Source organism: Prunus dulcis, chromosome 2, assembly GCF_902201215.1.
Source record: "Prunus dulcis chromosome 2, ALMONDv2, whole genome shotgun sequence".
Lineage (NCBI taxonomy): Eukaryota > Viridiplantae > Streptophyta > Magnoliopsida > Rosales > Rosaceae > Prunus > Prunus dulcis.
In genome coordinates, this window is record NC_047651.1 from 10402152 (window position 1) to 10463580 (window position 61429).

At 39.3% G+C, this 61429-nt stretch overlaps 2 protein-coding genes across 9 annotated transcripts; both read left to right on the forward strand.

Annotated features, from left to right (window-relative positions):
• Positions 1–33668: 33668 nt before the first annotated feature.
• On the forward strand, positions 33669–37701 carry LOC117618956. Of its 8 annotated transcripts, none has more exons than XM_034348751.1 (8): positions 33669–33962; positions 34164–34311; positions 36101–36162; positions 36245–36322; positions 36440–36593; positions 36900–36975; positions 37088–37169; positions 37362–37701. In XM_034348751.1, exons 4-8 carry the CDS (start codon positions 36309–36311, stop codon positions 37387–37389), a joined length of 354 nt encoding a protein of 117 aa, XP_034204642.1. In that variant the 5' UTR covers positions 33669–33962; positions 34164–34311; positions 36101–36162; positions 36245–36308; the 3' UTR covers positions 37390–37701. The 8 variants fall into 8 exon arrangements, with proteins under 8 accessions (XP_034204642.1, XP_034204641.1, XP_034204643.1 ...); XM_034348750.1 differs by having other exon boundaries at positions 36101–36138; positions 36228–36322; XM_034348752.1 differs by having other exon boundaries at positions 36101–36138.
• A 17209-nt stretch (positions 37702–54910) lies between these two features.
• Positions 54911–58021, forward strand: LOC117619601. Its single transcript, XM_034349593.1, has 5 exons — positions 54911–55751; positions 56190–56311; positions 56426–56466; positions 56567–56665; positions 57388–58021. The coding sequence occupies exons 1-5, from the start codon at positions 55205–55207 to the stop codon at positions 57566–57568; spliced, it is 990 nt and encodes a 329-aa protein (XP_034205484.1). The 5' UTR covers positions 54911–55204; the 3' UTR covers positions 57569–58021.
• Positions 58022–61429: the final 3408 nt, after the last annotated feature.

The window sequence follows — 61429 nt, forward strand, 5'->3', positions numbered from 1 at the left end:
TTGACATATACGACTTCTGCCACTCTTGTTTCCCAATTTTTCCTTTCGCTCACGTTAAAGACAACTTTACAAGCATCCTCTGTTTTGAGCTCTAGGAAACATGCTGTACTTTCTATTAGTTCTTGCTCAAACTTTTGAAACATTGTCCTTGTGTACAAGGTAGCCATTTGTTTGTTCATTGGCATCGGTAGAAGACATTGAGCCACTTCAAATGCATCTACGTGATCAACAACTAACTCTTTTTCACGTTGATGAGAAAGTGCCCTCTCAAATCGTATTATGAAATCCATCAACGAATTTCTCCTTGATATGTATTGCTTGAAAAAACCATGAGAACCTTCCGCTCTTTGGCTGCTTGACATTCCAGTGGCAAAAAATTGTCGTGCGTAGGCTGGAACCCAAGATTCCCTTAAATCAAACATTGAACTTAGCCATGGATGGTCAGTCAAACCAGCCTTTGTAACCACAATATTCCATTTTGCATCAAACTCATCCTTATTGTCAGTATCCCATATGGCTTTCTGAAATTCACGCCAATACTCATTATAAGCGTCACGTGGTAACTTAACAGAGAACTTTGATGTGATGTGCCATATGCAAAGTCGATGAAATGTAGTCGGGAAGGCTATTGAAATCGCTATGGCCATTGCCGCATCTTGATCTGTAATGATCGTTTTAGGTTCCCCACCTGGCATGGCTTTCTTAAACTCCTCAAACATCCAAACAAACGACTCAGTCGTTTCCTTACTCAAAAATGCGCATGCTAAAACAATTGTCTGACCATGGTTATTAACTCCCAACATTGGTGCAAATGTCAAGTCGTATCGATTCGTGTTGAATGTGGTATCGAATACAACAACATCTCCATAAAACCCATACGCCCGTCTAGAAGTTGCATCTGCCCAAAAACATCGACTAAACCTGTCATGGCCATCTCCCTCAATCTTGAAATAAAAAGCCTCATTTTTTTTCTGTTCAGCCATAAAATACTCGGTCACTAGTTCAACATCGTGGTTCCTCAACTTCCCATTCACACTACATTCAAGATTGTAGATATCTTTTTTGATAAAACCAATTTTATCCATTCCTCCGGATTGCACCTCAAAAATACTTACCTTCTGATGAATGGGAATATTAACTGAACCCAACTGTTTTGTGAGTACTTTTGTAGAATCTGAAATATGACGGTGTGATCTCAATAAATGCATTCTTTCTGAGGGTGTCATCTTATGATTGTGTCCCTCTGCAAAAAGAGATATGGTATACTTCTTGCTCCCATTTGTCTTCACAACCACAATCTTAGCTTTGCAATTGCATCTACTTATTCCCCGTTGTCTTTTTCTCTCCCGAGTTTCATCCCTCCTGTATGCACCTTGTTTGCAACATACAAATTCTTTCCTCAAAATCTCTTTCTTATTTTTTCCCCAAAAGCTGGAATGAAGTCGAATACCAAAGCCAGCTAAGAATGCATATCTATTATAGAAATTGTAAACGAGGTCAAGCGAGTCAAACATCATCCCAACTGCTGGTGTTTCCTCATTTCTTACTTCAGGAATATAAACCCTCCCATTAGCTGTTGCACATTCATCACTGTCTGAGCCCCCAGACATTTTATCTAACTATATTATTGATCCACTTCTATAGTACTGCATAGCAATTATTCATTCATTAATCAGTCATTACTGCATCACAACATATCAATGCATTCCACTTACACAAAACATTGCCCAAATTGACACAAAATACGCATAGCCTAACTTCCAATTACACAAAACGCAAGCAAAATTTCATAAGTTACGTCATCTCTTGTCAAATAATCTGTTCAAAATAACATTAGAACCAATATGTTCAACTAAGAACACAAATGTAATTCAAACCACCAATTCCAGAACTTCACCCAATATCCTCTCCAAATGCTTACTCCTAATGTCATTAAGCCTAAGTTTAGGTTCTTTTACCTACATTTCATGATTTTCCACCCCGACCAACAACAATGAACTAAGTATATTGAATATTCATAAGGAAATGACACATTATTGATTCCAAAAATGACGCATTATTGATGCCACAAATGACGAATTTCCCACCCTCACAAAAAATAAACCAAACCCAATAAAATCAATCTAACAAGTGAACTTACCTCTCAAAATCAATCGGGACCTCTGAAGTCAGTCAGCTGGAAAGAATGTGGTGGACATTAGAGAAGACTCTTTGGTATTTGAGACTCCATCTCTACCAAAATCGAGGAACAACTGCTGCTGCGGCTTCTAGCTACAAAAAGAGATATGCTACTTTGCTTTCATCTGGAATCTTGTCAGCTGAATGAAAAAGAGAAGGGGCTTTCACTTGAGCCATAGAATCAAAACAGGGCAACAGCTAGGTAAGAGACATTCTTCGTAATACCCAGGTTACCATAGATCGCAGGCCTCCCAACGAGCTACTGACAGTCGAGTGACTATACGATTTGGGAGATTTGGATCCTTCTAATTGTGGGTTTGCTTTACATTCAAAAAGAGAGGATTGTGTTCTTCAGTTTTTCACAGAGAGGGAAAGAGGGGAACAACTGAAGTTGGGTTTCTAACGGGTTAGATTTCAACCCGATTCTACATGCACCCTCTTTTAAAAACTCACCGTTGGATGAAATCCAACGGCTCTTACATACCCCTCAAAAACACCCCTTATAACTTCCCACTCACTATAGACTCTCCCATGGGAGGATAGGTGCTGCAAAATCTGAGCCAAGATTCTGACCCATTTAATTTAGGGCCAATTATTTTAGGCCTGCAGACCCATAGCCCCAGGGATATAAGGACACAAGGTCTTAAGCGAGGACGAATTGATGATACCTGTGGGGGTGACAAGAAGAGCAGGAGGGAGATGGAGGTATGGAGGGGTTGGGATGAGGAAACAGGGCAGGACAGACAGAGACAACATAGGAGTGACTCTTTGATTGAGGCAGAGGAGATCGGCCTAAAAGGATCTCCACGGGCGCCATGGGGGCCATTGTTTGGAACTGTCAGGGTATAGGGGGTAACCTGATAGTTTCAAGCCTTAAGGAGCAAGTTCGGCTCCATACTCTCGAGTTAATGGTGCTGCTTGAAACCAAAAATAGAGGCCATCACTATACTTTTCTTAAAAGGCATCTAGGCATGGAATTTATGCATGTGGTGGAACCAGGGGGCCTTAGTTGTGGTAATTTTTTTTCTTCTAGAAGAAGTGCCACACTGTAGTCTTGGTGAAGTATTCAAATTTCTTTGTTGAAGTTGTAACATCCCACATCAACCAACGGAGAGGGGGTGATGTGCCTTATATGTACATGCCTACCTCCATCTACTATGAGGCCTTTTGGGAGCTCACTGGCTTTGGAGTCATGGAAACTCCGAAGTTAAGCGAGTTGGGGCTAGAGCAATCCCAGGATGGGTGACCTACTGGGAAGTTGCTCGTGAGTTCCCATAAACAAAACGGTGAGGGCAGAGAGGGGGGCCCAAAACGGACAATATCGTGCTACGGCGGAGCCGATCCCGGGATGTGACAATTTGGTATCAGGGCCACTTTGTCGTGTGGTGCGAGTATGTCGACGAGGACGTCGGGCCCTTGAGGGGGGTGGATTATAACATCTCATGTCAACCAACGAAGAGGGGGTGATATGCCTTATATGCACATGCCCACCTCCATCTAGCACAAGACCTTTTGGGAGTTTATTGGCTTCGGAGTCATGGGAACTCCGAAGTTAAGTGAGTTAGGGCTAGAGCAATCCCAAGATGTGTGACCTACTGGGAAGTTGCTCGTGAGTTCCTAGAAACAAAACCGTGAGGGCAGAGAGGGGGGGCACAAGGCGGACAATATTGTGATACGGCGGAGTCAATCCCAGGATGTGACAGAAGTGGTGGTTCAAGATGTAGAATCTCAGTGTACTTGGCGGTGTTTTGCTATATATGCTAGTACTGAGGTCCATATCTGGAGAACTCAATGGTGTATGTTGCAGGAGCGGATATGGGTGAGTAGTGAACCATGCTTACTGATGGGAGACTTTAATGATATTCTAGCGATTGAGGAAAAAGATGAAGGGAATGAGCGGCCAATAAATAGTATGCATGATTTTCATTCCTTTGTGGCGGCCAATAATTTAATGGATTTGGGCTATGTTGGATACCCTTGTTAGTAGCGCAATCGAAGGGAAGGCAGGTTTATTTATGAACGATTGGATAAGGGTCTATGTACTAATGCATGGATTAATATTTATCCGAATGCAAAGGTGATTCACCAAACCGTTGTGGGGTCTGATCATCGTATGCTTATTTTACAAACAAACCCGGTGGTACAACGTGGGAAAAAGGGATTTATTTATGATCCTAGATCAGGGAATGGAGTGGAGTGTGGGGAAATTGTGAAAGAAAGATGGAAAAAATCATTTACTGGCTCTAGTGGTGCGCAAGTTTTTGAGAAAATTCGATGGGTGCGCTTTGGTCTGCTTCATTGGAGACAACAAAAGGGGGCTAACTCCAGAACTCAGATTGCAACTCTTACAAAAGCTAACTACCAGGCTACATCTTTTAATGTGGAACAGGTTAGACCAAAAAGAGAAAGAGCTTAAATGGGCTCTATAAGAGGAAGAGACTTACTGGAAACTTAAATCACGAGTACAATTGCTAAATGAGGGGTATAAGAATACTAAGTTCTTTCATGCCAAAATGGTGGCATGGAGACGAAACAATAAATTAAGAGGATTGGAAGACCCCAGTGGAACATGGCACAGAGATCTAGCTGACATCAAGCACATTGCAGTGTCCTATTTTAATGAGCTCTTTACTACTAGTCACCCTACCAGAATTGCAGAAATAACAAGTTGTGTTCATATGAGGGTCTTAGTACAAGGCAATTTGATGTTGACACGCGCTCTAGATGCTGGTGAGGTGGTTCGGGCAATAAAGCATATTCATCCCTCCAAGTCCCCAAGACTAGATGGCCTTAGAGCAAGTCCAGCAGCAAGAGCTGGACTCGGGCTGGGGGGGGGTTGGGAAAAAAATGGGTTTCCAATAGCGTGAAGCAGCCCGGGCAAGAGGTGGGGGCCACGAGACTGGGCAGGCTCGAGGGAGAGTTCGGCCCGAGCAAGGGCCCGAGGGCGGTGACGTCATGGCTGACGCCAGGCTAGCGTTAGCCATCCAGCGTTCGAATTTATTTTTACCATTGGCGCATGCATTGCACGCGCCAACGTTAAAAAAAATTCAAACGACGCACTACAGTAGCCGCCAACGGCTACATTCCACGTGGCAGCCTATTGGCTCTCCGATTCTTTTTTTTTCTTCAATCCAACGGCAGCCAATTTTTCTGCAATAAAAAATTGAAAAAAAATCGAATTTTTTTTAAAAAAATACACAAAAATTACTGAATTTTTTTTGTATAAATACCAACCAATACTCTTCACTTTTAACACCAAATCCTCTTACATTTTCTTCTTCTTCTATATTATTCACTTTCTCCTCAATATTTATTCACTTTCTACTCAATATTTTTTTCACTTTCAAGTTGTATTTTTGTCAATCATTTATGGGTTCTTCTACTGAAAATGGAGGGGCATGGAGCATGGTGGAAGATGTTAGCTTGTGTGAGCCTTGGGTCCAAGTTAGTCATTGTCCCGTAACGGGCAATGAGATTAAATTTTCTCATATATGGAAAAAAATTCATCAAGCATTTTGTGAAAGGGCAATTGGTTCTACACGTACAGAAATTGCATTATTCAGTCGGTGGAAAGTTCTTAATAAAGAGTTGGCGAAATGGAGAAATCCCTTAGCAAAAGCGATGGACAACCATCGAAGCGGAGAAAACCTTAGCAATGAGGTAAATTATTTGTCATTTTCCTTGTAATAACCCAAACCCAAAATTCATAATTTATGAATAATTTATTTTGAGAAAAGACAATTTTGCCCTTGGAATATTTTATTCATAAAAAATTAACTTTTTGACCGGAAATGAATTTGACAATTCTACAACACCGTTGCTAATGAGTTCATAGACACGTAGTGGGCCCGAATCGGAGTTGTAACGAGAGGGTTATGGTCAAAAGAAACACAGTGGCACAATCGTAAATATTTCGAAATGGGATTTTATAAAAACCAGATTTCTCTCTCTCTCTCTCTCCCCCGCGACTTCTCCCGCGCCGTCCTCCTTCTTTCCTTCGCAACTCCGGCCATTGGCCACGGCTGTGGACAGGGCTGGTACCAAACTGACAGGGACGACGTCCACTTACAACCCCTGCCAGCTCCCGCCTCCAGCCGCCGCGGTTTCGCCGGAATTTGGAGAAGAAGCGCCCGACGTCGCCCGATCTTCACAGCCGCCGATCTCCCTCCTCCGGCCACCGTTTCAGTCGAGCCAGGTATGGATTTTGAACCTCTCAAACTGTTCTACCTGCCTGTTGGGTAGGAATTGATCGGTTCTCAGTGTAGCTATTGGATTTTCGAGTTTGAAAATTTGGCCGATCGGCCACTTTCAGTCAATTTTTGGGGTAGCTACAAGAACAAAAGTGGTTCCAAATATGGTGTTATACCTAGGATAGGAGTTTGGAGCCGTGGTTTCGAGTTTTACCGGCGAGGTGTAATCGCTTTGGACACCCATCGCTGCGGGCGCGTACGACGGCACGTGGGTGAGGGTAGTGCAGAGACACTGTGTCTTGTTGCGATCCTTAGGTTGTCACGAGCGCGTAGGAATTCGCGGATCTCAATTTGGATACCGTTTGAGCCTCAAACGGATTTTCAATATTGTGCGATTTCCAGGTTCAATATTGTTGAGCCGTTGGATCGTACTCAATTTCAGATATGTTGTTCTAGATAATTTCAGAATTGTGTAGGATTTGACGGATTGTGAATTGGAGTCCCGGATACTCCGAAATCGCGAACCCTGGGGCTAAGGTTTAGAAATTATGCGATTACACGATCGTGGTCAATCCGATTGTCCGATTCAGACAAGACTTGCAGGACATGGTTACTTCAATGTGAGGAACCTATAGGAACTCTCAGATTTGTAACTGGAGGTCGTGGACCTCACGGGGTTCCGTATTGACCAATATGGACGTTTATCGCTTAGTGAAGTCTTGGGTCTTCTCAGACAGTTCTAAACATCTGAAATGCTTAAGTGGGCATAAGAATAACGTTAAAGTTAGTGCACGCACTTCTAGAAGCCGGGGGTCAGGGTTTTAATTAAATACTTATACCGAGCAGTTTTATTAATTAAATATTCATGGTGGTTTAACCAGGCACCCGGGGCCAGACGGACCCGCAAGAGGGTCCTTCAGGAGGTCTAGCTAGATCGGACCAGGAGTGAGTGGACTTTTCTTTTATAAATGATTTTATGCAAATGAATTTTATTATTTGATCTTGAATAAGTTTTATTGATTGTGATTTTTCCTAGCATGATTTGTGAAGTTAAATATCTTTATTTATATGCTACTTAGTTGAATATGCTAAAGACATATGGAAAGTGGAGATTGGGATTTATATCAGATAAAATGGCAGCAGAGTTCCAGATTTAACAAAAATACAGTTATTTATCAGAATTTTCAGAAATCTTATATTTTCTTAAGCCACCTTGGGCACCCAGTTACAGAAACAGGTTGCTTTCAGTACATGTTACCTTCAGATATGACGATGTCCACGGGCATCCAGTTTACCTTCAGTTTTATCAGTGCACTTGACATTTGCCTCACGAGTTTCGGGGACGCCGAGACCGTGAGAGCCAGGATTGCGGATCAGGCTGACTACGGTCCCCTGAATCCTGCCAGTTTGTGGTTCGGGTTGACTTTGTGTCACCGAGACCTGCCAGGGGAATTGACGGATACAGGAATTGACGGAATTAAAAGGGTACACCTAGGTGGTAGTTTTAAATTGATTACAGTGCTTTTATGCGAGTTTTATTGATCTTGAATATGATTGCATATACGTATATAATTATGTGAATGCTTTGATTTCAGTATGAATATAATGAACAGGAAAAATCTAACTTTTTCATAACTGTTTTTACAGTGGGGTTAATATGTTCATATACTGTTTTCTAGAACTTTATTTTTGTCCGCTCACATTTTCAAATGTTTTGCGCCCCCAGGCTGTAGACGTGCACAGAAAATTCACCATCGGGCCATTTTTCCGTCGTCCGCGCCTTTCCCTCATTATAGACGCTTTGTTTTGTAAAAGGATTGATTTATCTGTAAATTTTTAGTAATTGCTCTGATATTTGCCCTAGATTGAGAACTGGACTGTGAATCGTATATTTAAGTATACTGGCAGTTGGTGGTGTAAATATACATGCTTGTTTTGACATATGTAAATTTGGGATTGAACAAATTTCAGGGGAGACTCTGCCGAATTTTCGGTAGGAGTCAAGGCTAAATTGAAAATAAGTTGTAATTAGAATGGCAAATAGGTCAATTGTGCCTGACATTCGCCAAGTGTCGGACACGCACAGGGTTCGACTCGAATTCCAAAGTTGAATTTGGATCGGGTCCTGTCAATTTGGTATCAGAGCATTAGGTATCATTTCCTGTAGACTTTGCACTTTGTGCATTCTGGTTTTCCTGAAAATCTGTGTCTCGTGACAGTACAGATGGGCCCTAAGTGTGGTGGTTTCCGTAGGGGGCTAGACAATCGTCCTGACAAAAGGGGATGGGATCCCCAGATCGAGCAGGAACTGTACCGGTATCTGAACCAGTAGAGGAGTCTGTTGTTAGAGACTCGTCAGGAGCCGTACCTGCTGTGTCTGCTATGCAGGGAAATCCTAACTTCCAGTAGGCTTTGGAGTTGTTGGCTCAGGCTTTAGCCAGGATGGGGCAGCCCAGTGATCCCTCAGTGAGATATGCGGATCAAGTAAAGAGGATTGGGGGCCACTGATTTTGATGATGGTGGTACCCAGCAGCAAATGTGGAATAGACTGAAAGGATGGAATAGATCATGGAGGTCATGGCTGTTCTACAGAACAGTAGGGTTACTCTGGCCACCTTCTTCTTGATCGGAAATGTCTGACATTGGTGGGATTCGGTTAGGAGGAGATACCGGGTTCCTTTAACCATTACGTGGAAAGTATTTAGAATCGCATTTGACAATCAGTACTGTCCACAGGTCTACCAAATTGTGAAGATGCAAGAGTTTTTACAGCTGGACAGGGGATAATGACGGTATCAGAGTACGAGAAAAAGTTTCATCTGTCTAGGTATTGTCTTCCACTAGTGAAGAATGAAAGCAAGAACTGCCAACTTTTCACGATGAGGTTAAAGGCCTCCATCCAGATATTGTGATCCGTCAGCGGTTGACTAATTTAGGTGATGTGGTGATGTCTGCCTCATTGATTGAAAGCAGTCAGATGATGGTCAGACACGGAGTGAGCTCCGTAGGCAGCAGTTTCACATAGGTGGTCCTAGTGAGGGATCATCGGACCATCTAAGAGAGGCAGTTACAGTTCTGGATCATCGAGTGGCCGTAATTATGGAGGCTACCGATCTGGATTCAGTTCCAGCGGAGGTTCCAACCAAAGTAGCAGTTCTGGATCTGGGCTTTGCCAGTAGGGCACTGCTGGATGCTATTACGGTGGACAGTCTGGACATTTTCGAAAAGATTGCCCGCTGTTCCTATCACAGCTGCATCGATTCCAGGAACAAGTATGCAGGGTAGATCACAGGAGATACCACAGTCGGTGGAGACTTGTCCAGTGGTGGAGCCCAGACCAGTCGAGGCAGCAGTCAACCGAGGGGACATAGTGGACTTTCCAGGGCCACAAGCATAGTGTATAACATGTCCCAGCCTGAAACATATGCATCACCTGATGTACTTACATATTTACTCCCATTCGGCATGGTTGACTTGGATGTCATTGTAGGGTTGGGTCGGTTGGCCAGACATCGTGCCTCAGTAGATTGCCCAAGAAAGGGTGCTCAGGATACATAGCACATGTAATTGATACCAAAGATAATGGGCTGAGATTGGAAGATATTCCAGTCGTACAGGAATTTCCAGATGTTTTCCCCGAGGATCTTCTTGGATTACCTTCTCATCGGGAGATCGAGTTCATTCTTGAGCTTACTCCAGGTACGGAGCCTGTTTCTCGGGCACCGTACAGAATGGCACCAGCAAAGTTGAGGGAGTTAAAGACTCAGTTGCAGGAGCTGGTAGATAAGGGTTGCATTCGACCTAGTTTCTCTCCTTGGGGTGCTCCAGTGTTATTTGTTAAGAAGAAGGATGTCACCATAAGACTATGCATTGATTTCCGATAGCTAAACAAGATCACAGTGCGGCATAGATATCCTTTGCCTTGCATTGATGAATGGTTTAATCAGCTGAAGGGTGCCAAGGTATTTGCTAAAAATGACCTGAGGCCTGGATATCATCAGTTACGAGATAGAAAAGACGATGTGCCTAAAACAGCGTATCGAATGAGGTATGTGCACTATGAGTTCCTGGTGACGCCATGTGGGTTAATGAATATGCCAGCTGCATTTTGGACCCCCCTTGAACAGAGTGTTTCGGTGTTACTGAGATCGCTTCATGACTGTGTGCTTAGATGACATTCTGGTGTATTCTAAGAGCCAGAAGGCACATATGAAGAATTTAAACGTTGTGTTGAGCAAGTGTTAAGTTTTGATTTGACAGAGTTAGTTTCTTGGGGCATGTGAAATCTGCAGAGGGCCTTTATGTTGATCTTCAAAAAATTGAAGCAGTAGTAAATTGGCTACGGCCAACCAGTGTTACTGAGATACGGAGTTTCCTTTACCGTCGCTTCGTTGAAGGGTTCTCCATCATAGCGGCACCCCTCACCTATTTGACAAAGAAAGAAGTTAACGTGGTCAGATAAGTAGGAAGAGAGTTTTATCGAATTCAAGACCAGGATGACCACTGCTCCAATTTTAGCACTTCCGGATGTTAGTAGGAACTTCGTGATCTACAGTGATGCATTGCAACAAAGACTTGGGTGTGTGCTAATGCAGCATGGTAGAGTAATCGCTTATACTTCTAGACACCTGACGAAGCATGAACTGAATTATCCTGTTTATGATTGGGAACTGACCACAGTAGTTTTGCCTTAAAGATTTGGCGGCATTATCGTTATGGGGAAACATGTTAGATCTTTCCAGATCACAAAGGTTTACAATATTTATTCACCCAGAAAGAATTAATTGTGAGACAAAGAAGTTGGTTAGAGGTGATAAAAGATTATGATTGCATCACTGAGCATCCCCCAGGAACAGCTAATGTTGTTACAGATACACTCAGCATGAAATCCTCAGGATCAGTAGCTTTTCTTTGAGGAAGATATTTACCATTGATAGTAGAACTGAGGAAGCTCAGAGGTGGGCTAGATACGGAAAATCAGGAAGCACTGTTAGCCACTTTCTAGGTAAGACCAGTGCTAGTGGAACGAATACTCGCAGCTCAATCTCAGGATCCTTTGAATGGCACGCTGCGAGTAGAGGTGGCAAAAGACGACAGAACGTATTGTTCTGTAAGAAAGGATGAAGCGTTAAGGGCAGGTAACAGGTCATATGTCCCTAATAATGAAATTTTAAAAATGAGGATTCTTGAGGAGGCCCATGATGCACCCTGAAATAGCAGAGTATGTCAAAAGGTGCTTAATTTGTCAGCAAGTGATAGCTGAGCGACAGAACCATCAGGGTTATTGCAACCACTTCTGATTTCTGAATGGAAGTGGAAGCGGCTTACGGTAGATTTGGTGTTCAAACTTCCCCGAACACAGAATAAGCTTGATAACGTGTGGGTAATTATGAAGTGACTCAACAAGTCTGCTTATTTTCTGCTAGTGAGAGCCAAGTATAGTTTAAATAAATTGGCTAAGATTTTCATAGACGAGATAGTGAGACTTTATGGAGTACCAGTATCCAGGGTGTCAGATCGAGACCTACAATTTACATCCCATTTTTGGACCAAGTTAAATGAAGCTTTTGGAACCCAATTGCAGTTTAGTACTGTATTTCACCCCAGACAGATAGTCAGTCTGAGAGAATGATTCATACTTTAAAAGGTATGTTGAGAACTTGCACACTGCAATTTCGGGGTGACTAGGATGAGAAGTTACTACTTTTAGAGTTTGCCTCAAATGACAGTTGTCCGACGAACCGATCTTGCTTGGGATTGCAAATTCCAAATTTGTTTATAAAGAGCAGATCTAATTATATTAGTGTCTATAATTGATTGTCTCCAGTTGATGCCTTGTATGAGAAATAGTATAGAACACCCTTGTATGAAGATGAAATGGGTGAGCGTGGTGTCTGAAAGTTTGGTAGAGAACAAAGAAACATATTGAATTAATCAGTGAAGACACAAAGTGGCCAAGGGTCGACAAAAGAGTTATGCAGATAATAGAAGAAAGATCTTCAAGTTGAGGGTAGTAATTGGATATTTATAAAATTATCACCTTAGAAAGATGTACTGAGATTTGGAGAAGCGAGGAAAACTAAGTCCTCGCTATATCGGACCCAATGAGATTATAGAACGTGTGAGCCCAGTAGCTTACAGGCTTACTGTGCCTGCAGATTTATCACAATGGCTTGATGTTTCCATATCCCCATGCTCCGAAGGTATATTTTCGATCCTTCCCATGTGTTAGAAGAATAACCAGTAGAATGGGAGGCCGATTTCACTTATGGGGAGTAACCAGTTCAGATTTTGGATTGGAGATGTTAGCTTTCAAAGAAAAGGGCTACTTGATAACCCGAGTAGTAGATGCAGAAGCAGTCCCTTCCCCTCTTCGAGTGACAGGTGCATAAATTTCGAGGACGAAATTTTTATAAGGGGGTAGGTTGTAATAACCCAAACCCAAAATTCATAATTTATGAATAATTTATTTTGAGAAAAGACAATTTTGCCCTTGGAATATTTTATTAAGGAAAAGTTGACTTTTTGACCGGAAAGGAATTTGACAATTCTACAAACACCGTTGCGTAGAGCACGGTGAAATGAGTTCATAGATACGTAGTGGGCCCGAATCGGAGTTGTAACGAGAGAGTTATGGTCAAAAGAAACTCAGTGGCACAATCATAAATATTTCGAAATGGGATTTTATAAAAACCAGATTTCTCTCTCTCTCTCTCTCTCTCTCTCTCTCCCTCCCGCGACTTCTCCCGCGCCGTCCTCCTTCATTCCTTCACAACTCCGGCCACCGGCCACGGCTACCAAACTGACCGAGACGACGTCCTCTTCCTACACCAGCTAGCTCCTGCCTCCAGCCGCCGCGGTTTCGCCAGAATTTTGGAGAAGAAGCGCCCGACGTCGCCCGATCTTCACATCCGCTGATCTCCCTCCTCCGGCCACCGTTTCAGCCGAGCCAGGTATGGACATTGAACCCCTCAAGCTGTTCTAGCTGCTTGTTAGGTAGGAATTGATCGGTTCTCAGTGTAGCTATTGGATTTTCGAGTTTGAAAATTCGGTCGAGTTTCGGCCTCCGTGATCGGCCACTTCCGGTCAGTTTTTGGGGCAGGTCCAGAAACAAAAGTGGTTCCAAATATGGTGTTATACCTAGGATAGGAGTTTGGAGCCGCGGTTTTGAGTTTTTCCAGCGAGGTGTAATCGCTTTGGACACCCATCGCTGCCGGCGAGTGCGGCGGCGCGTGGGTGAGGGTAGTGCAGAGAAATTGTGTCTTGTTGCGATCCTCAGGTTGTCACGAGCGCGTAGGAATTCGCGGATCTCAATTTGGATACCGTTTGAGCCTCAAACGGATTTTTCATATTGTGCGATTTTCGGGTTCAATACTGTTGAGCCGTTGGATCGTACTCAATTTCAGATATGTTGTTCTAGATAATTTCAGAATCGTGTAGGATTCGACGGATTGTGAATCGGAGTCTCGGATACTCCGAAATCGGGAACCCTGGTGCTAGGGTTTAGAAATTATGCGATTACACGATCGTGGTCAATCCGATCGTCCGATTCATACCAGACTTGCAGGACATGGTTACTTAAATATGAGGAACCTATAGGAACTCTCAGATTTGTAATTGGAGGTCGTGGACCCCACGGGGTTCCTTATTGACCAATATGGACATTTATCGCTTAGTGAAGTCTTGGGTCTTCTCAGACAGTTCTAAACACCTGAAATGCTTAAGTGGGCATAAGAATAACGTTAAAGTTAGTGCACGCACTTCTAGAAGCCGGGGGTCAGGGTTTTAATTAAATACTTATACCGAGCAGTTTTATTAATTAAATATTCATGGTGGTTTAACTAGGCACCCGGGTCCAGACAGACCCTCAAGAGGGACCTTCAGGAGGTCTAACTAGCTCGGACCAGGAGTGAGTGGACTTTTCTTTTATAAATGATTTTATGCAAATGAATTTCATTATTTGATCCTGAATAAGTTTTATTGATTGTGATTTTTCCTAGCATGATTTGTGAAGTTAAATATCTTTATTTATATGCTGCTTAGTTGAATATGCTAAAGACATATGGAAAGTAGAGATTGAGATTTATATCAGATAAAATGGCAGCAGAGTTCCAGATTTAACAAAAATGCAGTTATTTATCAGAATTTTCAGAAATATTATATTTTCTTAAGCCACCTTGGGTACCCAGTTACAGAAACAGGTTGCTTTTAGTATATGTTGCCTTCGGATATGACAATGTCCACGGGCATCCAGTTTACCTTCAGTTTTGTCAGTGCACTTGACATTTGCCTCACGAGTTTCGGGGACGCCCGGACCGTGAGAGCCAGGATTGCGGATCAGGCTGACTACGGTCCCCTGAATCCTACCAGTTTGCTGCTCAGGTTGACTTTGTGTCACCGAGACCTGCTAGGGGAATTGACGGATATATGAATTGACGGAATTAAAATGCACCTAGGTGGTAGTTTTAAATTGATTACAGTGCTTTTATGCGAGTTTTATTGATCTTGAATATGATTGCATATACGTATATAATTATGTGAATGCTTTGATTTCAGTATGAATATAATGAACAGGAAAAATCTAACTTTTGCATAACTGTTTTTACAGTGGGGTTAATATGTTCATATATTGTTTTCTAGAACTTTATTTTTGTCCACTCACATTTTCAAATGTTTTGCACTCCCAAGCTGTAGACGTGCATAGAAAATCCACCGCTGGGCTATTTTTCCGTTGTCCGCGCCTTTCCCTCGTTATAGACACTTTGTTTTGTAAAAGGATTGATTTATCTGTAAATTTTTAATAATTGCTCTGATATTTGGCCTTGATTGAGAACTGGACTCTGAATCGTATATTTAAGAATGCTGGCAGTTGGTGGTGTAAATATACATGCTTGTTTTGACAGGTGTAAATATGGGATTGAACAAATTTCAGAGGAGACTCTGCCGAATTTTCGGTATGAGTCAAAGCTAAATTGAAAATAAGTTGTAATTAGAAGGGCAAATAGGTCAATTGTGCCTGACATTCGCCAAGTGTCGGACACGCACAGGGTTCGACTCGAATTCCAAAGCGGAATTTGGATTGGGTCCTGTCATTCCTTCTATTAATTTCTATGTCATATTAATTTTTATTTAAATATTTCTTGCAATTTATATATTTCGTTAATATGTCTCTAGTTTTTATTTATTTATACATGTTGCATTTTTTTAAAATTTATTGAATTTGCATTAGTTTTTTTTTACATGTTGCATTGCCAATATTTTTTAAAGTTTCTTACATTTCCATTTAATTTTTTTTTATAGATTATGCAAGCACAAATGTGGTTTGGTGCTACTGGGCAAGGGAAAAAAAGTTTCAACCATACCCATTGTTGGGAGGTGGTGAAGACTTGTAAGAGATTCCAAATTAGTCCAACCGGTCCGACGGTAGTCTTGAACGAGACTCCACTTTATGAGACGCCGACATCGGATTCACCTATGGATTCCCTGATGAGTCAAGACTCACCCATTGAAAAGGAGCCAAGGCCTATTGGGAGGAAGGCGGCAAAGGCGAAGAGAGGGAGTAATTCTAGCAAGAATGCATCTAAATTTTTGGAGGAACTTTCAAAGCACCAAGCCATGAGAATTGAAATGGACTTGAAACAACAAGAGCATGATATGGCTATTCAACCAGAATATGCAAAAGAAAGGGAGTATGTACGCGAACAAAACATTGAAAAAAAAATCGGGAAACCATGGCCATGGATACAAGCCATATGTCCCCTGAAACAAAACAATTTTGGAAGCTAGAACGAAGGGATGTTATGAGACGAAGACTTTTTCGTGACGATGGACCTAGCAACACGGATTGGTTAAATGATGAAAACCATTAAAATAGTTTGCTTGCCTTTCATGTCTTAGTTTAATTGCCTTTGATTTCATTGTATTTTTTGTTTTGTTTAATTCATGTATTTTATTTTATTAGTTGTATTGCTTTTCTTTTAGTGAATAAAGAAAATATTCAACAAAAATCCTTTTTATTCAAAACATTCCATACATAAAAAACAAACCACAACCAAAGCATAAAAAAAATAAAAAAATAAAAATAAAAATAAAAATAAAAAAACAAACCACAACCAAAGCATAAAAAATAAACAAACCACAACCAAAGCATTAAAAAAAAATATTAAAAAAAAAACCACAACCAAAGTATAAAAAATAAACAACCCACAACCAAAGCATAAAAAATAAACAACCCACAACTAAAAATAATAAAGTATAAAAAAAAACAAAGCATAACTAAAAATACAACATAAACATAATAAATTAAAAAAAACTTCTTCACTTCACTTCATTCACCTTCATTGCCTTTCACCGCCCATAAATGCTCCATCAAGTCAACTTGACGGTGTTCATGAATATACGACGATTGCATCTCCGTGTAGCGATCAATCATACGGGGCATGAAACTACCGTCTCTAACCAACGGTTCATGCTGCACTGGTTCTCCATTTGGCCCCACTGGTTTTTCATAAATTCATGTTAGGGCCGTGTCCATGGGATTTGGTTCATACACTTCATCAGCATCGTAATCATATTCATCGTCCACAATCATGTTATGGAGGATGATACAAGTCATCATTATACTCCTAAGCACCTCCTCGTCAAATAGACGCGCCGCACCCCTGATAATAGCCTACCGGGCTTGAAGGATACCAAAGCACCTCTCAACATCTTTTCTGTACCCCTCTTGATAGCGAGCAAAAAATTTTTGCTTATGGCATCAGGGATGTGGAATTGTTTTCACAAATGTTGTCCACCTCGGGTAGATGCCATCAGCTAGATAATACCCGTTCTAGTAGATTGTATTGTTAATTTCATATGTGATACTTGGGGCTTCACCTCTCAAAACATCATTAAACACTGGGGATTGACCTAAGACATTCAAATCGTTTTGAGATCCGGTAACTCTGAAGAAGGCGTGCCAAACCCATGTATCAAAACCAGAAACTGCTTCCAGGATGATACTTTTCTGCCCTTTTCTATTTCCGTAATCCCCTTGCCAAGCAGTTGGACAATTTTTCCACTGCCAGTGCATGCAATCAATGCCACCAATCATGCCAGGAAATCCTCGAGACTCAGCTTTTTGGAGAAGCCATTGCAGGTCCCTTGGCGTAGGTCTGCGTAGGTAGTCTCTGGTGTACAGAGTTTCCACTACATCACAAAATCACACCAAGCTCTCCAAAACAGTGGACTTCCCCATCCGAGCAATCTCATCCACCTGATCAGCAGATAACCCATACTCCAATATTCGTATCACAGCTGTGAACTTCTGCTCTGGAAGAAGTCCCAAATTTCCAGCATAATTTCTCTTTTGAACAAAATATTCATCATAATTGCAAATATCATGCATGACTTTATTGAACAAATGGGGTTGCATTCTATATCTCCCTCGAAAATGAACATCAGAGTACAGAAATTGTGGGATAAAATAATCTTCCATAAGATTCTTACCCCGAGAATGTCTATGTCTGTCCACATTTGGGGAACGGCCTTCTCGTGAACCACGGCGACCCTGGTTTTCTTCCTCCAGCAAAGCAACTGCTATGCCAAGTTGCTCATCTAGTTCTCTCTGCGCCGTTTTGCTTGCAGCTCGTCTATGCATTCTTTCTCTAGTTTCTCGCTCTTGCCTCTCCAAAACCTCTTGCATGTCAACCATTGAGAATGGAGAATGAAATCTAAAATATGAGAAATGAAAATGTAGAGAAGAACTGGTGTGGGAGGTATGAGCTGAACCTCTGATTTTATAGAAAAATGTACACGTATAGATATGACACGCGGCGCAATCTTTGAGGGTGAAAATTTTATCTGAAATTTGAAATTTGAAATTTATCTGAAATTTGACATTTTGAATTTATCTGAAATTTGAAATCGAAAATCTTATCCAATATGAATAGTATTGACACGTAGGAACCCAAAAATCTTATCCGAAAATATTATCCAAATTAATTGTTTAAGTAAACAAAGTTGTGAAAAAAACAAAAAAATGAATAGTATTTGCCATGGCAAGCCTAAACTGTTGGAAACACACTTTGCTGGAGGGGGCTAAGGCAGCCACTAATCACGTGAATAGTAGCTGCCTTAGGGCTTCCCTTGCCATGGCAAGGGGCTAACTGGTGGAAATGCTCTTATAGGTAGCTTTAATCAACATTATTGGCATCTGGTTGGTCCCAATATTATTGGTATGGTACAAAGTTTCTTTCACTCAAGGAAGCTGATGCAAAAACTCAATCACACCCATTTGGTTCTTATTCCGAAAAATGCTAGTCCTTGGAATATGACTCAATGGCGACCTATATCTCTGTGTAGCATGGCCTACAAGGTAATCTCCAAAGTGTTGACAAACAGGTTGAAAAGGGTGATAAACAAGGTTATTAGCTTGAATTAATCTGCTTTTGTGACTAATTGGCAGATCACTGACAATATCTTGGTGGTGCATGAAATTTTACATTCTATGAAGAGTAAGAAAGGGAAGGACAATTATGAGATGACGCTTAAGTTAGATATGGCAAAGGCATATGATCAAGTGTAATGGCCTTTTCTTGAAGCAATGATAAAAAGTTTGGGTTTCGCTGATGTATTTTTGTAACATCCTTACCCAAAATATAATTATTCGTTAATTTAATTAATTTAATAATTTATGAAATTACAATTTCGGTAGGGGTATTTTGGTCACTTTTTAATCCGGACGGACTTTGGGGAAAGAATGGAACTATTGCGTAGATCATGCCGAGATGAGGTCGTAGACACGTAGTGGGCTCAAATCAAAGAAGTAACGAAGAAGTTACGAGCTATGGAAGCCCAGTGGCATAACCGTAAATAATTCAAAGTCTCTTTTTTTTTTTTTTTTTTTTTAAAAAAAACCTGGTTTTGCCCTTTCTCCCTCACAATCCCTCCTTTTCTCTCCTGCGTGTAATAGCCCCCCTATTACTATTCATTCGAACAGTTTTTGCTCCTCCACCACCTCCACCAGCCACCAAATCACATGAGATTGGTACCACAATGTCAAGATCACTTCCCTCTTCCCATCCCGACCCTTCACTGCCACCACAGCAGCCGTCATTCGCTGGAAATTGCGAAAAATCGGCTGGTTTTACCCAAACTTCCCGGAGTTCATTCGGGCGTTTCCGGCCACCATTTTCTTCAATCTAGGCATACTTTCTCATCCTCTCAATATGTTCTAGCTTATGGTTGGGTTGTTTAGAATTAATTTCTGCGTTTTGAAACGAAGTTTAGCGATTAAAGATTTGGCTAGTTTCGGCTCGCATTTTCGGCCATCTCCGTAGGTCTAAGAATAAAACTTGCTCCACTCAATGTCCTGATCATGTAGGTATAAGTCTTGACTAGTGGTTTGGAGATTTTCTGATCGACAGAATCGCTTTGGACACCCATGCGCTGCCGGAGTGTGTCGCTGCGCTTGGGCCACTTTGTGGCTGGTATTTCAGTCCTAAAATAATCCTCATGTCATCCCGAGCATGACAGTATGCTCGAATTTGAATTTGGTTATCGTTTGAGTGTTGATCGGATATCGCATATTAAGCGTTATCTGGGGTTGATATGTTCGGACTGTTGGATCGACTTTATTTCAATATATGTTGATCTAGCCATCCCTAGGATCGTGTAGGAATTTGCGGATCTTGAATCAGACCCCAGATGTTCCGATTCAATAACTTAAAGTTTGTGTTAAACGATAACTTTCCGATTGTGTGATCACGAGCTGAAGCCATTCATGATGCTCTGACAACAGTCATGGATGTAGGGGTTGACAAAGTTGAGGTAGAAACTGATTGCCTATAGCATATTAAAATGCTTCAGGGCAAAGACAAAATTGATATGACCTTGGAAGGGTTAATGCATGATATTAGGTTCTTATGCAATTCTTTTACTTCAATAGAGTTTTTGTTCACGCTGCGGCAGTATAACAAAGCAGCCCATTTAGTTGCTTCCTGATTTGTGCCACTTTGCAAAACCCAAGCGAAGTTGTCGTATAGCAGTGTAGCTCGGAAGTCCGAGTGTCGTATCCACAAAGAGCAGTGTAAAGAAAATAACAGAGTTGAGATAGAACAATTAAGATTGAGAAGTAGATTTACGCAAGATTTGATTTAAAGAAAATTCAGTTGATTAAAACTCTAAGGCATTGGGGGTTCCACTTTTAACATAAGCATGCAACTCTTATTAATTTCATCCACAAAATATTTTACATTGTAGTTGTTTAAAATAAGTAAAGCTCTTTTTAATTTCCTTTAGAAGAATTCTAAGCATAACTTGTACCATTGGCGACAAACTATCAAAAAATAATTATCTATGTCTTGTTTTAAGTTGCCAATTTGGCTGTGTAAAGAACTTGAACGGGAATGTGCAAATTACTGGTGGAAAGGAAATGCAGATAGAAAAGGGATTCATTGGTTGCCTTGACAACAATGATGAGGCTTAAGAAACAGGGAGGCTTGGGGTTTCGCGATCTCATTAACTTCAATCTAACTATGCTTGCTAAGCTTGGTTGGCGGATTCTAACAAACCCAAATTCTCTACTTGCACTTCTGTTACATGAAAAGTATTTTCAGGGGAAGGGATTTTGCAAGGAAGAAGAATCTTGGAGGCAGGAATGCGGTGGCGAATAGGAAACGGCGAGCATGTGAGAATTAAAGAGGACCCCTAGTTGCCGACGTCGTTCACTTTTAAAATACAATCTAGGCACCCTGATATGCCATCAATGGTGAAGGAGTTGATCGATCCAGTTGCAAAAAGGTGGCTTAAGGAGGACATTGCCTGTCTTTTTGATCATGCCGAAGCTAAAATACTTGCCAGTCTTCCTTTGAGTCGGTAGGGCTGCCCTGATAAGCACATCTGGCACCATACCAGCCATAGTGATTATACTGTCAAGTCAGGATAGCATGTTGCACAATTCTTACATCAAAATTGAGAGTTAGGCAGTAAAGGGACGAGGGAATTGAGCAACACTGAGGCTCACACAGCTCTGTGGAAGAGCATCTGGCATCTAAATGTGTCCCCAAAACTTCAGTCCTTCGTTTGGCGAGTTTGTGAAGGTGCGATGTTTGTTCGACAAAATTTACAGCAGAAACATATTAATATTGATGATACCTGTAGTGTTTGTGGTAGCGAGGGGGAATCAGTTATGCACTTATTCTTTAAGTGTGAATTTGCACGTGCTTTTTGGTTTGCTAGTTCACTGCAACTGGATACGAGAAAGCTTAGGAGTGCCACTTTTGATGGTTGTTGGAAGGAGTTAATGCATATATATGGGCAAGATGAGCATGCAGATATGGTGTTGCAATGGATAGCTTATGGTGTTGCAACTTTGGCAAGCACAAGTCCAAGAATTTTGGGAATAGCAACACAAGCCATTATCGCTGGCCTCTGAGCAGCACAGACCACTGAACCAGGGACAAACGGTATCGCTATCTTAGCAAAAACCTAAACCTGGCTGGATTAAAATTAATTGTGATGGTGCCTAGCAGCAGCAGACCTTGCGGGGTGGAGTTGGGTAGATGGTGCGATCACATTTCAGCTTTCTCCTCATGGCGAGCAGTACTGGGAACATGTTATGTCAGTCAGCTCTCATGATGGAAGCTGAAGCCATTCGTGATGCTCTGACAACAGTCATGGATGTAGGGGTTGACAAAGTTGAGGAAGAAACTGATTGCCTACAGCTTATTAAAATGCTTCAGGGCAAAGACAAAATTGATATGACCTTGGAAGGGTTAATTCATGATATTAGGTTCTTATGCAATTCTTTTACTTCAGTAGAATTTTTGTTCGCGCCGCGGCAGTGTAACAAAGCAGCCCATTTAGTTGCTTCCTGATTTGTACCACTTTCCAAAATCCAAGCAAAGTTGTCGTATAGTAGTGTAGCTCGGAAGTCCGAGTGTTGTATCCACAAAGAGTAGTGTAAAGAAAATAACAGAGTTGAGATAGAACAATTAAGATTGAGAAGTAGATTTATGCAAGATTTGATTTAAAGAAAATTCAGTTGATTAAAACACTAAGGCATTGGGATTCCACTTTTAACATAAGCATGCAACTCTTATTAATTTGATCCACAAAATATTTTATATTGTAGTTGTTCAAAATAAGTAAAGCTCTTTTTAATTTCCTTTAGAAGTATTCGAAGCATAACTTGTACCCACTACTACATTTTACGATTTGCGCGACGAAGCCAATTTCGTCACGCAGAATTACATTTAGTTGCACAAACTCAAGCGCGACAGAAAATTCGTCGCGGGTAATCTGTCGTGCAAAGATCGTGAAGAAAGACTTTGCCCGATCGATTGTATCACTCGTCGGGCAAATTTGTGCGACGGTTACCCTTCGTTACACAAAAGGTTCAAAGATGACGCAACAGTTCGTCGCACAAACTTATGCACGACGAAAGAAGGTTCGTCGCCACAAAAATGCACGGCGAATAATATTCGACGCGCAATACATCTCGTAGACATTTGCGGCACCAAGAGTTCTTCGTCGCGCAATTCGTGTCTACACGTATTGCGCGACGAAACAATGTTGTCGCGCATATATTTTTGCGCGACGAAAATGTTTGCCGCGCGATACGTGTCGTAGACATTTGCGGCACAAAGAGTTCTTCGTCGCGCGATTCGTGTCTACACATTTTGCGCGACGAAAAACTGTTGTCGCGCAAATCTTTTTTCATCGACGAAAATGTTCGTCGCGCAAGAATAAATTATATGTATTTAAAAAAATGAATCATTTTTATTTCGTAATACATAAATTTGCGCGACGAGAAAGATTTCGTCGTGCAAAATTAATATATATAATTATTATATAATTTTAATATTACTTTTTTTTTTTTGGGTAATAAAATGAAATTCCAATAAAAAAAATGAATTGTAAAAAACAGATATATTATATAAAATAAATATATGCTGCAAGAGAAATATTTAAAAAATAATTATGAAAATAAAAAAAACTAATCAAATAATGTTCCAAAATCTACATTGTCGTCTGGGACATGCGGTTCAGAGGTCTAGGGGTCTACAGGGGCCGTCGTCTGGTGGGGATGCTCGGGATGGATGGGCTCGGAGGTCGGCGCATCAAAATGCGGGATGGAATGCCGGACTGTGCTAGGGACTGCAGAATGACCGACATCTGATTCTGAAGAGTGGCCACCTGTGCTGTCAAAACAGTGACCTGACTGTTTGACTGCGTTGATGAACGGGGTCTGGGTTCCCTCCGCCTGGCATTTCCCATCCCTTGACAATACGTCCCCGGTCTCCTCCCTAGAGTTTGATCCAATGTCTCCGTTAAGATCTGAAATCCAGCATCCTATGGAGGATCCACAGACTCGATCGGAGTATCGGGAAGAAGTTGGGAGGTGGACTCCTGAAGAACCAACTGGCTCCTCTCTACCATCGTCGTATGTTTAGCATAACATAAAATATAAATTAAAACATTCATATAATAACCTTTAAACTTGAATGCATAACATAAGAATTAAAATTAAATAATACTTACACGAAGGGACTCGGCCAACTCATTCCCAAGTCGAACATAAACGTCGCCAAAGACGTCGATCTCTGGGAATTTGGACCCCCTCTAAATTAAACAATAGAAGAAAAATATTAGTACGAAAAAATAAATTAAGAATAATGAAATATTAAAAATTAAACAAAAATAATTTTATTATTACCTGCCGCCGTGCATCCATCCTATAGGACAAGGGCCTGGAACTCGAATGATGGACAAGAGTCTTCTTCTTCCTATTGCCCTTATTGACTATGGCTTTATTCTGTTATACAAAAAATAAAACGTATTAGTTGAAATTAAAATTAAATATAAAAAATTAAAAAAACATTAGTAAGAAAAATATAATAAATTTGAAATTCATATTACAAATTACCACAAAAGCGGGCGCCTGAAAATGAGCGCAGAGCCACGCCCAACTATCCTCCCGCCCCTCAAGCTCCTTCGGGCAACCCTCCTGAAGAGCGACTTGCGGATCATCAAACGCCTCAAAATAGTGGTGCAAGTCGCTCTTCCACTGTTTGTACCTCTCAGAGAAGAGTCTGTTGACGTACGCCAACGACTCGTCGTCCAGGTCCTCCAAGTTGTAGTTCGTCTGCAATAAATTAATTACATACATTTAAATAATATAAATATAAAGTTTGAAAGAAAAAGAATTAAAAGGCCTACATACCGACAACTGGCCGCGAACCTCCGTCTTGGTCTCGTCAGGCATCACCTTCCAAGACTTCCATTTCATCGGGCAATGGCTCCGAATGACATGACCAATGTCGTGGGCCAAGGAGCTATGCAACTCCGCCGTCGGTGCAGCCCGATGTCGCTCGTTGTATCCGATGTTGATACGACTGTTGGTCACCCTGGGTGACCTTCGCCGTCTTCAACTGCCGACACGGCCCTCGGGTGTTCTTCTTGGCTGCAAAGAAAGATGACATTAATGTTAAATAAATAAAAAATTTAACTATAAAATACACACACACACACAAATAAAAACAAAAACAAAAACAAAAACAAAAACAAAAACAAAAACAAAAATAAAAATAAAAACAAAAACAAAAATAAAAATAACTGGAGTTTAAGGAAATTTATACCTGGCTGTGACCCCGACGCATCAGTGGATGTGGTGTCGGTGGTGTTGGCGGGCTGATGGCGCCGCCTGGCGCTAACAGGCTACTCCACTGATGAAGCTGATGAAGCAGGCGCCTGGGACCCCGCAGGACCAGCTGCCAAGTGGCCCATCAATGCTGGCGCAGTGGCAGCTGATGTCGGCTGAGCTGGGGGCTCCGAACTCTGCGTAGTCATCACCGCCCTACAACGTCTAATCAGGTCTGACATTTGCACAATTTCATTAATACACATACAAATTAATAAAATACACGAATATTTGAAAGCACATACATTTTTATTAAGATTCTTGACATAGGGTTTGCGAGTTCGGAGTATCCGGGACTCCGATCCATGATCCATCAAATCCTAGACGATCCTAGAAATATAAGGTACACCTACGTGAGTTTGAGTTCAATCCAACGGTCCGAACATAACAAACCCGGAAATCGCACAATAGGCAAAATCTGTTCGAGACTCAAACGGTGACCAAATTCCAATCCGAAAACACCTATGCGCTCGTGACAACTAGGAGATTTCACTGGGACCCAATGCATGACTGCTACAGTACCCCACGCGCCACCACACTCGCCGGCAGCGCATGGGTGTCCAAAGAGATACCAATCGCCGTAAAATTCTAAAAACTAAGGGCCAAGGTTCCTACCCTAGGTTCAAAACATCAATTGGAGCCACTTCTGTTCTCGAACCTACCCCAAAAAATGGCCAGAAGTGGCCGGAATTGAAATTCAAAAACCTTCCAAAACTTAGGGTTTCAAATCCACTGCCCTATTGCAACAATTACAGAAATCCTACCCAACCATCAGCTAAAGCATCAAAAATAGGACAGAAACCATACCTCAGGTGTCGGATTTGGTCGCCTGAGGAGAGAGAACGACGGCGGTGCAGATTCGGTGAAAACCGAGGAAATTAGGGCGGCTGGCTCGACGATGACGGCGGGGAAGTTCGGGGTACCACCGTTGTGGCGGCGCGGTCCAAAATCCACCAGGGTAGGGGGCTGAGCTGACAGCGGAGAGAGAGAGAGAGAGAGAGAGAGAGAGAGAGAGAGAGAGAGAGAGAGAGAGAGTTAGGGCAAAAAAACTAATCTGGGGAAGAAGGAGGCCATCACGTCATTTCTGAAAATTTATTCGATTTTGCATGATGAACAAACAAAAGCATCGCGTAAAATATTTTAATTGACTCTTAAGCTACAACATAAGTGTAATTTCCGTCGCGCAATATTGTTAATCCGGCAAAATTTGGTATCATGGTAGTTTTTGCGCGACTCATAACATCGTATTTCGTCGCGCAAAGTTGTAATTTCGTCAAAATTTGGGGTTTAAGGTTTATTTGCAGACAGATTGTGCAACGAATATGGACAGCGTCGCGCAAGTCTGCTTTCTGTAAACTGGCAAAATTTTTTGACTAAGTGTCCATGGAGGAAGAGGGTGAAAGGTGAAAGGCTGGTTGAGATTGCGGGACAACAAGGCCTGCGTTCGTCGCGCAAGACTGTTCTCTGCAGGTTTTTTGTGACCAAAGAAACTTCTTCGTCACGCAATGTTGAATTCCGCCAAAATTTAGGGTTTAGGGTTTGGCAGAGATATTGCACGACGAATATGTACAGCGTCACGCAAGTCTGCTTTCTGTAAGCTCGAAAAAAAATTTGACCAAGTGTTGAAGAAAGAAGAGGGTGAAAGGGCTGACTGAGATTGCTTGACGACGAAGCCTTCGTTTGTCGCGCAAGACTATTCTCTGCAGGCTTTGTGCGACCAAAAAAACTTATTTGTCGTGCAATGTTGTAATTCCACCAAAATTTGGGGTTTAGGGTTTATTGGCAGAGAGATTGCGCGACGAATATCGACAGCGTCGCGCAAGTCTGATTTCTGTAAACTCGAAAAATTTTTGGACTAAGTGTTCAAGAGGAAGAGGGTGAAAGGGCTGACAAAGATTGCGCGATGACGAAGCCTGAGTTCGTCGCGCAAGACTGTTCTTTGCAGACTTTGTGCGACCAACGAAACTTATTCGTCGCGCAAACCCTAACACTAAACCCTAAACCCTAAACCGCGGAAACCCTAAACCCGAAACTAGTTTTAATGATCCAACCGGCAAATTTGTTTTTTTATACTTCGAGATCGTATACACCGAAAATCGGAAAAAACAAACATTAAGAGATGTTTACACTAGGGTGATACCACATAATCTTATGTTATATTTAACGAAACTATAAGTAAACTATTCATTGTTGGTGAATATATGGTTTTGATGGCATATGCATTCTACGAAAGTAGTTTTAGTAATCCAGCCGTCAAACTTGTTTGTTTATACTTCGAGATCTTAGACCCCAAAAATTGGAAAAAAATAACATTCAGAGATCAAGTAACGGGACAAAACTTTTCACGGTTATAAATGAAAAGTCATGATTTAACGGTTATTTGAACTATGATTTTGATGATTTTTTAAAGCTACACTCTATGACCCTATATGAATACAATGAACTAACTCAATCGTCAATTTCAAATATATGTGTGTATATATAATATATTATAAAATAATATATATTTGCGCGTCGACGTCTATCCACTTCTCGAGATGGCTCCATCCTTCTGACATCTTTCTTCTTGTCTCGGGTAGAGATTTTGACGGGGACGGTGTTTATTGTCATTGCTTCCTTGGTAGGCTTCTTGACAGGTTTATCTGTCTTTTCTCCTTTCTTTGCTCCATGACGGGCTCATGCTTTCCTCCGTGACTAGCTATACTCAACTCCATATCATGGGCACGAGTGGCTAGCTCCTCAAACGTGCGGGGTTTAATTCCTTTTAGAATGTAAAGTAACCCCCAATGCATTCCTTGAATGCACATCTCAACCGCCGATAACTCCAAAAGCCTATCTTTGCAATCCAGGCTTAACGAGCACCATCGATTGATGTAATCGACAACAGGTTCATCTTTCCATTGCTTGGTATTTGTGACTTCCATCATACTCACAGTGCGACGAGTGCTATAGAATACGTTCAAGAATTCTCACTCCATCTCATCCCAACCGTCAAGGGAATCGGACTCCAAGTCTATATACCAATCAAATGCATTTCCTTTCAAGGAACGAACAAATTGTTTCATCAAGTGGTCACCCTCTGTCCCGGCATTATTGCATGTTTCGACGAAGTGTGCAACATGTTGTTTTGGGTTGCCCTTTCCATCGAACTGTTTGAATTTGGGAGGTTGATATCCTGTTGGCATCTGCAAGTTGTCTATCTTCCTAGTGTATGGCTTAAAATACATTAGCGTGTCTCGGGAAGGTGCTCTGTATTAAACCCTGATGGTGTTTGCGATCATGTCTTGAAGTTGTTGGACCGACAAAGAACCCACCGAGGCGGCGTCACCTTTTCCGTGCAACTTCTCACCTGACTCTGTTTCATGACCCAATCTTTTCTCGCTGGATTCAGCTTCATGATGCGGTCCTTTCTTGTGTGCGTCTTGACCATGCCCCTTATCCTGATGCACTTCCCACTTGTTGTTGATCAGAGAAGCAATCAGCGCATCCTTCTCCTCGACCATCTTAGTCAGTTTGGTGACCGCTTGGCTCATATGGGCCAACTGTTCTTCAATAGACATAGCTCCCGTCACCATGACCTACATAGCCATAGAATAAGACTCACCTACGGATGCCGAGGTAAGCTTCTTCTGTTGATCGTCAGGCGGGGATCCATGGTATGAGCCTGTGCTCGAGTCAGCGTCTGAAACAGGCAAGAGTGAGCGTTCTCTCGAATTCTTCGAACCCGAAAAACTCCTCCCTTCACTCCGAGAGTTTCTCTCATCCGCCCGAGAGGTATTCTTCTTTTGCCCCAATGAGGCCAAATTGATAACCGGTTCGCGCCTTCGGTGAATATCTTTCGCCTTGATTTGAGTAGGTATGGAAGTAACATGTTCAGTTGCGGATCGCCTTGGCCTTGCTCCGGGTGACGACCCCAGCAGAATCTCCGCTTGAGAAGGAGGCGCTCATGCTTTTGCCTCTCGTTGCGGGAACGGATTGAATCTTCTTGGAAGCCATCGTTTTTGGTGTGTTGATTGATTTTGGAACTGGAGAAAGAGATGAGAGGCAGAGATTGTCCCACCGGGCGTGCCAAATTTGTAAACACGAATTTCTTGCGACAAATGAGACAAGAACACGTGTACAAAATAATATTGTATTTATGAAATTTAGGGTTACAATCTCTGTATTGAATCCTCTGATTCGATCTCCAAAGTGTTTAAAGAAAATTTGTGTTTGATACAAGGGTCGTAGAGACTTGATCTTGATTAAACGGGTAGCACGAGGCTTGTTTGGTGTTTGGGATTTTTCTGTGGTGAAGGAACCGGCACATATTTGTTGTGCTTGGTGGCTCTTCCAAAGTAGGGTGAAGAATGCAGAGAGTTTTCTATTTCTTCTGAGTGCTAGGTTTTTTTTCTGACCCCTTCTTTCGTCTTGAGGCCTCCTATTTATAGGCTTTTGTAGGATGCTTGACCTAAATAACTTTCCGTATTTAAAACCTTGTTTTGTGGGATTTTGATCAATTCCCATAATCTGACAATTTAACCAGATTATCTTCAATTAATTAACCTGATTAATATTTGATTTAAATCAAAGTCAATCACAGAAGATTCTTTCCTTTAATATTGTCTTCATCTTGAACCGTTTGATGTACTCCATCGGATGTCGCCATTTGTCATTTTTGACAACTAATCCGATTTTGATGAGTCACACGCCACATGGGCGAATTACGGGGTCCACGATTTAATCCACCGAACCCTAATTATTTTCTTGTCTAATGGAATTTATTGCACCAAAATTTCTTTGTCTACAGTTCGATCGAACTCTTTCCATGCCTCCCCATCTGCAGGATGCCGCATCACATCATCGTCTACCTGTTTTTCTTTATGTCATCTCATGTCTGTGGCAGTATGCGTCGACATATACAATCGCTGCAACCTAGGTTTCAGGGGCAGATAACGCATGACTTTTTGTGGGATCTTAGTCGTTCTATTATGAGATGTCATTTTGAACCTCAATTCATTGCATATAGGGCATGTATCCAACGTTTTATGCTTCTTGTAGAATAACATGCAATTATTTTTGCAAGCATGAATTTTTCATAACCCAATCCAAGACCATTCAACACCTTCTGCGCGTGTTTATGGTCTTTCGGCAAACAATTGTCCATCGGAAGCATTCTCTTGAAAACCCCAAAAAAGTAATCGAAACACAGGTTCGACATACGATACTTTATTTTTCCGTGCATTAGCTCTACAATAGCCGTGAGAACGGAAAAGCTCTCGCAGCCCATGTATAACTCTTGGTTAGCATTTTTTAACAGTTTTTCATGTTGTTCAAACTCCGCGCTGTCTATTGGTGTAGGCACGTCATCTTCCCTTTCATGATTGATGTTGGTCGATGCAAATGGAAAAGCATCCTGTATAATATCTATGACTTGATCATTAGGATCCACAATAGGTTCAACACTGTCCATTCTTGTGGCATTTGAAGACGAAGCATGGTCTAATTGTTCCCCATGAAGGTTCCAAATGCTATATGTCTCAATCATTCCATTACGTACTAAATGAAATCCAACATTTTCAATTGTCTCCCACAACTTGTTATTACACCTCCTACAAGGACATCGGATTCTAGTTGCACCCGGGTTGTGTCTACGTGCAAACTCAATAAAATCCTCGATTCTATCCAAGTATTCGTTTGCGCATCTATTCGGGTTCTGTATCCACCTTCTGCTCATAATTCCTGAAACCACAATCACAACATAACAATCACAACAACTTCATACGAAGTTATAATGTCACCTTATGCCTCCGGTAAGGGCCCTATCCCATTCCGGAATTCATAGTCCTGTCACGTAACCTACGGCTACATGAGATTAGATTTCGACATGGATGAATTTCGGTAGCATCTCGATATAGTTCTTGAGGTGGGCATAGGTATAAATATCTACGTACCACCCGAAGAACGTACCGAGATGACACCGAAATCTCTACAATCGAAACCTAATCCTGTAGCCATAGATCATTACCAAACTGTCCAAATAGTGGGACAATTCAAGAATTAATTGGACAGCAGTCATGCATTACGCATCCATGTACAAAATCCAACTAATCTTGAACGGGAAACTAAATGTTACTAAACATACAAATAAAAGTACGAAGTTAATTTCAATTAACTTCGTACATCACAACACATTGTGCTACGTCACGCACAATTTAACAACATAATATAAATATAACTTCACAAAAAAAATATACACATAACAAACTAACTTTAACATTTTTAATATATAAAACGAATAAAATACCGTGTCAATCGTTCTCCACCAATCGCTAATTACAAATATCCCTAACGAGAACAAAATTAATAGCGTTACTACGAATTTACATTAATACTTAGAAACTAACGACAAAAAATACTTACTCGATGAACTTACTGAATTTCCAGCAGAGACAGCGACAGAGATGTGGAGAGAGAGGCAGAAAGGAAATTTTTTTCCTTTCTGCCTCTGCAATGGCAGAGTTCTGATATGAAGAAGAAGGACTTTGCGCGACGAATAATAAAATTCGTCGTGCAAAATGCCGTCGCGAAAAACCATTTTTCCGTCTCACAAAACGAGTTTTTTCGTCACGTAAAAACTTGTCGACAAAAAAACTTTTGCGCGACGCAAGATATTTGCGTCGCACAAGATTTCGTCGCGCAAAAACAAAATTCCGTCGCGTAACAATTCAGTTTCGTCGCGCAAGAATGTACCGACATCTGCTTTACGTGACGAAATATAATTCGTCGCGCAAAAAAAAAATCCCCCTCAATTATTTTGGCGCCAAATTAAAAATATCCTTCGTTTTCTTACGCGACGATAAATGGTTTCGTCGCGCTAAGTTGTCTTTTGCGACGAAACCTGTCGTCGCATGAGTTTTCGCAGCCAAATAACCTCGCCTTTACGAGACAAAGTGTCCCATCGTCGCGCTAGGTTTTCTTACGCGACGATTGCTCTCGCCGCGCAAGTGTTTGGCTCCAACAAAAAACCCGGGTTTTTCATCGCTCACTTTGCGCGACGAAGGTGTATATCTGTCGCGCTAAGAGATTTTGCGCTTCGAAAACTTTGGTCGTGCAAGTTTTCAATTTTTTGCTCAACGAAACTTGTTTTCCATCGCTTTATTGCATTTTGCACGACGAACATGTATTCGTCACGCAAAATCTTGTCGCGCAAATAGTAAAACGTAGTAGTGACCATTGGCAACAAACTATCAAAAAATAATCTTCGTCGAAATTCTATTAATCTTAGTAATTATCTCCTCTTTTAAAAGCATGAAAGTTTTTACTACACAATGGGAAAAACATGATTGAACACACGAAATAGATTATCAAACATTCATCAATTAATTAAAAAGAAAAGCTACAAATTCCATTTGAACAAAACTACAAATTCACATTAAAGCTTAAGTTTGGATCAAACTAAAAAAAATTGCACACTCATATTAAAAGCTTTCTCCCTAGCCTTAGCTAGGGAGTTAGTTCCCCATAAAATAAAATTAAAACAGAAATTTAGAACTAAAAGAATTGGAGGAAGGAGAGATAGCTCAAGAGAAGATTGTGAGCTTGGTATGTGTTTTGAAGCTTGAAGACTTCTCTATTTATAGGGTTAAGAGGGAGGAACATCAAGATGAATTCCAACACCACCATTCCTATTTTAATACAATCCATAACTTCCACTTCATCTTGTCTATGTTGGTGAGGTTGCCATAATTCCATTGTTGAATTCTTTTCTATTCTTTTCCCTTTTCTTGTGGCTTTCATCATCTTTTTAGTCAAGTGACATTGAATTGGAGCATCTTTGGAGTGGATGACATCTCACAAGTATGTGAATTCAATTGATTCTTTCTTGCTTCCATCCCATTTGCATGTGTTAATTGCTTGGATGCTTCACCTTGTTGGTTGTACTCCATTTCTTCTTCATCTTTATTTATACAATTCATTCTTTTGAAGGGGACATTTCTAGTCATGCATGTGTTTTTTGATTCTTCTTACAACATACACATGCACACCTACAAAAAAATAGAAAATCATTGATCAAAGTTAATAAAGTAGCATTAAACCAATTTCACCAATTAAAAATATAATTGCACAATATTCTTTAATTACCCCTTATATTTGTTTTGAAATTAAATGTTTTCATGTGTTATTGTGTTATTATCACTTCCTTTGTATCTCGAGCAGGGGGTGTTCACCGGTGGGATGAGGTGGGCACCGATTGGTTTTTTGATACTCTAGCTAAATATATAAACCTTACTATTTGTTATTACTATGCCAAATTTTACTTTCTGCAACACTACATAGGCATCGGTGAAATAAAAAACCAATGCTACTAGTATATTAAGCATCGATTTTATAAATAATAAGACTAAAAATGTATAAAAGCATTGACACAAATTTTTGGTTTTCCTATCGATGCACTCGATTATACTTAGCACCTATAATATGAATATATTGATGCGTAAAATGGTTCTGCCAAAAACAAATTTAAGCATAACATTTTGCACCGATGCCAAAAGCATGGTTGACCGCTACAGTAATTATTCACTAAAAGTTTTCGCTCCCTCGTTAATCTTTCAGACTCCCTCTCATATTTTTGGCTAAAAACAAAATTCCCTCTCTTCTCTCTAGCGATACCAAGAGTCAGCCTGAACTCTCTCTAGCTATACCCACAGTCACAGTCACTCTCTCATCCCTCTCACCTTCAGCATCTCTCTTCTTCATTGATCTCTTCTATGTCCTCTATCTCTGCCATCATCTATTCCTAAACCCTAAAAGAGACAGCCACAGACGTCCTCCTCATGGTCGAGAAGAGCCATCGGAGTCCCTTCATTTACCTCTGTCGTTGTCGTCCTCCATGTGAGATTATTTCAGTTAGGGTTTCAATTTATTGGGTAATTTCTCTAATCTTACTCTTTTTCTGTGTTCCATGATTTTGGAGCTAATATTTGATCGCCTTGATATCTGCTTCTGCACTCCTCAGTTGTTAGTTTCTGTCTCTAGGAACACACCTTCTCATGTATTTTCTTCCACTTTCGCACCAATGAAACGGACGTAGGTCATTATAAAAAAGTTTAATTTTTTGGCTGCTGCAGAGATAGATCAGTCGTCGGTGACTCTATAACTGTTCGTGAGACAATTACTATGTCTTCTTCTCAAATCAATAGCGCCACGTCTTTTGAAGTCTGGTAATCTCTCTCTCAGTGGCTCGCTCACCCCTCGCTCAGTCTCTCTTCCTCCATTGTAAGCCCTAATTATGTTTTTTGTAATATCTATTTTTGAATTATACAGAAATTGGGGAAGTTTCTGAAAAAAGAATTTCTAGGTCTTTTTCTGGGAATATGATTTGTTTTTTATGTTTAATTTTTTAATTTTTATGGATTTTAAGTTGAAGAGTGCGGTAGTGGTGATGCTTGTTATTCTTTTCTCAGTCATCCAATTTTAGATGAAGCCATTTACACTTATCTAGCCTTTGCTCTATCTTTCACTTATCTGAATTTGTATACATCCAGTTCTTTGCATAATTTCTACTTTTTGAGGACTCTTATACCGAATTGGAAGAGCACTTGAAATGTTTGGTCTGCTTTCATTCACTGATATGAATTCGATGTTTATGGGTGTTCAATTTTTTTATGTATCCGGGGTTCTATTGCTTGCAAAAGGGATTGCTGTTCAAAAATCATTTTCTTGTTCCATTATTTGCTCTACAAGCACCAGCTACTGTAATCTCGTGGTTTAAGAAGCCTTTCAGTTTTTCTTTTCTTGGTAACCTATGGATCACATTTGCCATTTAAGTTTAAATGCATAACTTTGCTTGCATGGGCGCATAACTTTGCTTGATGAGAAGAATATGTGAATATTACTCTAAGGTATTTTCTTTAATTAGAAAACCTACTTTATTGAGATTGATTTTGGAAGCTTGTTATGATTGATTTTTTTCCTTCGTGTCAATATTCTACTAAATGCTTGTGAAGGTTGCCTCTTTTTTGGGGAATTAATGAAAGCTACTTAACAACCAAACTATAAAAGCCTCTGTTAGTTTCTTTAATTTCCCTTTAGTCTCTGCAATTTTTGATGTTATACTGGTTCTCTATTTCTTTCTAGTCTATAGAATCATTCACCATTTTTTCTTTTGCTTTGTTTGATATTTTGGTTGAACCATTGGCAAGTGTTATTGCTAACTAAGTGTTATTGTTTTCTAGTTGAATTCCATAACATGTGGTCAAAATGTAGGTTTTTTTAATTTGTATGGAGATTTGTTTTTTAATAGCCAATTTAGTCCTTGTAGTGGTGAGGAATCTGGATCATGTGGATAGACTCTCCCTCTCACTCCCTGATTCTTACCATTTCTTTTTCCTCAAAACAATCCAAGCCTATGTTTGAATACTCCAAATTAGTATAAGTGACTTTATGTTTTTTTGCATGTATAAGTTTATGCAAATCTCTATCTCGAACAAAGTACAGGTTGCTTGACATCTATGTATTTGGATAGAATCCTTGGGAGAAAGTCAATCAATGTGCTCATATTTGACATATGTTTTTTGATCCTATAGGAAAGAAATAACTAAATGGGTTGGCGATTGGACTAGCATAATCTCATAGTTTGGTTTAATTTGGGTCTGTGCATTTGTTATGTTCTAAAGGCGTATTGCTGCAGCATTTGTTATATTTTGAATGTTTACGTATTTGTGATTTCCATTGCCTCTTTCTCTCTGACCTGCGCCGCCTCTTTCTTAGTCCTTCAACCCCTATTCTTTCTTCACTCTTACTTTTCCTTTTGACTCTTCTTGATTCTTTAGTGTTTTCTGTTGTCTAACACTTCCTATTCTTCTTTCAAATCCTTCAACTCCTCGGCATGTACAATCACAACAACGTAACCTTCATCGGCCTTGACCTCGCTTCACGATTATGCCTTCTTCTTGCTTTAGTCTTCAGTCCTTTTCCTTTTTTTCTGTGTTCATGTTTATGGATCTTTTTATTTTTTATTTTTATGTCTTCATGTTTATATAACTAATTTTTCATTTTGATGCAGGTCTCTTCTTGATTCTCAGCGTTTTGGACAAAGTTGGGGTTAGATTCTTCTTTTCATGCTGGGTACTATTGTTGTTGATATATTTTTCACAAATTTCAGCTCTGTTATTTGCTTTTTTAATTTCCAGGGTCTTAATGATAACAGGCTCTACTCCGGTGCTGTGGCTGGAGCTAGAGAGGCATTAATATGTGGTGTCTCATCTCTGTGCATGTCATTGAATTGGTGATCACTACATTTTCTCTCTCTAATAATCATAATATGTAAATGGTTTTGTCTCTTCTTTATACATTGGCATTGCATAGGTTTAACTTTTTTTTCTTTTGTCTTTGATTTTTTTAGGAAGAAAGATGTAAGCTATGAAAGTGATAAGAAGGATGCAGTTGGTGTCTCCTTGCCATTAACATATGCAGCTGTAAAAAGCATCCAGGAGGAAGTTTTCCCCAAAAGTTGCTTATTGAACTTTGAGATTCCTAGTTCTCCTTGGACAAATAAGGTTTGTTGTTTACAGCTAGTTTAATTTCTAAATTAAGTGAAGGCATGTTGGTTTTTCATTTGTTATTTTCTAGTTTTGGGTGAATTATATGTTATTGTTGTTGTCTACGCATCTAGGAGCTGAATTGTGCTAGATTGCCAATATTACTGATTTTTTTGTTTTTGTATCTTGTACTTCAATATTTGTTATCGTGTAGAATTTTGGACTAAAGCATAATTTGATGTATGTAAGATATTTCTTTATCTTATATCAACTCTATTTTAAGATTATCATGCATACTTTGTTCGTTTTTTGCTTTTATTGTAGGTTCTTAGCAGCATCGCTTTATGGTTATTTACAGCTGCAAAGGCTCCCAAAGACACTCTTGATTTGTACCTACACGGTACTCCATTGATCTCACATTATGCATATACACCCCTACTTTTGTAGTTCATTGTCGTCTGTGTGTGCTTGGTTCATATACAACTGTTTTCTTGTTTCATTTGTTTTTCCAGGACATGGTAAATTTGAGACTCTTGGAGCACTTGGAATCTCTTGTATGCTGGCATTGCTGGGCATGCTTTGGATCTTTTGCTGGTAAGTGTTACTTCCTCCCTCTACCTCATTAAAGAATGGTACTCATATGTAGTTACTTTGCGGTTTCCAAATGGATTTCAAGATTGGTAGTCTATTGACAATTTGATACTTCGTGGTCATTTTGTCTCCTGATACTGGATCAGATTCTTGTTTTTGTATTTGTCCTTAGAAACCATTGTCTTCCATGTGCAGGGATTGTTTTCAGCGGATCCTCCTATAGTTAGTCAGTCATTGACTGATCATGTGCATAATCATCATCATGGACATCACCATGGAGTTGACATGGAGCACCCTGCTCTAGCTTTGAGCATGACTGTTTTCTCGATATTTGTTAAAGAAGGGTACCAAAAGTTTATAAAATCTTAATTTTTCAAGAGTTGTCTCCTATTCCATGTCATGAAAAGCAGATTGAATTCCCTTATCAGAACCACATAGCTATCTAGGTCATTGAATCATTGGTCCTTGTTGCTTATGTGTAAACCATCTCAACTTCATGTTTATTTCTGACTTTATGCGTGTTGTTCTCTCTCTCTCTCTCTCTCTCTCTCTCTCTCTCTCTCTCTCTCTCCCCCCAAATTTAAGATTTATCACATTTAAGATTTATTGCCTATTACTGGGAGCAAAGAGGAAGGGTGTACCTAAAATTTGATAATATTACTTGGACTGAAGCTTATAATAAAATTTGATAATATTACATGGACTGAAGCTTATAATAAAATTTGATAATATTACCGAAGCTTATAATCATAAGGGTCAATTATATTTGTAGAAAGTAAAACTATTTATAGGCTTTCCACTTCAGCATAAGCATAAAAAACAAAGGCGTAAATCATAATTTGCCACAGCAGTAGCATCTTTTTTGAAGTGGTAAGTCAGAACACGCTTTAGTATAATCAAAACCCTTGATGCTATAATGAGTATTCAGCATCAGTGCTAATATATTCCTTGATGCTATTAAAGGTTTAGGCTTCGGAGGTCAACGTTCTTTTGGCACATGGTAACAGCTTACACATCGGCGATTATGTAAATAGCGGTCATAGATAATCTTTAGCAACAAATAATATCTGAAGTGTATGACTATATCATACGCATTGATTTCCAATACTTCAGTTCTTAGGTATCTTTAGCAACGGATATTATCCGAAGCTAAAAGTCAATTTTTGCATAATGTCAATAAAATCTCTCATATCGTTTGGCCCAAAAAAAAAAAGGTACTCATTAAAATTTAAAAAAAAACAAACACTTATATACTTCAGAAATTTGCCTAGACACTTTCTCTAGTTTCGTTGAACGTAAAAGCACCACAAAATGATTGATGGACGATGGATATAGTCAAGATGCAGTAGTCCTTTGGAAACGTATATATCAAATATTGCCCCCACCCACTTTTTTTTAAAGAAAGATCAATTCTATTAATATCCATAGAACATTACAAAATAACATGCATGTTAACGGTGGTTTCATTAAAATCTTTTCAAGAAACTTAGAATGAGAAAAAAGTACCACACATGCAACAGATAAAAATTAAGAAAATCCATCGAAAGAACACACCAACGCCTCTCAAGTTTTGTCAAAAAAAGCCTCCAATGTAAACATATTTGTTTGTACAACGCGAGATTTGACAAGTCTGCAATGGATCAGAAACAAAGGAACATTAGCATGAAACAATCACAGAAGCAAAACACAAAATGAATAAGAACTTCCTCGAGACCAACTTGCTTCCATAACTGCTACTTTTTCTGAACAAGAAGATTTCAAGTTGCTTAACGTTCATCGGTTGCCAAGCCCACGAACATTCCAAGAGAACTATCAGGGAGACCTTGGAGACCTATAGAGGCTACTCTATGTTAACCATGTGTTTTAGTTAAGAAATTATTAAGTCATCATGTGCAGCTTACGTGCTCTCTGTTAAGTCTGTTAGTGAGAGTTAGCTGTATTTGTTAAGTTTGTTAGCGTAATATTAGGAGATGTGCACTGTACTAAAGCTGTGCTTTTACCATTTCATTTACAATCTAATTAGAAGGCTATTTTCCTTCTTGCTTTCTCTCTCCCTTCTTCTCTTGAAATCCCTAAATCTCATCCTCTGCTTCTTGTTATGATGGTATCAGAGCCCATCGTGGCTTGACACTTTCGATCCGTTTTCGATTTTTCTGAACTGTCTCCTCGCTGTGCTCTTCTCTTTCTCTGTCTCTATTGTTCCTTCCTCTTTTCTGTCTTTTCTCTAATTTATGTTCATCAATGGCGACTTCTTCTTCTTCCTCTTCGGTCAAAATTGACAGTTTACTTGGGATGATTACTCTTCGTCTCAGGGACGATAATTTTCTCAAGTGGAGTTTTCAATTGGAATCCGTTCTTCAGGGTTATGATCTGTTTGGGCATTTTGACGGAACTGAAGTTGCTCCTCCTCGCTTTGCTACTGTTGATGAGGAGGGCGTTACATCTGAAATTACTGCTGCTTACAAGGAATGGATTCGCACTAATAAGGCTTTACTTAGTTTGCTCATTTCCACTCTCTCTAATGAGGCCATAGAGTATGTTATTGACACCAAGACTGATCGTGATGCCTGGTTAAGTCTTTCCGATCGTTATGCGTCGATTTCTAGGGCACGAATCAATCATTTGAAGACTGAATTACAAACGGCCCAGAAGGGTGGAGATTCGATCAAGCGCTTTCTCTTGCATCTGAAAACAGTCAGTGACCAATTAGTTCAAGTTGGGGTTAAGGTGTCTGACGATGACTTTATGATTTCTACGCTTAATGGCCTCCTTCAGGAATATGACATGATCAAGACAGTTTTGATTGCACGGGATTCTTCAATTTCTTTGAAGGATTTTCATGCTCAATTGCTGGCTGCAGAGCAAACTGCAGAAGCTCGATTGGTTCCTCACTCTGCGATGTTCGACACTTCGTCGTCTTCGTCATATGCTTCTATGAATGCTATGGGCCCTTCTCATTCCGGTATGGGTTTACTGCCTACTTCATCTTCTTTTCCAATTGCCTATATGGGGTCCTATGATTGTTTTGTTATGCCTTGATTAGATCGCAATTCTGGTTCAAGACCTGTTCTTGGTAACAATGATGGTTTTAGTCATTTTAATGATCATCAGCATCACGGTATTGCCAATAGTCAGCATGGAGATTTTCTGGTTTCACTAATCATTCTGGTTCTGGGAGAGGCAGATTTCAAAGCAGAGCCTCTCATTCATCTTTCTCATGAAATCGATTTGGTTCCAATTTTTCTCAGAAATCTGCAGTTGTTCCTGAATGTCAAATATGCAGCAAACGGGGTCACACGACTGCTAATTGTTATTTTTGCAATGAGGCAAGCTCTTCTAGGCATGGATCTCAGGTTATTGATAGTCAAATCTGTGATAAGAAGGGTCATGGAGCCTTGGATTGTTTCCATAGATCCAACTATGTCTATCAGGGTCAAGCTCCTCTTCCAACCTTTCCACTATGACTGCCCAAACTTCCTATATGCCTGATCAAGTCTGGATTGCAGATAGTGGGGCTTCTCATCACATGGTGTATGATTTTCCTCCTTAAATCATGTTGCTCCTTGTGAATCTATAGAGCAAGTGATTGCTGGTAATGGAGAAGGTTTGAAAATTAAACACATTGGTACTAATGCCATTGCATGTGCTTCTACTTCTCTTAAAATTCCATCAGTATTTCATGTTCCACAGTTATCTACTAATCTCTTGTCTGTGCATCAGCTGTGCAAAGATAATAATTGTGTTATCAGCTTTGATGCTTCTGGTTTTGTGATACAGGATAGAGTCACCAAGACAATCCTTCTAAAAGGCCGGAGTAACAACGGGTTGTATCCTATTCCCTCTGCTGTATCCTCTCATTGCCTATCCAAGAAAGTAGCTTTGCTTGGTTAACATGTTAAGTCTTCCATTTGGCATCACAGACTTGGCCATCCAACGAATGAAGTGGTGCAATCAATGCTTAAAGCCTCTGGTTTGCAATGTGCAAGTGATTCTTCCAATTTGAATACCTTGTGTTTATCTTGTCTTCAAGGGAAGATGCATCGGCTTCCATTTCCTGTTAGACATAGTAGGTCTGAAATTCCTTTTCATACAGTTCATAGTGACATATGGGGTCCTTCCCATTACAAATCTGTTAAGGGTTACAGATATTTTGTTTCTTTCCTTGATGAATGTACTGGATATTTGTGGGTTTATTCCCTTTTCAATAAATCAGAAGTTTTCTCCAAATTCCTACAGTTTCATGCTTTGATACAAAATCAATTCAGTGCTGCTATTAAGTGTTTTCAGAGTGATGGTGGTGGTGAGTTTCTTAGCAAGGTTTTTACAGATTTTTTGGCTTCCAAGGGAATTGTGCGTCGTTTGTCTTGCCCGTATACTCCGCAGCAAAATGGACTGGCAGAGCGGAAGAATAGGCATATTATTGAAACAGCCATTACCCTGTTAACTACAGCAGCCTTGCCAGGTCAATTTTGGTTTCATTCTACTGCTCATGCTGTGTATCTTATAAATCGAATGCCCAGCTCTGTTTTACATAATCAGTCTCCTTATTTTTGTTTATTTGGTCATCATCCTGATCTTGCTTCTTTGAGAATATTTGGTACTGCGGTATATCTGTATCTAAGACATTATAATGTGCATAAGTTACAATCGCAAACCACTCAGTGCGTGTTCTTCGGTATTCACCGGTTACAAAGGAGTTATTTGCTACAATCGAATTATTGCAAAATGTGTAATCTCAAGGCATGTTCTTCATGATGAAGCTGTATTTCCTTTTAAGCAAATTAACCCTGGCATATGTAGGCAGTCTTCTCAGTTTTCTTCTACTGCATCAGTGGCTCCTGTCATTGTTTCTTGCCTTCAAGGCCTTCTCAAGCTTCTCTTAATTCTCAGGATCCATCGTCTCTAGCCTCTGATACACAAGTATCTACTTCTCAGTCTCAGTCCATCTCATCTACTCCTGGGTCTTTATCTCCTATCCAACATCAAGCTTCGTTGGATGATATTCCAGTGGCTTCTGCAGGTTCTGTACCTGTGTTGAATGAACAACAATTACAGGTTATGTTTCCGTTTGAGGTCTCCGATGTTTCCTCTTCTTCTGTTAGTACTTTGGACTCATCGGTTTCTTTATTTCCTATCAATGATCATCCCATGATTACTCGGGCCAAAAGTGGTATAGTTCATAACAAAGAGTTCCCAGATTATCAAGGTTATTTTACATGTCTTCATGCTATTCCGGAATTAGATGAGCCTTCTAGTTTTAAGGTGGCTTCTTTTTCTTCTGAGTGGAGGCAAGCTATGAAAGAGGAGATTGATGCTCTTCATATGCAAGGCACATGGATCTTAGTTCCTAGTCCAGGTGATAAAAAATATTGTTGGCAGTAAGTGGGTTTATAAAATAAAGAGAAATCCATGTGGTTCAGTGGGTAGATATAAGGCCAGACTTGTTGCTCAGGGGTTCAGTCAAGAGCCTGGTTTTGACTTTGGGGAAACCTTCAGTCCTGTTGTTAGACACACAACAGTGAGGTTAGTATTAAGCATAGCTGCTATGAACCAATGGAAACTACGACAACTTGATGTCAAGAACGCTTTCCTACATAGCGATCTTGAAGAAGAAGTTTTTATGAAACAGCCTCCTGGTTTTGAAGATTCTACTCATCCACAGTTTGTATGTAAACTGAAAAAATCTTTGTATGGTCTTAAACAGGCTCCAAGGGCATGGAATGCTAAATTCACAGGTTACTTACCTACTCTTGGTTTTAAATCTTCACATTCAGATCCAAGTCTGTTTGTGCAGCATACTGGGAATGATATTATCATTCTACTCTTATATGTTGATGATATCATTATAACAGGTTCGAGTGATCAGTTGATTCAAAGAGTGGTTACAAACTTAAGTGAGGTGTTTGAAATGAAAGATATGGGGCAACTCACTTATTTTTTAGGTCTGCAGATTTCCTATAATTCCTCTGGTGACATATTCGTGAGTCAAACTAAGTATGCCAAGGATCTACTACATAAAGCAGGCATGAGTTCATGTAGAGCCTGTGCAACACCTTGTAAGCCACACACTCAAGTGTTACAGACTGACGGTGAGCCCTTGGCTGATCCTACTATGTTTCGCAGTCTCGTAGGTGCTCTACAGTATCTAACATTTACAAGACCTGATCTGGCTTGTGCTGTGAATCATGTGTGTCAATATATGAATAATCCAACTGAGGTTCACTATTTTTTGGTGAAGCGTATTCTCAGATATGTACAAGGTACATTAGAGTATGGAATCAGTTTTACAAAGGGTCCTTGGCAGCTTAATGCATACAGTGATGCAAACTGGGCAGGGGATATCAATACTAGAAGGTCTACAACCGGATGTGTAGTATTCTTGGGTTGTAATCCTATCTCCTGGCAGTCCAAGCAGCAAGGTTCTGTGTCTAGGAGTTCCACAGAGGCAGAATGCAAGGCCCTAGCAAACACAGCTACTGACTTGTCATGGATTCGACAGGTTCTCTTGGATCTGAAGATGTTTCTGCCAGATGCTCCTATTATGTATTGTGACAACCTATCAGCACTGGCTTTAAGCTCAAACCCAATATACCATTCTCGAATTAAGCATTTGGATATAGACTTCCACTTTGTGAGAGAGAAGGTACAAAGAAATGATCTTATTGTGCAGTATATACCTACTGAAGAACAAATAGCAGATGTTTTTACAAAGGGGTTACACAGTCCCATTTTCTTACAACACTGTCTTCATCTTAGACTGAGGAGTTCAGTTGGGTAGGGAAAACGTTAACCATGTGTGTTAGTTAAGAAATTGTTAAGTCATCATGTGCAGCTCACGTGCTCTCTGTTAAGTCTGTTAGTGAGAGTTAGCTGTACTTGTTAAGTTTGTTAGCATAATATTAGGAGATGTGCAATGTAATAAAGCTGTGCTTTTACCATTTCATTTACAATCTAATCAGAAATACAGGATTACAAGGCTATTTTCCTTCTTGCTTTCTCTCTTCCTTCTTCTCTTGAAATCCCTAAATCTCATCCTCTTCTTCTTGTTAAGACTCTCCTCTGCCTTGCATAAAAAACATTGGTACTAAATCATTGCTTACCAGAAGAATCAATTCCCCTATCGATCATATGCTCATCCACACCGTCAATTCCCACACGCTTAATTTTCTCACTTGATTCTGCATCCTTGTTACCCCTCCTGAGCAGAAGAAACCACTGCCAGTTCCTAAATAGAGAGTACAGTAGCCACCCTTCACTGCACCTTCGTGTCAAAAACCATCCCTAACACGGTGGTGAAGGAGGATCTATCAGCCTGGGCAAAGGGGTTACCATCCATCCATCGCCAAAAAACAAACCCAGCACAACAACAACCGCACCACACAAAATCACCCTTTACCAGCAAGCAAGAGTTGTCTCATTGAGGAGAGCCTCATCCAAGCCTCCCACAGAGATAGATCCAGACAAAAACACCCCCACCATAAGGCCATCATCGACAGCCAGCAATAGGTGCACCTGTACAAAAGAGGCCCGGTGAAGATTCCAATGGAAAAACAGGCAAAAAAAAAATTTGACAGAATCCAAGAGAAATCAAAGAAACCCTTCAAAAATGAAGGAGAAAACCTAACGGAGACGTAGAGGAAGCAGGCACAGGGAGAAACCATAGTCGCCTTACGGCTCTCCACATGTAAGGCGAGAGAGATATTTTTTCTCCATAATATTATCTCATAAAAGAATATAAGCTACTCATGACCGTTATGAGAGCCAAGTATGCCAAGCTCAATATTGACGTCATTTCTCTAATCAGCCTAATATTTTGGTCGAGCTGCACTTGTTTCTTTTACGAACAGAGCTCGAACAAACTGAAAACAATTCAAACATAAATCAAATTCAAACCGTATTGAGCCATATATAGCCGTGTTAACTATACTTATTTTATACCAAAAAACATTTATTTCAATCTTAGTCTACAAATTTTAATATTGAATCATCCTTCTTGTTAATATATATATTTTTTTTTTTTATGATAAGCGATAGAATATTATTGAAGTAAAAAAGGTAATACAAGAAATTTGAACTCGTATCAAGGGCAAAGGAAATTCCTTGGTCACGAATTACAATCTTCGTACAATACATCATAAATAAAATCAGGAGGTTCCTCGAACCAGTATAAAGAATCCCCGATATGCAAGGTAAAACGCGCTAAATGATGAGCGACACCATTAGCAGTACGACGAATATGGGTAAAATCTTCCCCAGTGATCTGTGTCAGCAAGCTCTTGGTATCCTCCACCACAGGTCCTATGACAGACCTATCTATGGAGTGACTTCGAAGTGCTATAACGATTTGGAGAGCATCACTTTCAAAGACAACATTTTGATAACCCCTTTCCATCACCAATACTGTACCTGTTCTTGCAGCCAAAGCCTCTACTTATGGCGTAGAGAAAACATTAGTCAATTTAGTTGCACAACCCGCCACAAATTTGCCGATGGAGTCTCTCACAACAACACCAACGCTACCCTCCGTGGTCCCTGGCTTCCAAGCACCATCCACATTTATTTTAGTACTGTTCTCATGTGGTAGCTGCCACATTTGTTTTATTTGACCTTGCCTACTTTGAGACCCTAAGCAATTATTAACCCACAAAAAATCCTGTAGCCTCAGAGATGCATGCAAGCTGACTTGTTCAGGCCTACTTTTCTTATTATTCCATAGCAATCCATTTCGTGCTTCCCAAATTGCCCAACCCACCATGAGAAAATTTGCAAAGTCATGACAGCTTAGTTGCTCTGCACAGCGACATACCCAATCCTTGGGTGAATGAGCGTCATTGTTCCACCTGCTACTACTTAATGTCGAACTATGCCAAGCACAGATTGCAAACGGCGGTCACGAAGGATATGAATTGAAGATTCGATTGGGCCCCCACAGAACATACATTCCTCAGCTAGAGACACCTTTTTTCGTGCCAAATTTGCTTTCGTAGTAATATTCCAGAGATAACAAGCCACCAAAAAGTCTTGACTCTGGCTGGCACAATGGCTTTCCAAAGTAGAGACCAATTCCTAGCGACTGCATCCGAATTTGAGGAGGATGCCCTGCCAGTGGAGGAATGCAAAGATCTGGCTACGTGGTAGGCACTCTTAACTGTGAACATACCTTTTTTATCATAATGCCACACCAACATATCAGGTGTCAAACGCAAACTTAGAGGGATAGAGCGAATGAGCATCACTTCTTCAGGAAAGAAAACAGTTTGCAGCAGCGGGACGTTCCATTGCCTTGAGTCACCATGAATTAAGTCTGATACTTTTGTGATAGCATTGTGCTCAGGCTTGGGAGAGAAGATCCGAAAGCTATTGGGTTGTGGCAACCACCGATCCTCCCATATGCCAACTATATCCCTGCTCCCCACTTGCCATCTGGAGCCTTGACTAATAACTGTTCTTGCTTCACAAAGACTTTTCCATACAACAGAGGCATGAGGACTTACCGCAGTTTCAAGAAAAGAATGATTTGGAAAATATTTGGCTTTAAGTACTCTCGTGATCAGGGAGTCTGGATTCTGGAGAAGGTGCCATCCCTATTTGGCCAACAAAGCTAGATTAAAAGTGTGCAAATTTCGAAAGCCCAAGCCTCCCTTTTCTTTTGGAGCGCATAACCTGTCCCAAGCCATCCAATGAATTTTCTTGTTTTCATAGAGCTATTCCACCATAATTGTGCAACCAACTTATTGAGATCCTCGCAGACACACTTAGGTAATAAAAAATAGCTCATTGTATAGATTGGTATCGCCTGTGCTATCACTTTGATTAAGATTTCTTTTCCGACGCCACTTAACAACTTTCTTTTCCAGGTTTGTAATTTTTTCCAGAGCCATTCTCTCAAGAGGTTAAAACTGGCACCCCTCTTCTTATCCAGCACCATAAGAAGGCCTAAATATTGACTATGATGATCAACACAAGGGATACCCATAAATTGCGCCAGCATCAGTTGATCTCCCCTATGAACATTCTTACTGAAACATACTGCACTTTTTTGGAAATTGACCTGTTGTCCTGACGCACGCTCTTAGGTAGCAAGTATGTCTTTGAGAACCATACAATCAGCCATGTTGGCCCGCGCAAAGAGAAAACTGTCATTCGCCAAAAAAAGGTGGCTGATAGCAGAAGGCCCTCTGCAAATGGAAACACCTTTAAGAAGACCCTCCCTTTCCTTTTGTGCAATTAGTGCCGGGAGACCTTCAGCACACAAAAGAAAAAGATAAGGGGACAGGGGGTCTCCTTGACGAAGACCTCTAGACGGGTAAAGGAAGCCGTGAGGAGTCCCATTAATCACAAAGGAGTAGCTAACGGTTAGATACAAGTAAGCATTAACTGAATCCACTGCTTTGCAAAACCTAATTTTCACATAATAGCTTCCATAAAACTCCATTCAATGCGATCATAAGCTTTGCTCATATCCATTTTTATCGCCATGAATCCTTTCTTACTTTGTCGACGTCTACGAAGATAATGAATTATTTCAGCTGCAAGGATGGTGTTATTCGAGATAAGCCTGCCGAAAATGAATGCACTCTGACTGGGAGATATGATTTTGTCAAGGATAAGCTTTAATCTGTTAGCTAAAAACTTCATGGCAATTTTAAACAAAACATTGCATAAACTGATCTGGCGCAGCTGGAACATGTCTTTTGGGTGCTTCACCTTTGGTATGAGGACAACATGAGTGAAATTTAATTTTTGAAGTAGGCGACCTGAAGTAAGAAAGTCCTTGATAGCTCTTGTGACATCTGATCCAACAATATGCCAATATTTTTGGAAAAAAATTTGAGGCATCCCATCGGGACCTGGCGCTTTGGTCAGGTACATCTGAAAACCTGCTTCATGAATCTCCGCATCACAATAGTCTGTGAGTAATAGATTATTCATATCCGGTGTGACTCTCGACTCCACAACATCAATGATCTCCCCCTCACTTCTAGAGGCAGATGAAGTGAAGAGATGTGTGAAATAATCCAACACGACAGATTGAAGGCCATGTTCATCCTCGCGCCATCTTCCAGTATTATCCCTCAAACCTTTAACATAATTTTGTTGATTTCGATTGCTTGCTCTTTGATGGAAGAAATGTGTGTTTCTATCTCCCTCTTTTAGCCAAGAGACTTTAGATCGTTGCTTCCAGAAAGCTTCCTCCCTAGAGAGAAGAGAATCAAGTTGGGACATGCATCCTCCTCGTTAATAAAAAAGAGAAAACAAACAAACTCATTTTACATAAAAGTCACAACTAGATACCACCAAACTTTTTAATATTTTTAACTACTTTTTAAAAGTCAAAATTGAATATTAGTAGACTTTCGTAAACTCTTTATTGAGGCGACCCGCTCATTGTTTTAAGTTCTGATATTTATTTAATAAAAAAATTGTGTTCTATTTCTCTTTTGATCATATGGATTCTAGCAATTAATTTGCATTTTTTTAAAGGCAATTTGCATATTATCTTGGTTATAATTAAAAGTGCCGGTTTAAGTTTATTTCTAAGTCATAAAAGATTTAAATCGAATTATCTTTCTAATTTGAATTATAATAATTTGAATTTAACATTAATGCCTCATTTGTTAAATATAATTATGACTCCCCGACCCAATTTTAATCGTTTAATCATTTTGTTCAATTTGATTCAATTTATTTAAATTGTGAAATTATAATTTTGCCCTTGGGGTAAGGTCACGTTAGTCACTTTTTGAACCGTAAGGATTTTTGGGATTTGAGTGGCACCGTTGAGTAGAGCTAGTCGATACAAGTTCGTAGACACATAATGGGCCCAAATCGAATTTCAACAAAGAAGTTACAGTCAACAGAAATGCAGTGGCACAAACGTTATTTTTTTAAAGTCGGATTTTTAAAAGACCAGGTCAGCCTTCACTCTTTCCTTCTCTCCTCCCTCGATTCTCTCTCAACCTTCTCACGTAGTCGCGCATCCGGAATTTTCGGCTTCGATTTCAATGTCGTTCGGCCACCAAATCGAACGCCACAACCTTTGAAATCTTCCTCTACTCCTCCTTTACACAACCCACACAATTTCCAGACCTGATTTCTAGCCGTGAAGAGACTAGAACGAGGGGAAAAATGTTGATTTTTTTGACGCTAGCCAAGGCATTTTCGGCAACCAAAATCGTTGAATGCGGTATGGTTTCTCATCCTCTCAATGCGTTCTAGCTATTTTGATGGTTGGTTTCAATCGATATGATGCTGTGACAGTTCGATTAGGAACCCAGATTTTTCCCGACTTTGACTATGTTTTTCGGCCACTTCCCGGCTAAATTGGAGGTCGGCCCAATTCAATTAGTTGTTCTACTAGTTGTTTCAATCACACAGGTATAGGTATTGTTGGGTGATTGGAGAAATTTATTTTGCAAAAAGTTTCTCAAGCCACCCATGCACTGCCGGAGAGTGTGTCTATGCGTAGGCCTTGGTGTGGGGCCCATTGTGTTCTAAAATGTTCCCCATGTCTTCCTGAGCACGACGGTATGCTCGAATTTGAATTTGGTTATCGTTTGTCAGTCGAATGGACTTACGCATATTAGGAGATATTTGGGTTCGATATGTTCGGATTGTTGGATCAGCCCCATTTCGAAGTATGTTGTTCTCTGTATCTCAAGGATCTTGTAGAAACTCACGGATCGAGAATCGGAGTCCCAAGTACTCCGAATCAATGATTCTAAGGTTACGTAAGACGATAACCGTCCGATCTTGCGATCGAGAGCGATCAAACCGCTCGATCGAGATCAAACTTGCCGGACGTGTTAAGTAGACCTTGTCGAACCGTAGGAACTTTCCGAATGTAAATCAGAGATTATGGGCCCCATGGGCCCGGTTGACCACCGGTTGATTAATATGACTAGTTTGACCGGACAGTTGACTAGGGGTCTTTTGAGACCGTCTCGTCTCTTGTTAAGTGCTAAAATGGCCGTAGGGATTTTCTAAAAGGACATGCACCCACTATGAGTCTTGAGAGTTAGGATTTTGATTTAAAGTTCAATGTTGGGTTTGATTATTCAATTATCTTGGTATTATCTCAAATAGGTTCTTTGCCGCTATGAATCGCTCTGGACGAAACTGCAGAGGGTTGAGTGTGCTTTGGACCTATGTGAGTGGACATTTTTTTTCTAAATAGTTTTATAAAACTCTTGGATTGTGTTTATTATTTGTATTGTTTTATGGAATTGATGATTTATGGTTACTAGTTTTCTAAATAGTATATTTTGCATATTCGAATTTGGTTTGAGAACGGTTTTGAAGGATTATACATGGCTTGAGTTAAGTTAATAAATTATTTATAGTATTTATTTTCTGAGCTTTCAGTCTTGATTGAAAAAGTTTTATATATGGTTTATTGTGGTTTAATGTTTCGGATTTAGTTTGAGAACAAGTTGGAAAGAATTATAAATGATTTGAATAAAGATAGTGAAATTTGGGATTTATTTAACGTCTTAAAAGTGGGGTTTTGTTTATTTAATTAAGCATGATTCATACTTGGTAATTAATTTCGTTTTGAAAATTGGGGTATTGTTTGAGAAAATGGAGAAAAGATTTGGGAAAGAGTTTTGGAAAAGGGATTTGTGAAAAAGGGAGCTTTTATATTTAAGTGTCGAGAAGTGGATTTCAAACCCACCCTAGGTACCCATCCCCAGTTGCCTTCGAAATATATCAGTTGCCTTCGGGAAAGTTTATGCACATGACTAGGATTGCACGTACCTACATAGAGACTACTCTATATGTGTCTGGCCAGAGTATATTGCTTGTACCTGTGTTGATCACGTAGGTGTCTGACCAGTGGTTTGCCTGTACCTGCAGCAAGGTTATTCGATAAGTGTCCGGCCAATGTATTTCCTGTACCTGCTTATGTGGGTGTTCGGCCAGGATTTTCCCCCACAACCTGCGCAATTGTCTACACAAGTGGTTGACCAGTTTCCTCATTCCCCGATTCCCCTCAGTGTATTGTCTGTACTCATATCACAAATACGAGTGTCCTGCTAGTGAATTTCCCCAGGATTTTCCCCTGCCACCTTACCGATATACTACACAGGGTTGGCCAGTTTTCCTCATAAGTATACTCGGGTGGAGAGTTTTTGTATGAATTAGATTGAGACTGGATTTCGGATGAATTGTATTTTGAGCTTACTTGATTTATTGAATTCAAAGAATGGTTTGAAACTTGATTTTTGTTGAATTATATTTTTGAGTTACTCGATATTTTGGAATTAAATGTTGTTTGAGGTACCATATTGTATTAATTGAAACTTTACTTTTCAATTATTTTCAAGATTGTTTTACCTACATTTGGATTTATTATATTATGTTCTTGTACATAAATTTGCTTGTGTTTTTAGTGAGTTTTCAAAGGTTTGCGAAAACGAAAAGGTTAGTATGTTTTGTATAGCTATTTTCAAGAAAAACTTTTTTTTTTGTCCACTCACGCTTTTACTGTTTTGTACCCCAAGGAAGTAGATAACTCAAAGTTCTAACAACCACATAAGCTACTCCAGCGTCCGTGAAGTCCTTGTAGTTCTACCTCCTAGGAAACTTCATTTTCCATTTTCGTTGTTTATTTGGAAACTAACTTTGTAAATTTAATTCCAGTAGTTGCTCTAATATATTTTTTAAAGTACGGGGTGAGAGGTGTAAAGTTAGTAGTGAGTCCAGCATCGTTCGGGTGCCGGTCGGGTAACATGATTTGACACGAGTTCAGAGGGGGAATTCGAGTCGAGTCTTGTCAATAATTGGATTGGATAGCGCAATAGATCAAATGTAGGTCCAAGGACGAGATGAAGGTAGAATTTGAGGGATTTTCATTTTGAGATTAAAAAGGACACGTTATAAGATGTTGATATCCTAATATTTTGGGAATAAGTTTCCTTGATTAGTAATTCATCTTCTATCTTCAAGTTGGAACAAATTTCTCTATTTATTTATTCAACATGCCCTTATAAATAGGTACTTGAAATTGGATTCGACTGAAAAACTCACAGGCACGTTAAACGAGGAAATGAATGTAAAGGTGAATGATTTTTCATTTGAGTGGAAATTAGAAAGGATAATTTATAAGGTCTTGATATCCTCTTATATTGTGTTGATTAATGAGATAAATTTCCTTCATAACTAATCGATTTTCTACCTCCAACTTGGACAAAATTTCTTCTTTTTTTCCTCCAAAATGCTTTAAATCCTAAAATGTGATAATATAAAACATAATACTAGTTTTCGTGGCTAAAACAAAGTAGAATATGGGACATAAAATAATTTTATTGAGAGCCATTTATTTGATTACTTTAAGGCTCCATTTGGTTTATGAGAAAGAATGCTTGGGGATAGGAAATCTATTGTTTTCCTATATTTGGTTAGTCCAATTATGGAAAATGATTGTCTAGCACATTGAAAAATGTAACCCTCCTCCCCCTTTGGGTTTCATTTTCTCATCCAACAGGAAAGTTTAGGAAAAAGGGCTAGCATTAAATACATGTTTTTCATGATCATTTGTCCCTATTAACAATTTAGAATTACAATATAGCATTAAATGCATTATTTTATTATTTGATTTCATATGGGTATAATTGAAAAATTAAACAAACTTTGTTTTACACAATGTCTAAAATATCGATGGTTTCAGAAATATCAGTAGTCCAAAAACATGGAAATTTCTGTGAAAATATCGGGATATTATCAATATCGATAAAAATTGAATAAAACCCACTGAACTTGTAAGAAAAACTTGGAAATTTTTCTTGAAACTTTGGAGGATGTTTATTTAGTCAATTATCTATTACTTTATCACAAAAAATTAGAAGGAAATGCATTGCATGATCGGTTTAAATGATTTAAGTTGCTTAGATAGCGAGCTGACAAACACTGCAAGTGTGGAAAATAAGTAGTAATTAATGAAAGAAAATTAAACACACCATAATCATTTATTTATAATAATTTACTACAAGGTTCAAACTTAAGAGTTTCTATAAGAGGCTTAGTACCACTTAGAGTTTTTATAAAGTTCAAATTTGAGTTATTTACGCTAACACCTCATGAGGTTTTCGGCTTTTTCACAAAACTCCTTGAGATTTTAGAAATTACAAGAACACCCCTTGATGTTTTAAATTGTTTTCACAAAACTCATTTTCATTGATTTTTTATCCAAAGATTGATGATTTTATACAAAAAAAATTCTCTAAATGACAAAGTTGGCCTTTGAGATTAGATTGCATACACTTCATTGAGGTTACTTTTGTCATTTGCATAATTTTTTTTTTTAATGAAATCATCAATTTCGGACAAAGAATCAATGAAAAGAGATTTTGTGAAAACAAACTGAAACCTCAGGAGGTATTCGTGTAATTTTTGAGACCTGAAGGGGTTTTGCGAAAACACAAGAAACCTCAAGGGGTGTTAGTGTAAATAACTCTTCAAATTTTTCATTGTCTTCATCATCTCGATATTATCGATATTATAGTGATATTTTGGCAAAATATTGCTGAAGTGTGAGAGAAATTATCGACATCGATATATTTCGATATTATCATCAATATTATTGATACTTCATTGATATTATCGATATTTTAGATTATTGCTTTACATTCCTACACAAACCAAACATGAGAAATAAAATAAAGTGGTATTTCCTTGTTATTTTCCCAACATTACCAAACATGGGAAATGAATCTTCCATTTCCCATCATTTGGAAAATGATATGAGAAATTATTTCCCATCAAATTCTTTTCATGAACCAAACATAGGCCCTGTTTGGTACACAAAAAGTAATTGATAGGGAATCAATCCCCATGTGTTTTCCCACTTGATGAAAAATGGAAGATTTATTTACCATGTTTAGTAATGTCAGAAAAATAACTAGGATATCTTTTTTCCTTTCCTATGTTTGGTTTGTGTACAAATTAAAAACAAATTTTGTTTAATTTTATAATTATATCCCTAAATTAGAAATATCCAAAAATAGGATAACTAATGCTTTCCTGGGTATTTTTAATTTGTTAATAGGGGCAAAGTTAAGCATTAAAAAGTGTAGTTAATGATTGTATTGGTTCTATTGGGAAGGGAAAATGAAACCCCAAAGTGGATGGTGGGAGGAGGTTCATTTTTCCTTACTCATCTCAAGCATGGACTTACCAAAATCCCTTTTCTTGTTAAGCAAATTCACCCTAAGGCCTGTTTTGGTTTGCGAATGAAGAGAAATCAATTCTCATGTATTTTCCTAAGAGATGAGAAATGGAAAATTCATTTATCATGATTTTTTTTTTTTGTTCGATATTTAATTACCGTGATGGTAATGTTATAAAAGCAACTAAGAAATATCATTTTCCATATTTGATTTGTACACGATATGTAAACAAACTTTGTTTAGTTTTTCAATTATAGCCCTAAATAAGGTTTACAATAATTACTATATAATAGTATTTAAAATATAAGAGTTATTTTTAAATTTTATTTTGAAATTTCAAAGTTATTTTACTCTAATGAAGAGTCATCTTATAAACGTAAAACTGCCCACTTGTCAATTATTTCATACATATTGGTAATCGTCTCTCATTTAATAAATAATCATAAAAATGAAACCAACCCATAAAAAAGAAAATTCTGGAATATCTCATTGGCATATGCTTCCAACAGTATAAATCACAAACTTCAAAAAACAAAACGTACATATATTTTGCCCCTATATCATAATAAACATAAAATTAAATTAAATTAAAATAAAAAATCACATTTTCCTCGTGAAACGCGAGTGTCACCCTCTTGGCTTTCCCTAAAATGCTTCGCCCTCACACTCACAAAAACCTCAGAAAATCTCATCATCATCACCTTTAGCCATGGCTGCAGCCACCAACAATAGCCTTTCTGGTGATATCTGTACGCCACTTTCTCCAACCTTCCAGCGACGAATTGGTGCGTAGGTTAAGCCCGTCACCCTGACAGCTGACCAATAGCACACACACATCCCCTCTTCCTCCCTCAACGACTCAATCCGGTGATGCTCGGATTTCTTTGCGCGCGCCGCAAGACTTGGATCGTCAGCTCCCTCTCGTCCTTCGCTCACGGCTCGGCGGCGGCTCACCAGAGCCGACTCCTCCAAGCCCATACCCTTCCCCTCATTCATCAGCAAATCGCTAGCTTCTCCTGCGGTTTTGAGACTCGGCGCCACCACCACTCGAGCGCGTGCCAGCTCGGCTCGGCTTGCGGCACCGGCGCGGCATCGATATGGCACGCCTTGCTCCCTTCGTCCTGCAACCGGAGATCTCGAGATCTCCGCCGGCCGGCGATCCACTACGAGCTTAAGGGAGAGGGGTCGTGGAACGCCGCTTGGGACGCACGCCCAGCTCGCTGGCTCCACCGTCCCGACTCGGCTTGGCTCCTTTTCGGCGTCTGCAACTGCCTAGCCCCGATCGACTGGGCTGACGACTCTACTCCCGACGGAAACGACGGCGTTTCGAACGAGAATCCTGAGAGTTTTGATTCGAAATGCTCAGCTGCTCCCGATCAGAATAACATTGATGGCTCCGCTGATTACAGAGTTACAGGTCTTTTTTTTGTTGTTGTTGTAATTAATGCTAATTAGGATCAATTTCATCAATTTATTGACATTGTTTAGTGAATTATTGAGTTTGTTCTGTCAATTATTATTTTTATTTATATATAAATAATTAAGAAGAAAGCTCTCATCTTTTTCATTTTGGGTGTTTGGATTCACCACTAAGATTAATCTATTGAGAAATGCTATGTCATATGTGCACTTTTTGGTTGTGAATTTTTAATTGGTTTTATTGAAAGCCACTATTCTTAACTTTTCTTTTTGGAACTTTTTGGTGCTTTTGCTAATGCTTTGTTTGTTGACTCTGTGTGTTTGTTTGTGGGTGCATGCATACATGAGTTACTTTCGTTGTCTTTGTTCGTTTTGACTTCAATTTTCCGTCAAAACATCCTGAACTGTACGTTGATTCTGTTTGAGATAATAACAGGGGTGCCAGCCGATGGTCGATGCCTATTCAGAGCGATAGCACACGTGGCTTGCTTGAGAAATGGGGAGGAAGCCCCTGATGAGAATCGTCAGAGAGATCTCGCTGATGAATTAAGAGCTCAAGTAACTCTCATTCATTTGTAGGCATAAATGTTTTTTTGTTTCTTTTTTCGGAGGAATTGAATGTTTTACCAAATTGTTTATGTGTGTGCTGTATTTTCTTATTGTGTGGTGTAGGTTGTAGACGAGCTCTTAAAGAGGCGGGAGGAAACAGAATGGTAAGCTTTTGTGATTTTGGACTGAAATTTTTCAATTTGTTTTTGTTACCATGTCGCAGAAATGATTTGGTTTTTAATCTTTTATAAAATGCATGTTTAGGTTCATTGAAGGTGATTTTGATGCATATGTGAAGAGACTTCAACAGCCTTATGTTTGGGGTGGAGAACCTGAGTTGCTGATGGCTTCTTATGTTTTAAAGTGAGAACAAGCAGTTTTGTGTTGTTTGTTATACCTTCAACCATGATTGTTGATGTTTTCTCATTCTGGTAGAATTGTGTTAACTCCATAGGCCCGGTTGCCCTTCCTACTTATTCTGGATTCTCATACCATCATGTTGCCATAGATGGAGTTTGTGATGCATTTCTACTCACGTACATGCGACGAGGGTGTGTGGTTTAGTTTCGCGGCATAGGGTTTTAACTTATCTATGGTTGACTTTAGTTAAGCATTTTGAGCTACATGTTGGGTTATTATTAGGTTTTATGTTAGGATTTCTATATTCAGATTTGTGTGGCTTCAATAAATAGGTTGTGTTGTCATTGTGTTCAACAATTTTATGCATTTCAAAATATGAGAGTTTAAGTTTGAAGTTTAGTTTCTCAGCCTGGGGTTTTTATATTCTTTCATTTCATCTTTTCCTTTGTCTCTTCCCAGGTTCTACATTTAGTCTTTTTCATGCAAATGGCCTGCATTTTCCCCCTTAAGTTTAGTTTTGTTTAGCTGCCATGGCTGCATATTTTGTTGTCATTCTTTTTTTTTTTTTTCCTTGATTAATTTTCAAAGGGGACACTACCTATCATGGTTCTACAATTTCAGTTTCCATTTCGCATTTCTTTCGGTTTTTTCTGGAAGAGGGTGTGTTATGATCTATATAGCAATCTGCTTAATCTTCAAGTCTGACACAATGTTTTACTCCTCAGGACACCAATATCTGTCTTCATGATAGATAGAAGCTCGGCTGGTTTGGTTAACATAGCAAATTATGGTGAAGAGTATCGGAAAGAAGAGGAGAAACCAATCAATGTTCTCTTTCATGGATATGGACACTATGACATCTTGGATTCTTTCTCAGAACAGAGTCTGAAGAAACTAAACATGTAGAAGTTGGATATGGTTATATAAACATAAATTCCTTGGGATAAAATAAATCACATTGTTGTAGAAGAGCTTACAACTTAGTGAGGGAAGAGTTTTCCCGACAAGGAACATGTTTCAAGTTCATTAGTTTGCTGCAATGACCTTGATTCAAGTAATAGGTTAAGACTAAGTAGCTAGGCTGAAGGCAGGGAAGGCTAGCCAGTCCGGCAACTGTTGGCCGCTGACGAGGAGTCAATTAGCGATTCCAGCTTCTTAGAGATAATGATTTGAATAAATATTTCCTTCCAAGGCCAGCTATTGGAGTTCTGTTGCATTCATTAATTTGGCTGGTTCAATTTTGTAGGTTCATTATTTTTGTTTGAAAATTCAAAGGCAGATTGACTTGATACTTTTAGTTTCCTGGTGTTCTGGTTGGCTCACACATTTTATAATTGATAACAATGTTTCTTTTTCTCATATTGGTCAGGAAAATTCAATTTCCTCCTTTTAAACTTGACAGTAGCTTATATTTTGTAGTCGAATTGCATGGCCGGGTGGAAATGCTTGTTTCTTCCATTGGCTGGAAATGGTCCAACCTCTTTAGAATATATGCTAAACTCCTAAATTACTGTAAGTTGGGAGAGTTTACTGTAACTGCTTTGTTACGGCGCATGGGTGGGTAACCCGGCTACATTCGGTTCTTTAGCTGCACTGGTAGTTGTTCCTGCTAACCGCTTTATATGAGTTTCTCTAAATTCTGCCTCTCCTCTGGTATTCTTTTCCCTTTGTCAACTCTGGGAGTGCTCTGGTTTTTTATACCTTCGTCCCCACAGTATAATGAAATACTTTTATCTTGGTTGGTTGTTTCAGCTTTGAGATTGGAAGTTTCTAATTTGGTACTTCTTGCAGGCCTGTTTTCGATTGTTAGTGGGTAATGTTCGAGTCAAGAGAAAAGAGTTCGGGAAAAGTTTAGGGTCAGCTATGCCAATTCTTAGCTGGCGTCTGCAAACTGCAACGTGCTTATTCTACAATCATTCTATAAGTGGTTCTAGAATCTTTTAGGAGTCATTTTGGAAATGTATTTAAGCAGAAATAAAGAGTTGTATTCACAATTTTAAAGATATACAGAAAATTCACTCACTCTATTATTGAATCGTATATGTTGCGAAGTTACCCTTTTGTTTTTATAAGGCGATATCTTAATATTACTCTAATTTTCGGAGATGAGGATTCAAACTTAAGTGGAAAGAGACGTGAATACTATCCTGACCAACTTAGCATTTTTGTTTTTAAGCAAACTAAATCAAAACATAATACGACCATTGTATATGTTCATTTTTCTAATGAGAGACTTCATGTCAAATATGTACGACGATTCTCTTCCTGTCGCTTTTTATGATAGACAGCAAAGTGTTCTACAAAATTGGAAAACCTAATACATCTGTACTTTTCTAACGTTTTCAATGTCATGCTTCCTGCCTTCTACGAAGATTCTGATTCTTGTAGAGAAAGCAAGGTTTGACAATATTTCGCGACTACATGTAACATCAAATTGGGACCAAGCCGATGTGATTCCTTTCTTGTTCAACCCCACCACACGTAACATGAGGGGTGGGTTGGAAGGAAGTGTGAGTTAGTGAGTTTACTTACGTTACGTATCACATTGTCATCTCCATGGAATATTACAAGTTTTTACTTTAATGCGACACCCTTTTTTTTGCACAAATTATTTAGAATATGAAAACGCCTAAGTACTTTATAAATTCCTCGTGATATTAAAGACGAGAGTTTATTCACCGTAGTTAAGCTACAATCCATTGTCAACCCTACTCATTTATATTAATGCTTGTAACCCTAATTCAATATATGTATTTGACTCTCTATGTAAAATATGTTCATTTATCGTATAAGAACAAATTATGCAAATATGATCCAACATTTTTTTTTCTTAATGATTGTATTGATCGGGTGTTCCTGATCTTCAATGTGAAAACTAGTAAAATGAAAAGGACGAAAACAACGAGAGTGAGTTAGTATAAGTAATTATACTATTGGATCTAATAAAATAAAATAAAAAAGATTTAGGACCAAGTTGTTTTTATAGGAAAATTGAAAAAGAAACGGTTAACGAATAGACACACTTCAAAACTACAGTATTTTTGTGAGTTAATCTCTCGAGTTTTAAAATGCGAAACCAATGGTATAGAGGAATTGGTTGACGTGCAGAACTGTTAACTATTGTTCCTTTGAATTGTTCAATATCATAAAGTAACTGCACATATCGATTTGTTTTTTTTTTTTTTTTTGGTCAATGAATGAACATAAATTATGTTAAATTGTTACACTCTCAAACCATATATCTCATACATAATTTATGATCCATTTTATTTTCTGGATAAGTGTGAGAAGCTGTAGGGGAAACTGTAATTGCAACACATTGGCTCCAAACTTGCACACTATTTACCAAAGCTCTAGATTTGTCGACATTGGGTTTAAGACGCAAGATCATATTTGAAAAATAGATCATGGCATGTTTTGCCGACATATATAAGATAATTACAACAAACATTAGTTACACTAGTCCCCCTTCGAAATATTTGCACCAACGTCTCGAGCGCACTCAATGGAGATATTTTGTTTACATTCATCCAATCCAAGGTATTCCAATATAATGCCTCTAAGGTTGGAATTGCGATAGAAGATGTGGGAGAAACTGTAATTGCAAAACATATAGGCCCCAAACTTGTGCATTCTTTGCCAACGCTCTTGATTTATTGACATTGGGTTTAGATGAAATAGAAGAGTTGAAGAATAGATCATGGCATGTTTTAACTACAAATACAAGTTCATGGAAACAAGCATTAGTTATGCTAGCCCCGCCTTCGAAAATATTTGCACCAACTTGCCGAGCACATTTAATGGAGATATGTTTTTTACATTTCGTCACACTTTTCGAATTTGATGCCTTTGAGGTTGGAATTGCGATAGAATATTGTGATAGAAGATGTGGGAGAAACTCTAATAGCAACACAATGGCTCCAAACTTGTGCAATCTTTGTCAAAGCTCTAGATTTGTCGATATTGGATTTAGACAAAAGAGAAAAGTTGAACGTAGTCATTTAACTTCGAATGTGATTATCGATGTAAAATATATTCATTTATCATTTAAGAACAAAATTTTGCAAATATGATCCACCTATCTTTGTTCATGATTGTACTGAGTGGGTGTTTCTGATCTTCAACGTGAAAACGAATAAAATGAAAAGGATGAAAATAATGAGGGTGAGGACGAAAAAGACAACATGTAAATGATAATAGTAGAAGTAAAAGAAGAAATGGCCAACGAATAGGCACACTTCAAAAATTACAATTTTTTTCTTTAATCTCTTGATTTTTAAAAAGGTGAAAACAATGGTAAAGAGGAACTGGTTGACGTGAAGAATTGTTAACTATAGTTCTTTTGAATTGTTCAAAATCATTGGGTAATAGTTAAATAAGTACCAAATGCACGTATCAAAATCTCTTTTTTTTTCCTTCTTTTTTTCCGTTGTACGAACTTTAATTCTGTTAAAATGTTACCATATATCACATATATAATTTGTTATTTATTTTTTTTCTTCGTTTAAGCGAACAACACATTGGCTCCAAACTTGCGCACTCTTTGTCAAAATTCTAGATTTGTCGACATTGGGCTTGGAAGAAACGACAAAATTGAAGAATAGACCATGACATGTTTTGCCTACATGTACACAAGTTCATAGCAACAAGCATTAGTTACACTAGCTCCGCCTTCGAAAATATTTGCACCAACTTGTCGAGCACACTCAATGGAGATATTTTTTACATTCATCCAAGGTCTTCGAATGTGATGTCTCTAAAGTTGGA

Bases quoted from the DNA above. Each gene is read 5' to 3' on its own strand.
- LOC117618956 (XM_034348746.1), top strand. From the start codon at position 36,156: ATGCTGGGTACTATTGTTGTTGATATATTTTTCACAAATTTCAGCTCT. The intron at 36,323-36,439 runs GTGATCACTACA...TGATTTTTTTAG, and splicing joins CTGTGCATGTCATTGAATTG to GAAGAAAGATGTAAGCTATG. The intron at 37,170-37,361 runs GTAAGTGTTACT...TTCCATGTGCAG, and splicing joins ATGCTTTGGATCTTTTGCTG to GGATTGTTTTCAGCGGATCC.
- LOC117619601 (XM_034349593.1), top strand. From the start codon at position 55,205: ATGCTCGGATTTCTTTGCGCGCGCCGCAAGACTTGGATCGTCAGCTCC. The intron at 56,312-56,425 runs GTAACTCTCATT...TGTGTGGTGTAG, and splicing joins CTGATGAATTAAGAGCTCAA to GTTGTAGACGAGCTCTTAAA. The intron at 56,666-57,387 runs GTGAGAACAAGC...TTTACTCCTCAG, and splicing joins ATGGCTTCTTATGTTTTAAA to GACACCAATATCTGTCTTCA.